Source organism: Biomphalaria glabrata, chromosome 10 (assembly GCF_947242115.1).
Source record: "Biomphalaria glabrata chromosome 10, xgBioGlab47.1, whole genome shotgun sequence".
NCBI lineage: Eukaryota > Metazoa > Mollusca > Gastropoda > Planorbidae > Biomphalaria > Biomphalaria glabrata.
In genome coordinates, this window is record NC_074720.1 from 22677519 (window position 1) to 22749607 (window position 72089).

Genomic DNA, 72089 nt, shown 5'->3' on the forward strand with positions numbered 1-72089 from the left:
GCTAGTGTCGTGGGCCACATCAAGGAATATGTACAAAAACGAAATGAAATTGACTTATAAAACACCCATGGGGATCTAAATCTATTATCAAAAACTATCAAAATGACAAAAAAACATTAGGGTTTATTAAAAGAAATTTCTATAAATCAAATAAGAACATAAAACTAAAATTTTATTTAATAGAATATGCATCCTCTGTTTGGGACCCCTCAACTCAAGAAAACATGAAACAGACACAAAATAGAGCAGTCAGATTCATAACAAATGAATTTTATATTTGACTTGAGTAACACCTTTAGTAAAATCACTAAATTTAGAAAGCCTTCAGGATAGAAGACTTAAAAGTATAGTAGCAATTATACATAAAACACTGAACCATAATCTTCAAATACAATATAAAATACTCAGAAAGACACAAAGGTAAAGGTACATTCCTCGTTCCTTATAATATATCCATGGGATATTTTAAGTTTATCCTTTTTTACGTTGTAAATGGCTTCATTTTTCTAATTAAAATGTAAGAAACATTGTAGCTAGCTTTACTGTCAACTTGTTTTCTTGTCTATTTTTGTATTCTCATAAATCCTTCAAACTCTAGACGTGGTTTAACACTCTTTTATTCGCAACTCAAATCAAGAATGCTGCCATATTTCTCTCATAATGCCAATTTATGTTGTTGTTTTTAAACAGCCACATTTTCTTAGCTTATTAAATCCAATATGTTGGCTTATTATCATGTTCCACAAACAAGTAAAGACCCATTCAGTTTTCGTGGTAGGTTCCTATTTCATAAATGTACACAAGTTAAAGGTCATGGTACAAATCTATCAGAGAAAAACTGAGGGCCATAACATGGGTAAAGATACATTTTTCAATCCTTTTTTTTTTTTTTAGGGGGGGGGGGGGGAGAGATGGTATTTTCTAAACTTTGTGCAGACATTTTTATTGGCCCGTATTTTGGGTATCACTGATCTAGATAGATCTACTCTAGCTATTAATAATATTACTAGTGACTAGGACTCTTACATGACTATGTGTTTTTATGTAACTCCAGACTGAAGAGGATTTGTTTGTTATGTTTGTTTTCTTGTAGTCTCCCTTATTCTTATGTTCATTGTGTTCACATGTTTAATACCATGTTTTGTCTCAAGTATGTTATTAGTCTAATTAGTGTGTTGGCAGTCTTAGTCTTCTTGTTAAAGCTAATAAAATAAGTTTTATTTTAAACAGCTGTGTTTCTAATTAAATCATTATAAATAATAATATAACAGTAACTAACCTGCTTGAAGTCAGTAGAAACTTAACAAATTTACAACATACTAGTTTCATAATAAACAGTTACTAGTCGTCAATAGATCTGTCATTTTGTAATTTTTGGCTTGCCTTGAGTTTAGGGTATTCAGTACATTTAAGTTTTCTCATTCTCATTTCACCTAAAATTTTGAACAGATTTCCCACATTTTCTTAATATATAGACTGTATAGTTATTGTTTGCCTTTTTCATGCTAATAATATTTTTTTTAAATGTGTTAAAGTGTTAAGTAACAGTAACAATCACAATATGATTGGCTGATTGCATCTGTTAAGCTGATCAGTCACATTTTCTTGGCTTTTACCAATTAACCTTCTTGGGCCAGTAATTTACCTCTCATTTTTCACATAGACAGCAAAGAAATGTTTTTATTTTTCATCATTTCATTTGAAGACTAATCTATATGATAAAGAGATCTATGCTTAGAAAAATATCCATCCAGTGGGGCTACAGCCCATGGAGAGCCCTGGCCTGCTTTAGCACCTCTCCATTCTGAGCTTTATGTCTCCATGCCCATACTTTTAGCTGTTGTAGATCTGTCTCTACATCATGAAGCCACCATACTCGTGGACTGCCAAATTTGGGGCGCCTGCCATTTGGTTTTTGCAGGTGGACAGTCTTTGCTCAATCTTTTATCTGGCATACTTTTGAGGTGACCTGCAAAACGTAATCTGTTTCCTTTTATTTCCATCTTTATGGAGGGGTCTTTAGATAGCTGGTATTTCCTGGTTGGTGCAAATACTCCATCTGGTTTTCTCATGGCACTATAAATTTTTCTGAGAATTTTTCATCAGCCAGAAAACGATTGTCAGTAGCCTAAAAACTAAATCAAATAAAATGAACTTCTTCAATTCCTGGCAATCCATTGACTCTTTTAAGAATTATATTTTAGCTAGAAAGTAAATAAAAAGCTGTCATGAAAATGTTAAACACAGATGGGACTTGAGAAGAAATTAGAATAACTGACTCTTTGATCACTATTTGATATAACTTGTTATTAATATAGCATCATTATGTTCTATCTCAGAAACATCTGAAATGACTACTCCATTAGAAGATGATGTCTACAGGACAAATTCAAAACAGATTCTTGTCAGCCGTGACCCTATTTATGTTCATCCTGAAATCATTCGGGGTCAGTACATTGGCAGAGAACCACATACTTATCTTCCTTTTGCAATTATGGTAACCATTATCAACCCCATCCTTGGACCTATTGCTATCTTATTTTCATGTAAGTATTTCACAGATTGTCAAACTTTATTTGTTGTTTCAATACTCTCGATATTGATTAAACCTTTCTCTGTAATTTAAAAAAAAAAAAAGGTGTCATCGCAAAATGCTGAAACCAAATTAATTGTTTTAATTAAAGAAATTAGAAATGTATTAAGGAAATTCATTTTGGTGCAATCTTGAATAGATTCTGTACCTGCATGTCAGGACTTTGATTATGTATTATTACATATTTTAAAAGTCTAGGTAAATTTTAGTATAATTTTTATTAACAATATATTTTTATATTAAAGAATAATTATGTTTTCTTTTTGTATTATGATAATATCAGTCTCAAAGTTCAGCCTAACAGATACACACTCAGTTGTTCATAAATTAACCTTCTTAAGATGACGCAGGCCCAAGGCTATTTGGCGAAAAAGACGACACAGCCGATCTATCGGCTGCGATGTTTCCAACCACAAGATTGGCTAGCCAGTGTTTGTATCAGCCAAACAGATTATTCTTACTATTCTTACACATTCATACACTTTAATGGCGGCTTCCTTTGCTTTTTTTTAAGTTAGCTAGTATTGGGTACAAATTTCAAAATGTCAGACAATGGAATTGATTAGAGTATTCTCACAGACTCTGATTGTAGTGACTCTGATAGCCCCATTATAATCAGGGCAGTAATTTGGAGGGCTTTGAAAGTGATAGCTCTAGATCTAGTAGATCTAGTGTTGATGATATAGATGATGCCCATCCATGGTTTAGAGTTAGGGGTGATGAGCTTGATAGAGATGACCCATACAAGTTTTTGGAAACTGTTGGTCCTGTAAATATGCCCCAATGGATTAGCACTCCTGTAGACTATTTTATGCTTTTTTTAACTTTAAATTTAGTTCTGATGTTTGTTAGGAAGACAAATAAGTATGCTGCCAACTTTCTGTCCAACACACAACTTAAAAGAAGATCCCTGGGTCATAAATGGGTGGCTGTCACTGTGGCCGAAATGAAGGTGTTTATTTCCATGATTCTCAATATGGGCCTGATAAGAAAGTCAACCATCAAATCCTACTGGAGTACATCTAGCTCTCAAATAACACCCTGGTTTCCCCAGGTCATGAGTAGGGATAGGTTTGAGCTCATCCTGAAATTTTTTCATGTGGTGGACAGTACACACTTGCCTAGACCAGGACAGGACGGCTACGACCCATGTGCACGGCTTGACCCTCTCGTTGAACGTGCTAACCAAGTTTCAAGGCATTACTACAAACAACATTGAGAGATATGCATTGATGAAAGCCTGATTGGTACTAAAGGCAAGACTCAGTTGATTCAGTATCTACCTAATAAACATCACCTTAAATGGGGAATAAAACTTTATATGCTTGCAATTCTGTGACAGCCTATCTCCTTGGATTTTTTGTGAAAGCGAGATACCATCAATGAACAGGCAGACAATGAAAGAGGACTAGCCCACAAAGTTGTCATGAGATTGCTGAGATTGGGCTCATATTTGAGGAGGGGATACCACCTTTTTGTGGACAATTTTTTTACAAGTATGCCACTTATCCGGGAATTGGCTGACCAACATACCCATTTGACAGGAACTGTTCGGGGCAACAGAAAGGAACTCCCTCAAGGTCTAAAAGCTAAAATGAAACCTGGTGAAATCATAACATACAGGCAAGGGGAGACACTGGCAACAGTATTTACTGAAAACAAATCCCAGAAAAACTCTGTCCTGCTCTTGTCTACAAGACATAAAGCTGAAACAAGGGATGTTCCTGTTTGGCACAAGACGTACTCAAATGCTCCGTCTTAAGAGGGTTAATAAACAAGGCTAGATTTAATTACTAACAAGAACCATTCAACATATATGTAGAAATGCATAACATGGCTGGTTAAATTGTATTAGCATACTGGCAGTCATTTTTTTTTAGAGATTTTGCACAATGAATATGCATTTTGCACAACCGAACGATAGGCAGGTCTGCCAGATCTACCTTAATTTTTAAAGACAATGTACATGCTATCATTTCTTCTTTAAAAATACAGCTATGACTTGCTTGCAGACCTGCCTACCGTTACGCAAAATGCGTATTCGTTACGCAAAATCTCCCAAAAATGACAGTCAGTACGCAAATACGCATTGAACCCGTCGCATTACGCTTTTCGTATCCTTTCCCCCCCCCTCTTGATTAGCTTACGAGCGGTCACGGAGGTCACGCTAAGCCGTTTTGTTGGCCGGGCGGGGGGGGGGGGGGGGGGAACAGAAAAGGTGGGGGAACACATTGTGTCCAGATCTATACGTTGATTGGTTCTTAAAAGCAATTAGATTTAGTCTAGAAATGAAGAACGCGAGAGTGAGGGAGTGGCGGGTTGGTACCATCAGTTAGTTGATACACCAACGTGACTTTTTTTTTTTGTAAGTTCATTAGTAGAAATTAATTATGTTTAATCCCTGATTCCCGTATTCATTTCTATAGAAAAAAAAATATCGAAGTGCTATCGCTTCAAAACACATTGAGTGACATTGTAGATATCTAATCTAGATCTGGATTCTAGATCTACAAAATCTAGATAACTTGTTATATATAGGAATAGATCTAGCTCGAGTCTAGCTAGTCATTACGTTATGATTCTCTATACATTACCCTACAAACTAGTTATAGATCTAGATCTAGTATTATTTAGAATTTAGATTGACTAGATCTAGATCGATAACATCTACTACCATCTAGTCTAGCTAGATCTAGTCTAGATTCTTAGTCTTAGTATAGAATAGATCAAGTATGAAGGTAGGCCTACGAAAGTTTGGATCTAGCGGATCCACGGCATCGGTAACACTTTTGAGCCCAGATCTAGAGTAGATTATATTCATTATATAGACATAGATCCAGATCTAGTCTAGATATCATCTGATTCATCTCTATTGATCTAGATTTAGATTGTAGATCTAATCATGACATCTTATATATATATATATATATATATATATATATATATATATATATATATATATATATATATATATATATATGACAAAATAGAGGATCACGTAAGTGTTACGCATTCTGGTGCCAAATTACGCATTTTGACCGTAAGTGTTACGCATTTGGACTTTTTTTGGTAGGCGGGTCTGTGCTTGGCCGAAAATCTTCATTTACTTATAAAATGAAATCTTCACATTGCATGGTATTTGATTTTTCCCTGAATAGGTAAATTGGGTAGTTGCAGTGAACAAGCAGCAAACATCAAGAATTTTTCCCTAGATGAACACAAAGAATTCCATTGTAGACTGTCTAGTTCAGCTATTTTGGCAGAGCTTAATCTACAAAGTTGTGTGGAAGACATAAAATAAAAATAACATCTATTTTATTTAAGTAAAACAGTCAACTGTTGTGACAGTGTGTTTACAAAAACAAAATATTCAACATGCTATTTTAATGTACATTTTATTTCTAAGTTAACAGTTCAGATTAGAAATATTTTTTGGTCATTCAGTAAATTTTTAAAAATTGTCTTTGTTTTATTTCAGTTATGTCCAGGCGTTCATATAAAGATGGAGATCTGAACTATGCTTACAAGTGGAGTAATTATGCATTTTTATCAGGAATGATTACTATCATAGCATCTACTTTGTTTTATATTGCCATAGGCTTTGCATTATCTGGTCCCAGTTTGCGTGGTGGTCATTCTTACTAACATAAACGCATATACAAAGCTGACTGTAAATAGTTGTAATAATCAACCTCAGATTGTTACAGAAATATGTTTTGTAACAAATTGAAATGAGTGCCTATGTAATGACAAAATATTTTTATAGCATCTCAGAAGAAAAAAAAATTAATTATATTTGCTTTTGATGTATTGAAGTTATTGTTCAATAAAATTAGCTCAACATCTTTGTTCCCCTTTTTTTTAATGTAAATTTTTATGGAAATATGTCAAGCAAAGAAAATATTACTTTTTATATCAAAACTTTTTTTTATAGTGGTTACATCATTTATTATTATGTCATTGTGTTTAATATTGTTCCTATAATACATGTAGTGTGCAAACTTAAGTTTTAAAGTGTATATATAGCACTCGTGACTTATCATAAAATATTATCATGGGCATAAATGGCTAGAAAAAAAAATTCAGTACTTTATTTAGTATAATAATTTTTATTTTAAAATTATCTCGAAAATGTGATTCCTTTAAAATTATTTGGGGTGGTGGACGGTGGTGGTGGTAAAGATTAAATAAATAAATGTTTACCAAAAAAAAAGATAAAAGTCATACGTAGAGACTTGCTGTGTTTTGATGTAGTAAAATTGATGACCTACAATATAACTTGGCATTATAGCCAAGAAAAGACAAAAAATTATGACTACTGTTCACATTCATTTAATTTTATCTTATGTCGATATTTAGTCTTTAAATATAATGAATTAATAACATTCCTTTCTTGTGAAAATTTTTTTTTATTACATTCCTTTTTTATAAAAAAAAGTATATTACATTTCTTTCTTGTGAAAAAAAATGTAATCAATGGATTGCACTGTTTAGGACATTTGTAGTTTGAACTACAACTTTGGCAGCTCTTGTTTTTATACAGTAGATTTGTTGACACATTTAGTTATCAATACATTCCTGAATTTATACTTTTTTATGCTGATCATGGTTGTGTTGTATAAAATTGAACAATATTAACTTATCTTAATTTTGTGTTAGTTTACATGTGATTTGTCCTGAATATTCACACACAATCAATTAACACAACTATTTCATTTCATTCTTGTACAGTTATCATCTAAAAATAAATAAAGAGATTGTATTTTTCAGACTAATTATTTTATTTGAAAGCTTTTTCTTTTCACAGATACCATTGTAACTTTGCTATACTTATTATATTTATTGTACATTGGTTTAGAGAGTGAAAGCATCAAAATATTTGAGGAAGTACAAGGTTACTATTTAATCTTTAACATTACCCTTATACCTCCTTGAAAAAAAAATGAATAGTATGCCCTACTGCAATTAAAAAGGGAAAAAAAAATCCCCTAATAACAGTTAAAAAATAAATAAATTTCGAGAGCTATTTATAGCAATATTTTGCAATATAACTCCGAATGTGTAGGCCTATTTTAGAAGGACACGAAAATTGCTAAAAAGTGCACGAAAATTATCAAATACCTTTAAAACAAAACATGATCACCACGTCTTTAGTTTGTACACCGGATACACCACACACAAACACACACACTAGCTCTTTCAATGTGTCCACCATGTATGGAAATAGCCAGTAGACTACATACACACTTCTGAAATCATGTTCCTTAAACGCATTTAAAGTGTTTATATGTATCATCAGGGGGTCGCCATCTACATCTCAACCTGTAGATGGCTACCCCCTTGGGGGTTGAATGACAATTTCTTAGGGGTTGCCTAAGAACATCTAAAATATAGATTTTTGTGTGTTCCATTGAGATTGACAATGATTAATTATTTTGTTTGATATCGAAATAAGGGGAATAAATGCTACTTAATGAGAGATGTGTATGTTATATGGATTTAATCCCCTTATTTCGTTTTGACACATTTTCCCCCCACTTCCAATTCTCTCATCAAGTTGAAATTCTGCATAATTATTCATAGTCGATGACAATACACGAATCCATCCAAATAGTTAATCGTTTATATAGCAGAAAAGGCGCTACACTCAGTAATTTTCAGATAAATGGCAGTAATTATCGCTTCTTTCTCTTAAATAAGATTTTTCTTTAAAGTTTTTTTTTTTTTTCTATTACCTGTTAACAGTTTAATGGAATGTAGACTACATGAGTGCATAACGCAACGCTACGCTTATGGAGAACCATAGATTATATTTCAGTTGAGACCTGGTGTCGTAATGAAAAAGCGATTTCGTTGATAACTAACGCCATCATTTTATAGTCCAAGTCATTAAAGGTATTATTTTCTTAATGGAACAAATGAAAATGTACCTTAAACAAAAGAAATGATGACGAGTTTTTCGATATGGCTTTGCTTCAATAGCTAAAGCAGGAATTGAAAACCCCGCAGTTTGTCATGAAGTTCTACAAGCCGAATCTATGATGCCGAAATTTTGTAAACAAACATCTGAATCTTTCCGACAAAGATACAAAGTACCGGTATTTTAAAGGTAGGCTAATGTTGGGTATAGAAAGGATGGCGCGTTTAAAGACGGGTTCTTCTTTTGCAAACATTTGTTATTATCTAGCTAAGGCTTTACCGAAAATTCCTAATCTGACGAAACGGAAACAAGAGCCTTCTCATTGACGCACATGTTGTAACACTATCGAGCAATTTAGTTTGCTACTGTCCTGATAACTTGCTATCTTTGCTCCGAAATGCTTTTCAAATTGTCCAGCATAATTAAGGTGAATAAGAAATTGAAAAGTAAACAAATGCTTATGAACAAAAATAATCTTAGGGTTGGGGTCGCCGCATAGTGGGGAATTATATAAAAGGGTCACCGAGCTAAAAATGTTGAGAACCGCAGGGGTGGGAATGAAATCGATCTTTCCAAATCAAGTCAAAAGTCTATGTCTGAGAAATTACAAAGAGCAGGTCAAAATAAACAAAATGAGGGTTCCGGAGAGAGAGAGAAGAAAAGAGAGGGTCGTAAAATTTCATTGTAACAGACCCTTCATTCTTTCGGACTTTTTTTTTTGTATCTTGAGTTAGGGAGGCCTATTGGAAAGACAGTACACACATGGGCGTAGCCAGGGGGGGGGGTCTTGGGGTTCAACCCCCCCCCCCCCCCCCCGAAATGAAATCCCCCCCCCCCCCCGCAGGGGGGGGGGAACGGAATTAAGTGACTAATTTTTGCTTTCATTTTGTTTATTTTAGGTGAGATTTTAATACTAAATCATCACTTACCACAGCACAGCCGAGGCAGTTTTGAGTTAAAAACCCTCTACCAGGGGGTTTTGAGTTTAAATCCCCCTACCAGGGGGTTTTGAGATTTAAAAAACACCTATCAGGGGGTTTTGAGATACAAATCCCTCTACCAGGGGGCTTTGAGTTTAAAACCCCCTATAGGGGGTTTTGAATTTTAAACCCCCTACCAGAGGTTTTTGCAGTTAAATCCCCCTCTTCTATAAAACAAAACAAAAAAAAAATGCAAACAACAATCCCCAAATTCCAACACCACAGTTGAAGAAGATTTTGATTTTAAAACCCCCTCCAAAATTTACGATAAACCCCATCTTCAATATAAAAAAAGCGAATTACACACTCAAAATTCTATGAGCTTAGCCAAATGGGTTTTGAGTTTAAACCCCCCTCCCCTCCAGTTGGGGTTTGAAGCTAAAAAGTACCTAGTCAATATAAAAAAAAAGCAAATTACACACTATAAAATCTATGAGCGTAGCCAAAGGGGTTTTGAGTTTAAATCCCCCTCCTCCAGATGGCTTTTGAGTTTAAAATTCCCCTACAGAGCATTTAGAGTTGAAAACCTCTCTCTTCAATTATATTATTTTAAAGCAAACTACACTCACCTAATTCTATGATCGTAGCTAAATGGGGTTTTGAATTAAAAACAAAACAAAAAAAACTCCAGAGATTTCTTAGTTTAAAACCCCTCAACAGATGATTTGACGAAAAAACGTTCCTTTTCGATATAAAATCTAAAGCGAAATACATGCATGCAATTCCAAGAGCGTAGTCAAGAAAGGTTACAAATTTCTACCAGTGGCTTGGGCTCCATTAATAAAGTGTGAATAGTCTTCTGCCGAATTTGAAAATCATTAAATGTGTCTCAACAAAGATGACTAAGACAGATTTTAGGAGTCAGTCATAGAGATCGGGTCTAAATCAAAGAAATCATATGCCGAACTGGGAGTCGAAACCTTTGTAAGGTTGTGACAGATCGTCGCATGAGGTTTTGCGGGACATGTTCTCACACAAAATGAATTACGCAAAATAAGAGTTGCGGAAACAGCTTGCCTGAAAATGCGCCGAACGGCGCGAGAGGGTCTAAGTCAGTAAGAATAGCGCATTAGGTTTTTGAAATAAACTTTTTAATAGCAAAATAATGCACTGTAGATACCTCAGAATATGCATTTTGTTGGCTTTCAATACCAGAAATAGTGCTCGGTGGCGGGGCGAAGCGCTGGGGGAGCGCTGCGAACTCCCCCAGACCCCTTGCTAGCAAGGGCGGGGAGTCTACAATAAACAATAAACGTCTTCCGAAAGGGTCAGAATGTAATAAAGATTAATTATGTACACACACACACACACAGACATATATATATATATATATATAATTTTTTTCCGCGGGGGGGGGGGGGCTCAGGGGGGAATCCCCCCCCAAAACCCTCCCCGAAAAAAAATCCTGGCTACGCCCATGAGTACACACCCCGCCCTTGTCACCTAGAGGATCTGGGGCCCCGGCGCCAAGCTTTATTTCTGGTATTTAAAACTAAAAAAAGTAAATACAGTGAATATCCTGCTACTCTTCTATTAATATCAAAACCCCTCGCATGGCTACGCCGCTCATGGAATTTGGTGATTGTAGCTTGCTTTAGATTATTTTTTTTTATCGAAAAGGGAAGATTTATAGTCAAAACCATTTGTTAGAAGGTTTTAAACTCAAAACCATCTGGAGGGGGGTTTTAAACTCAAACCCCACTTGGCTACGCTCATCGAATTTGTAACCTCAAAACTCTACAGAAAAAAAAAGGGGGGGGGGGTTAAACTCAAATTCCTATGGCTACGCTAATAAAATTTGATGACTAGTTTGCTTTAGTGTAATATTGAAGAAGGGGTTTTTAACCTCAAAACTCTGAAGGGAGAGGGTTAAAATTAAATTCAAAATCCCCTGGAAGGTGTTTTAAACTCACCCCCCCTCCCACTTTTTGGCTACACTCATAGAGTTTGGTGACTGTAATTTGTTTTGGTTTATATTAAAGAGCGGGTTTTAAACCTCAAAAATCACTGGATAGGGGTTTAAAAATAAAACCTCAGCTCCCCTTGGCTGCGCTCATGGTATTTGGTGAATTGTTTACTTTATTTTTTGTTTTTCTGAAGAGGCTTTTTTTAAACCTCAAAACCTCCTATAAAAAAAGGGGGGGGGGATTTAAGCTTAAATTGGCTGCGCCGGGCAAGTGATTGTTTAACATTAAAATCTCAGAATAAACAAAATGAAAGTAAAAAAAAAAAAAAAAAAAAGTTACCCCCCCCCCTCCAAATCCATCCCCACGAGGAGGATTTCATTTCGGGTGTTGAACCCCCCCCCCCCCCCCCTTTTGTTTTTCCTGACTATAATGCCCATGCATTTATATTATTAGATCTCGAATATTCTAGATCAAGATCTATAATCAATATTGTTATAATCATAATGGGCTTCAATTTTGAAAAATAAAAATTTGAAATGAAAATGCAACTAGATCTAACAAATTCTCTAGATTTAGATCTTGATCTAGATATGATGTAGGTCATGACAGTCAAATCTTTGATACTCGCAAGCCTAGACCTATATAAAAATAAAACCGAAAGTAGATCCAGGTCTGGTCTACAACCAGGAAGCAGCTCAAATAAATGAATGTTTTTCTAAAAAAAAAATATAAAAAGACGTAGAAGACCATCTATATATATATAGATCTAGACATTAGAGTAGTACACTAAGTAGTCAAGTCTAGATCAGATCCGTGACAGTCGAGCCTCGAAGATGGATTTATTTTCAACTATATTACCTATGTTGTCAAATCTTTCTACAATGCCAGATGGGTCCGATGGGAACACTCCAACTCCGATTATTATTGAATCTGATGGTAAAATTAAAAATATCCAGTGGCTGTAGCATGTTTTTCAGTAATAAAATTAAAAGTTAAGACAAGTGACTAAGTCAATGATGAGGACTCTTTCTCTATGACTCTTCCTTTAGTGACTATATCCAATCATTTTTTTTTAAGATAATAAATGAATGATAATCATACACTTACACTATAGTCAGATCTAGATTATCATTCTAGATTATTCTCGATCTAAATCTAGTAGAGATTCTAGATTAATGTAGATTCTAGATCTATATTTTTATTGTATTGAAATACTTTTATTGAGCAATATTGACTGACTGTATTCTAATTCTGTATCTTGACTACATTTACATATATTAATAATATTATGTAGCATAATAGTAATAATACATGTGCAGTCACTCACTGTGTTAGTGTTACAATTACAGTGTCAGTCAGAGTCAGTCATTCATTACTTTCCAATTCCAAATCAAGTCAAATGTAATCTATAGATCAGGAGGCTAAATTTCTAGATGTAAACATAATTTAACATTAGACCCCAACTCTAGATTTAAAACTAAATAAATTTAATAAATAGTAAATGGACTGGTCATGGAAGGAAGTTAATGACATACGTTTCTAAGATTATGGCTCTATGTCTGTCTAGTGACTCTAGTCACTATTAAGGTCTAGAACAAAGTAGATCTAGATATTATCTTATCTTATATGATACAGATGTTACTTCAAAAAAGAAGATGATTATGTCCAACGTGTCATGCATTTAGTCATGCATATTAACCAATGACCTAAATTCTGCCAAGTCACTGGTTTTCCTGGCTAGCTCAGGCAACCCATTCCATGCTCTAATAGCGCCTGGGAAGAAAAAGCATTTGTACAAATTTGTCCTAGCATATGGAACGAGGAATGTGCCTTTATATTTGTGTCTTTGAGTATTTTATTAAATGTGGTATTTGAAGATTGTGGTTCAGTGTTTATGTGAATATTTGTTTGTTATGAATCTCACTGCTCTTTTTTTTTGTCTGTTCTAGTTTCTTAACATTTTCTTGAGTAGAGGGGTCCCAAACAGAGGATGCATATTTTTTGTCTGTTCTAGTTTCTTAACATTTTCTTGAGTTGAGGGGTCCCAAACAGAGGATGCATATTCTATTATTGGCTTAACCAAAGTTAAATAACATTTTAGTTTTATGTTCTTATTTGATTTATAGAAATTTCTTTTAATAAACCCTAAAGCTTTTTTTTTTTTTTTTTTTTTTTTTTTTCGTTTCATCAATATTGGGATTCCATGACAGTTTTTCATTTATTATAACACCTTTTTTTTTGCGTTTTTAGTTTGTGCTACTTGTGTACCATGAATAAGATAAGTGGAATTAATTTGTTTTAGTTTTTTTGTTACTCTTAATAGCTGACATTTTTCTGGATGGAAAGACATGCTCCAATTTGATTCCCATTTCTGTAATTCATCTAATTCTCTTTGTAAAATTTCTGTATCTTGTGTTGTTTTTATTGTTCTATGCATTATGCAATCGTCTGCACATAATCTGACAGTTTGTTCTCTCTCTATCAGAAAATCTTTAATCCACTGATGTAATGGACCATAAATGCCAAAATATTTTATTTTTTAAGCAAACTATGGTGGTGAACTTTGTCAACAAATCTTGTAAGATAGCATCTATTTGCTCACTATTATCTAAACATTTTGAAAAATCATCAATTAGTCCTATTAGTTGTGTTTCACATGATCTATATTTCTTAAAGCCATGTTGGTATGGAGTCAGGACATTATATTTGTCTAAGTGGTTTATGATGTTGCTACATATATAAGTGTTCTAGGATTTTACATGTGATTCTGGTAAGTTATACTGGTCAGTTTTTTCTTCTTTCCAGTCCCTTGGTACTCTACCCTAGTTAAGAGATGCCTGAAAAAGTATTTTGAACACTGGTGCTAGCTCATTGCTTAGTTCTTTTAGTAATCTAAATATTATATAATTATATTATATCCTGTAGCAGCATGAATATAAATGACTTCCAAGGATAAACAAAATGCATGAGATTAAGTCAATTTAGAATTTATGACAACTAAAGGTTCAGAAAGTTGCTAATTTTTAAAAAGTTTACTTCTAGTCCATTACATCAATTACTTCATTATTTCCTTAGAAATACAAGTCAAGGCAAACAGTGATCATCATGATCATAAATATAAAAATGGCTCTAACATCAATAACTGTATCTATACACTATGGTGTCTCTTTACTTTTAAAACCGCACTTACAGAGTCTGGTGATAATGTTTGAATGACACAAAGAACTTTACATCAAAAGCCCATGGTTTTCAAGTCAATAAGTTGGCAGCTGTCTATCCACATCCATGCTGACGTACTGTGACCTTAGTGATACATAGTGTGCTTCTACTTGCATAACATTCTTCAAAGGCGTCCTTCGATATAAATGCTCCATCTTCCTCAGTGCTATTAGAGCATGAATTGGATTGCCTGAGTTAGCCAAGAAAACCAATTTCTTCTTCTTCGTTCTCATTTTACAAGTCGGAGGGTTCAGATGAGTAACTCTTTATCTGAGATTAACGGCACAGTGGTTTCCAGATCTGGCAGTTTTTGTTCTATAAGGGGTTGTATTTGGGGCCAGAGTCTTGTTCAGGCCTCGATAAAAAGCATTCTCTGGTGATGCTCCACAAGGGCAGGTTCGCTTGTCCTGACTTTAAGCTTCCGGAACATATGTTGTCTCATTCATGTTTTGTCTGATTCTGACTAGAAAAATTATGCGTTGGTCATGTCGAGATAGCTTATTATAGGCCTCCTTTTTCTTGTAATTGGGAGAGCTGGTCAAATTCTTATTTATTCTACACTCTATTATTTTCATCATTTCTTCTGGGTAGAGAGGGATTTTTATTTGTTTGTTCATTCTTCCATTGGAATACCAATTTATGTCATTGATTTAAATAACATGCATGACTAGATTGACCTAGGAAAACACATAGGATGTAATCATCTTCTTTTTAGAAGTAATGTCTGTATTTTATAAGATAAGATAAATTTACATTAAGTTTTTCTGTTCAAGCTTACACAGTAACAGTTGTGTTGTAAAAAATGTAATTGCACAGCTTAGCGCTCCACTACGTAGAGTCATATAATATAGAGTTAACCTCATTGGATGTGAGATCTAATTTTACAAATTACAAATTTTCGAAAAAGGAAATAGTTACCTTCGATGTGTATCCATGTGCTTATCTAGTCATGCATATTCACCTTCACCTATCTGTTGAACTTTGGGGCATCACACATGATCTGTTTATGGTCTCTCTCCATTCCTCTTTTGCCTTGACTAGAATCTCTTTCAATGACATGCCTGTCCATTCTTTTGGTTGTCTTCCCTTCACTTTCTCCATCTTCTGCCTTTACTTCTTTTTCCTGCAGATAGGTCTTTGTGAAACTTGAGGACCACATTATCTGGCCATACAGTTTTATTTAAAATTTTTTGACAATGGTCAGCAGGTCATCATTTCATCATTGCTATTGTGATCCTGTTTCAGATGTTCTCATCTGTGGTGTGTTATTTGTAGGTGATACCTAGGATCCTTCCTAAATATGTTTACACAAATGTTTTTACATTTTCAAACTTGTGGTTAGTAATTTGTTCTTCTGCCTGATCTTCTCTTGTCATTATTTAACATACTTGGGTTTGCTGTCATTTATTTCAAGTCCTGCTGGTTGAGATGCTTTTTCCAGTTGTGTGCAAGCTCTAGTTATGCTAGATGCATATTTACCCAATAAGCCAATGTGATCTGCATATATGTAAGATATTGTAGAGGTTGGTAGTATATTGTTTCTGTTGGCCACGGCCCTGTTTTAACTTCTGAAGTAGTTAGTTATTGTTCCCCTTGTGTTTATGTCTCCTTGTATTATGACTATACTTTTTGAGCTGTTAAATTTTATATTCTATGTATAATTCTTGTCAGTATTGCAAAATCCTGTAGTATCTGATAGAGATATTTCCTTTTATGCTGTCATAAGCCATTTTATAGTCTACTTAGAGTTGGTGTATCAGTATACTATTATGTACTACTAGTTGACCGGCGGCGTAGCATACGCCACTATTTTGCAGGGCAGGCCTTAAGCCACTGCAACAGATGTGGCTGCATTGGGCCCCGCACTTTCATGGGACCCGCGCTAATTCAAGGTGTATAAATTATTAAATTAAATCATATTATAACTTAAAACAGATTTCCTGCGCCCTCCTGTCGATTTACCAGGAGCTCCTGGAAATCTCCCGAAATTACAAAATATAAGACAAAGTCCTTAAAATATACGGAACTATATTGACAAAAATTATCATTTTGGGGTGTCATTTAATATGGAAAATGCCAATCCTACGCGAGATAAATAAAAATGGCGTTATGCATTAGGCGTAATTGTGTAATCTGGTGAAAGAAGCTTCTCTCGACTCAAACTAATGAAGAATTACTTGAGGTCAACAATTCTCAAAGATAGATTGAAACATTTGGTAATTCTTGCTATTTAGCATGATCTATGTAGGAAACAGAATTATCATGATATACTGTATGACTTTGCTACAGGCAATCTGTACATAATAAAGAATGAATAAAATGCATAGATTAATTTATTTTCTAATACAAACTCTTAAATTTCACCTATTGTCCGCTTCCTACCCAAACTTTGCCCCGCGAAATCCGTTTCGCATAGGGCCCCACAATGCTTGAGTCAGCGCTGCTTTTAGTGATGGGTGAATATACATAGTAGATTACTTGTTCTTTTTCCATGACTTCTTGGTCACAATGGTTAAGTCCGGCGCTGCTATTTAGTGTTTGTAAAATGTTTGACATGTTTCGGATGTTCCTTCAGAGTTGAAGATAGTTTACTTCTTAGTCCAAACCTCCAATAGGACGAAGGGGGATGGAAGCGGGCAGGGCTTGACAGTCCAGCGTGCAGCCATCCATAGCGACGTGTGAATACCCACTTGTTCTCCCCCCACCCCCTTGTTTTTTCGTGGGGTTACTATCCACAGAAATAAGAGAGTCATCATCTTTCCTTTACTTCTTGCTCGTCCAAACTGTTGAGTGAAGAAGAGAATTATATGTATAGATTTTGTAGGATGATCAGTTGTGGATTTATTAGGCCTGAAACCACATTGGTAGTCTGAAGTCACCTAGGATTTCTTCTGCATACTTTCCAAATATCTTAGTAATAAGCTCATATATGTTTTTTATGTTTGTCACAGTAAATATTTGGGCTGTAATTGATCAAATTTGGCTCTTTTAGAGTTTAGTGATCTTTGCATTTACGTACTGTTACATCATTTCCTGAACACATACATTTACTTATTGTTACATCGTTTCCTGAACACATAACTAGACATACACATACATTTACTTACTGTTACATCATTTCCTGAACACATAACTAGACATACACATACATTTACCTACTGTTACATCATTTCCTGAACACATAACTAGACGCACACATACATTTACTTACTGTTACATCATTTCCTGAACACATAACTAGACATACACATACATTTACCTACTGTTACATCATTTCCTGAACACATAACTAGACGCACACATACATTTGATGAATAAGCTATTAGTTAATGTAATATAACATTTCTATTTTTAAAATATCAAAATTCACAAATCAACCTTTGAAATGGCTAAGCCATCCCCATAAAATATTTGACCACTCTGAAGAGTCCCTGATGGTTGAGATAATGACTTGGTTGGGTCACACCATAGTACACAGTGTTTTGACGTTCAGCACTTTTGCTCTTTGGCTTAAGCAGCCAAAGGTAGTGCATCATGGGAAATTTCTTCATGATTCTATTATGTGACTGCCACATTTTGAGAAGAGACTTCCACACTAGCTGATAGAATTCTGATAACTTCCCTGGGAATGGTGTGAAGGATCTTTTGAACTGGGTTTACATTTCTTTGTCTCATCCCTTCTCTAGGATTCTGATTCCACTGCAATGAATGCTTTGGATCCCAGAATCATAGTAAACTGTGAGTGTCTAGGGTCATACTCCTTGTTGACTATCCAATTTCATTTATGGACATTTTCAAGAGTTTGCCACATTTAGACTTGAGCTGGAATCCCTCGCTGTAGATCAGTGTTTCTCAAACTTTTTTGTCTGGCGACACAGTAAAAAACTAAAAAAAATTTGTGGCACACCATGAAGAGCAACAGTTTTTTCATAATAAAAAAAAAAGATTTGACCTGTTTTTAAGTATTACTTTTAATGTGAAGGGTGAGCCTGTTTTTGAGAGAAAATGCGATCTAATCGAGGCTTCATCTATTGTAAGAAGTCTCTCTCTTTTCTTAGACTTGATTTCAGTCAGTGCTGAAAATCCAAACTCACAAAACCATGAAGATGCAAATGGAAGAATTATTTTGATTGCTTTTAAACTGATTGCAGGATATAACTTGTTGATTGAAATCCAAAACACATCCAGGCTTTTCTCTTCAAAATTTGACTTAAGAACTGCATCATTTTTTAAATCAATGAGCTTCTCTGCTTCTTCATTTGTCAGATTTGTAGCTTCATTGTTTCCAAATGGATAGCTGACCCATCCATAGTCATTACTTCCAACTGTTGGAAATGATTCCTGAATTTCGGGGGTGATTTCTTTATTTGAAGCACATTCATTGTAAGTAGGAAAGCAGTTGAAGACTCCTTTCGAGATCTTACTTTGCCACAAAGGTCATTTTTCACCAAATGACTTCAGTTTTGAGGATGCAGTGATGATTGTTTTGATGGTCCTTGAAGACTTAAATTCAATGAAGACCTTAACCTACCAGATCTCGTCATGAATCGAAAATCCAAAGTATTTTTTTTCAGCCTCCAAGAATGAAATCAGCTCAGCCTTGAGTTGGACGACACGCTTTAACACTTTCTCCCTGGAGAGCCAACGAACGTTGGTGTCATACAGGAGACATTTGTAGTCTGAATCCATTGCTTCACAAAGCTCTGAGAAAAGTTGGTTTGCAAGCGGTCGAGATTTGATGAAGTTTACAACTTCAATCAATTGATCCAGAGCAGACATCAAATATTTTGGCAAAGATTTGAAGGCAAGAGCTTCTCTGTGGATCATGCAGTGAACAACTAATACATTTGGATTTTCTTGACGCACAAGAGTGACGAATCCTTTTCTATTTCCCTGCATGGAAGGACAGCCATCGGTGCAAACACTGACACAGTTTTTTCCACTGTAGTTTGAATAGCAACATGTTTTCGTTCACCACTTTGAAAATATCTTCGCCTTTGGTCGTAGTCTTTTCAAAATAAGAATTTGTTGACACATTTTTCATCCTTTATGAACCAAATAAATGCTAGCAGCTGGGCTTTGCCGCTAACGTTAGCGGATTCATCAACTTGAAGAGACCACAGCAGAGACACTTCATCGTCACTCACGTTGAAGTGTTCGCAGATTTGATCTTGTAAATCTGACGATAAGTCTTCAATTCTGTACGAGATATTATCATTTGATAAAGGAACTTTTTTTAACTTTTTCGGCGGCATCGGGTCTAAGGATAGTTTCAACAACTATTGCTAAAGCTGGAGCCATGACTGATTCAGCCTCTGTGTGTGCTTTCTTGCGTTTTGCTAATAACTGAGCAACCTTATAACTTGCATTCAATCCCTTTTCTGGCAGTTCGTAAGTTTCTTAGCTTGTTTATTTTGTTGATTCCTGATGTTTTCCAAGTATTCCTACGGTTGCGCTTTTACAGCTGGATGTTTTGTTTCCAAGTGTCTCTTCAATTTGCTTGGAACAAGCGCCTCATTCGACAGAGTTGCATTGCAGATCATACAGAAAGGCAATTAAGAATCTTCAAGTCCCGAAGATATGAAACCATATCCGATGTAATCTTCTTTGTACCTTCGTTTGGTTCCTTGCTTTTCATTGAACGCTTTCGCAGTTTCATTCTTGCTAGGGTATTTCTCCATGGATAACAATGAGCCTTGCGTGTAGCGAAGTCATACAGTATATCATAATAATTATGTTTCCTACATAAATCACGCTCAATAGCAATAATTACCAAATGTTTCAATCTATCTTTGAGAATTGTTGACCTCAAGTAATTCTCCATTAGTTTGAGGCACGAGAAGCTTCTTTCACCAGATTACACAATTACAGCTGATACATAATGTCGCGCATAAGATTGGCGTTTTCCATATTGAATGACACCCAAAATGACAATTTTTGTGTATATATTTCCGTATATTTTAAGAACTTTTTCGTATATTTGGCGATTTCGGGAGGGTTTCAGGAGCTCCTGGTAAATGGCCATGAGGGCGCGGGATATCTGTTTTTAGTTATAAAATGGTTTAATTAATTAATTTATGCACCTTGAATTAGCGCGGGTCCTATGAAAGTGCGGTTCCTATGAAAGTGCTCCTGGTAAATGGACAGGAGGGCGCGGGAAATCTCTTTTAAGTTATGAAATGGTTTAATTTAATAATTTCTACACCTTGAATTAGAGCGGGCCCTATGAAAGTGCGGTTCCTATAAAAGTTCGGGGCCCAATGCGGTCACATAGGTTGCAGGCGCCTAAGGCCGGCCCTGCAAAATAGCGGCGTATGCTACGCCGCCGGTCGACTAGTATATACTATTCTTTAAAAATTAACCTTAATACAGACTAGACAAATACTAAATCTATGCACCTTAAAGTAGTGCTCAATTGTAATAAAAAATCACTAATGATATGAAATGAGTAAACCAAATGCTAAGAAATGTTTTTGTTTTTAAAAAGAATTATTAATGTGAAATAAGATATTGTTGAAATAGTTTCATACTTTTTTTTCGGAAAAAATATTATTGCATCCAAGCAAAACCTTTCTGTTGGGTTTTAGAGATTAAGGATAAGCCAGGCTTGAATTCAGAAACATTGAGAAAACAGTCTAATGTGCATACCATTAAATAAAAAACAATTTTGTTTTATCCTAATTAAACTTATATAAATTTTAACCATCCCTTTTGACTTACCCAATAAAGTAAAACTAAAAAGCTCAGCTGTCTAGTACTTTCTCTTTATATGATATGCATATGTTAGAAAAAGTTTATGTAGAGTAATAAAACAATATTTTTTTTTTCAGAAGAGTCTGATGATGATATTGTCTTAGTGAAAGAAGAGAAAATAGCTCATGTTACTGACAAAGATGATGATGTCATATTTATATCAAAAGAGGAACCAAGAAGAAAAGTTTCTAAGGTAAAACCTACTTTGGAAATATTTAGTTTTAAGCTGTTGCAGACTGATAGCAATGTTGGTGATGGTAGACTAGAGAAGAAAGAATAGCTTTGTGGGTGTGTGTTTGTGTATATGCATTGTAAATAATTGAAATTAAAAGTCTTATCAGGTATTACTTTGGGGGGGGGGAGCTGAAAAATGCTTTATTAATATTGAGTATAGCTAGGTAACAATTGCTTTAACTCTTTCCATGCGTATTGTTTTGATAGAAAACCTGGACTTTGCGTGACAGTGTGCAAGAGGGGGAGAGTTACTAAAACTAAATTAACTTTTTTATTTTATTATATACCTGAGAGTAATGCCACACTGAAACAGTTAAGACTGAACAATAAGCTGACTGATTTATAAACAAATCTGACAAAAATTCATATTTCTTTGTTTAGCAGACGCTCATGCTGCTCGCCATCTCTTGAGCACAGAATAAATTTAACTTCAGGTTTTGAACATCTTTAAACACTAGCTTTCTGTTTAATATTTAACTGTCAAACTGTGAGGGTTTTTATTTTGTCCTAAGTTATTTACATATAAGGTTTTTGGATACAGTGACATGATCTTGATGTTACTAAAAAGTAACTTATATCACTCAAAATACACAATAAGTGCTGAAACTAGGGGAAAAAAAAAAGAATGCAAATGAATGTTGTGTTAGTATACAGTTACTTAGTGTCACCGCTGTATTTTTGATATTATAAATGTGGCTGTAGTTATGCTGTGCTACTATTGTCGGTTTATCAATGTAGGCGTGGTGGTGACATTAGGTTCATGTTATAAATCACAGAATAATGAAATGACGCTGGATGTAGCAGACACAAATAAGTTTAATATAACATCACATGGTGAATACGATATACAATTCGACCCAGGAATGGTCAGTATTAATCCAACAGAAATGTCACCAATATAACAACTTAGTAACTATTTTATAACCAACTACTTTAAACTTCTAACTCTACTGCTTATATATTAAGTGACTCTATCAAGTGCTTGCTACAAGATCTCTATGTTGACTGACTGCCTTTAACTCTCTGGTTCACCTAAGGTCAAAAGTGTTCACCCTAGGGCAATATGAGTTGTGAATAAGATTCACAATATTGAATTAACATTTACAATATAGAATTAGGGTTTCTACTCTATGGCACCAACTTTGAGGTGGTGACACTTAGCTTGAGCTGATGTTTAACATATTTATATGTTAAGCTTTCTTATTGATAATATCATTGGCATTTAATAAGATAATCAAAAAGTGTGCCGATGTGCCAAAAAACTCAAACTTGAAAATATGGAATATGAAAAAAAAATGTTTTTACTTTCATTTAGTTATTGATTTTCTCGATAAAGCCCTAACTTTGGTCAATATAGTTAACCCTCTAGTAAATTCAATATAATAGTAATACTGAGTTGGACAATGGTAATCAAAACTTAAATTCCATTTGTCAGAGCAATAAAATAATCTTGTCCTATCTTACATCAGCAGATATTCAAATCATCAATTAAATCCTCTATTCACAATGAGGTTGTAGTGAGCAACTTTCATTATAAATATTGTTACGCTTTCCTATTTGGGTCTTCCATGCTCCAACAGGATTTTCTATGCACTTTGATCTCTTTGTGATCTTTGAGTGGGTTACCATGCTGTGTGTTGAGGCCTTCATTCAATAGATTTCAGCTCAATGTCAAATTAAAAGTAGCCACCCAGTCGCAGATCTCATTAGATCATTATACAATGTTTTTGTCATCTAAAAACATTTGTAGCTGGCTATGTCCTAAATGTAGCACTACATAATGAACATCCTGGATTTGTCAAGAGAAAAAAAAAAGAAAGCTGCCCTGTCAGCTAGCCTTAGGACAGATGCATATACATGCACAAACTGTGGAAAACTTTGCCGCTTCAGAATTGGCTTAATCAGTCACTCCAGATTCTAAACTAAACTGGGCACATCGATTGTCTTCTGAGACTTAAGGAGCTATGTCCTGAATGTAAGACTACATAGTGAACATTCTAGCTGTCTATGTCCTGAATGTAGGACTACATAGTGAACATTCTAGCTGTCTATGTCCTGAATGTAGGACTACATAGTGAACATTCTAGCTGTCTATGTCCTGAATGTAGGACTACATAGTGAACATTTTAGCTGTCTATGTCCTGAACATAGGACTACATAGTGAACATTCTAGCTGTCTATGTCCTGAATGTAGGACTACATAGTGAACATTCTAGCTGTCTATGTCCTGAATGTAGGACTACATGGTGAACATTCTAGCTGTCTATGTCCTGAATGTAGGACTACATAGTGAACATTCTAGCTGTCTATGTCCTGAATGTAAGACTACATAGTGAACATTCTAGCTGTCTATGTCCTGAATGTAGGACTACATAGTGAACATTCTAGCTGTCTATGTCCTGAATGTAGGACTACATAGTGAACATTTTAGCTGTCTATGTCCTGAATGTAGGACTACATAGTGAACATTCTAGCTGTCTATGTCCTGAATGTAAGACTACATAGTGAACATTCTAGCTGTCTATGTCCTGAATGTAGGACTACATAGTAAACATTTTAGCTGTCTATGTCCTGAATGTAGGACTACATAGTGAACATTCTAGCTGTCTATGTCCTGAATGTAGGACTACATAGTGAACATTCTAGCTGTCTATGTCCTGAATGTAAGACTACATAGTGAACATTCTAGCTGTCTATGTCCTGAATGTAGGACTACATAGTGAACATTCTAGCTGTCTATGTCCTGAATGTAGGACTACATAGTGAACATTTTAGCTGTCTATGTCCTGAATGTAGGACTACATAGTGAACATTCTAGCTGTCTATGTCCTGAATGTAGGACTACATAGTGAACATTCTAGCTGTCTATGTCCTGAATGTAGGACTACATAGTGAACATTCTAGCTGTCTATGTCCTGAATGTAGGACTACATAGTGAACATTCTAGCTGTCTATGTCCTGAATGTAGGACTACATAGTGAACATTCTAGCTGTCTATGTCCTGAATGTAGGACTACATAGTGAACATTCTAGCTGTCTATGTCCTGAATGTAGGACTACATAGTGAACATTCTAGCTGTCTATGTCCTGAATGTAGGACTACATAGTGAACATTCTAGCCATCTATGTCCTAAATGTAGTGGATAACTAAGCATTTCTCATGCTTTAAAAAAAGAAAAAACTAGTTGAAAAATCAAAATTGGATACCATTAAACTTCTTCACTAAAAGTCTGATCTGATAATTTGAATAATAATCTACTCTCTATTCTTTAATATATATTTTACAAACTATTCTATGATTGTTTTTGATGATCTTTGACTTGTAGTACTAAACTGCTACCCATGTAGGTGTATTATATCTTAACTTATAAAACTTGAAATTACTTGAATCAATTTTTGTGAACAAAGCTGACTAGAACTTTGACTACACTTCAACTTGAGATGAAATCAATGTAGACTTAAATATAAACTGGAAAGTACAATGCCACTTATCTTGCATCATAGCCACTCAGCAGTGGCTAACTACTTCTCAGCATCACCTTAGAAATACAACAAACTAACTACTTCTCAGCATCACCTTAGAAATACAACAAACTAACTACTTCTCAGCATCACCTTAGAAATACAACAAACTAACTACTTCTCAGCATCACCTTAGAAATACAACAAACTAACTACTTCTCAGCATCACCTTAGAAATACAACAAACTAACTACTTCTCAGCATCACCTTAGAAATACAACAAACTAACTACTTCTCAGCATCACCTTAGAAATACAACAAACTAACTACTTCTCAGCATCACCTTAGAAATACAACAAACTAACTACTTCTCAGCATCACCTTAGAAATACAACAAACTAACTACTTCTCAGCATCACCTTAGAAATACAACAAACTAACTACTTCTCAGCATCACCTTAGAAATACAACAAACTAACTACTTCTCATCATCACCTTAGAAATACAACAAACTAACTACTTCTCAGCATCACCTTAGAAATACAACAAACTAACTACTTCTCAGCATCACCTTAGAAATACAACAAACTAACTACTTCTCATCATCACCTTAGAAATACAACAAACTCCATAACAATGATTTGAAGACGTTCTTCACTTCCATAATCCATGGATAAACTCAGATCCCAATCACAAATACATTTATACTAATACAGGAGCAGCTTGAAATATCCAGAAACGAGGAACTTCAATCAATGTTTGGACAAAAATAAGCCCACCACAAATTCTGGTTACAAAAACATTTTTATATCCTGCATTGTTGAATTATTTTGTAAAATTTGGATTCATTGCCATAATGAGCCTCATCCTAAACAATAGAAACCACCAAACATTTGTGCTCGCTGAGATTTATAGTTGCTGCTACGTTTTGAGTATGTGATATTTAATCACCATTATAATCACCATAGCATTAACAGTTTTCTTTCTAAAAATATAGACTTGTTTTAACATTAAATCCATGTAATGTATCCTAGAAGTTATACTCACAATAAGTGCCTGTTATATACCACTAAAGGGCCTGTAATGAATTTAAAGTATTGATGGTGAAAACACCAGTTTTTAAAGCAGTAAATCAAAGCAGATTTATTTGCTTAGAAATGGATCAAAACATCAAATCAGTTCATCTGCAACTAAGACTGGACCAACTGTATTAGTTAAAGTACAATGTGTCTGCCACCTGTTTATAGTTGTATTAGTTAAAGTACAATGTGTCTGCCACCTGTTTATTGTTGTTTTAGTTACAATACAATGTGTCTGCACTTGTTTATAGTTGTGTATTAGTCAAAATACAATGTGTCTGCCACATGTTTATAGTTGTATTAGTTTAAGTACAATGTGTCTGCCACCTGTTTATAGTTGTATTAGTTAAAGTACAATGTGTCTGCCACCTGTTTATAGTTGTATTAGTTAAAGTACAATGTGTCTGCACCTGTTTATAGTTGTATTAGTTAAAGTACAATGTGTCTGCCACATGTTTATAGTTGTATTAGTTAAAGCACAATGTGTCTGCCACCTGTTTATAGTTGTATTAGTTAAAGCACAATGTGTCTGCCACCTGTTTATAGTTGTATTAGTTAAAGCACAATGTGTCTGCCACCTGTTTATAGTTGTATTAAAGCACCTGTTTATTGTTGACATTTTAAAATGTGTATTTCAACTTGTTTATGCATTCACCACAGTCTTTTATTTCTACTCTCAGGTGAAGTCTAAAGATCAATTCAACTCTTCTTGTGGCAATAAATCTTCTTTAGTTGTTCCAGTAACTCAACAAATCCTTTCTTCTCCTTCCAATGATGATGCTCTCAAAGTCTGTGCTGATCAAGATGTTTGTGTTGATGCTGACCAAAGTCCACAATTAGTCCAAACTGAAGAGCTGTGCACTGTCCTGCCACTGGGAAGTAACTCTTTCAGATCTCTGCCTAAAATGAAGATTGTTAAGATGGATACTGAGAGAACTTCACGGAAATGGAACATTGTTCAAAACAATAAGCATGATGGTGTTTCTACTTTAGATGTAACAACTGTGAATAAAAATGGCCATCAATTAGATACAAATGCTAACTGCTATTGTTCCATTAAAAAACAAACATCTCTGGAGTGTGGTGACACACAAATCCAGTTCTGTTGTCAACATAGAATACAATCATTACAAAGTCTTAGCCCACTGTCTTTCTTGCCTGGAACTAGCAAAGACTCAGTCCATCAAGATTCTGAGTGCACTAGGAGTCTGAAGAAATGTCTACAAACCAAAGGAAGTCAATGCGCTGTGAGAAAACATTCCCATAAATACTCTAGCCGATTGAGTTATTCCAATCTCTCTTCTCTAAATAAAGTGTGGGATTATAGAAAAATTCATCATAGGCCCCTTATGCCATATAAAACTTTGGATAGTTCGTTCAAAACTAGAAATGTTCACAAAAGTATTTTTTTGTCAAACAGACCACTTGTCATTCATCTGGCCAAGAAAATTAAGCATCAGTATATTGTGAGAAAAAAACTTAATGCTTCGCAACACAAATCAAAATATATGCAAATTGAGAATGCTTTGAATATTAAATGGCCAGAAGACGAGAAGCTGGCCAAGTGGAGAGTGGTTGCTCCAAGTACTTCAGAACGAGTCAGACTAAAGCTGATTAAAGTGGCACCATCTCTGTCCAGTCATCTGAGAACACAAGACATGGCCCAGCAGGATGTCCAGAGGGGGAAACAGAAAGATGTCTTCAAACAGAAAGAAGATTTCTTGGAAGTACAAGAACAGGAAGACAAAGAAGAGAACAAAACATTACATTTAGTTTCCAACTGCATGAAAAACAAAATGATGTCACCTGCAGAGAATGGGAGGTCACCTGGGAAGAAAGGGAGGTCACCTACAGAGAATGGGAGGTCACCTGGGAAGAAAGGGAGGTCACCTATAAAGAAAGGGATGTTGCCTTTAAAAAATGAGCTATTGGCTGTAAAGAAAGAGGTGCTATGTTCTCAGTGTACAATTCTTCACACAAACTTTTCCAAATGTGAGAATGGACATTTTGTTTGTGGCACTTGTTTAGAGATTCAGGTGAAGCAGATTCTTTCAGGCACTACTAAGGTTAGTACTATGCAAGACAATAGTCTAAACATACAACACACACATATATATGTACATGTATATATCTACATATATACATAACTACATATCTGTCTGTCCACTTATCTCTCTCTCTCTCTCTCTCTCTCTCTCTTATATATATACATTGATTAGAAAATTATTTCAGGGACATAGTTATGTTAGACACACTGATTTGACTGAATTATTGACTGAATTAAAGATAAAGTACCCTTTCAGACCTTACAATCTATAGGACAGATGATGTGATATCATGTTTCTATGGTTAAGGAGGTCTCATGTTTCCAGCACATTGACCATTAACCTTGACTTTTCTCATCTAATATCAGGTACCCATCAATTTTGTGTGTACTTGGGAGTGCCCTAAAAATCCCAAAATTCAAAATCCTAAATTCAAAATTAAATTCAAAATCACTGACATTTGAACCCAAGACCACTCGTTTTGGAAGCCAAGCTCTTTACCACTTAGTCACTTTGCCGCAATATTTGACTGAATTTACATTATTTATGTTGTTTTACATTGTGTGTGTTCCTTAGTGCTCTTTAGCTATGTTGATTTCTAATCCTATTAACAAAATAAACATTTGTTTCTATATATTTAGCACCAACAAGTAAAATGCCCAGCTCGCACTTGTAATATAGTTTTGTCCTATGGTAAGTTCATTTACATTCCTATAGTTTACACACTTTGTTGAATCCCAGCCAAAAGGTTTAACAGTTTTTTAGACTACACAATGTAGATTTTGTTGCTAAATATCTTGGTAGAATCCAGGATTTTTATAGAAGATCTTGGATGTCCTTTTCCAATCAACTCTCTATTTGCTAATTTCTTTTTTAAATGGTTGTTAGGGCATTGACGGGAAAAAACATATTGATGAAAATCTTCAGAAGGGCTTTCACATTCATTAACCCATGGTGGCAAATGGCACTTTAAAACAGCCATCTCATCTCATAACTAGTTGATTATGTACATCTATGAAAGAGTTGTGCTTTGGATTTATATTTCATAGCTAGACCTTTTCTGCCTTTCATTATATTGTAAGAATGGCTGAAAGTATTAATTCTAAACTACTTATTACCTTGAAGCTAGACATATTTAATGGAGCAAAGTATTAGAAGTGTACAACAATTGCATTATTACAAAAATGCTTGGTTAGACCTCACCATTTAAGACAATTTTGTTAATTTAGAAGATATAGATAACAGTGAGATTTTTATGAATATTTTTTATTCAAACTTAAAATGAGAACAAATGTACATCTTTGAAATTTGACAACAAAAAAAGAATTTGTCTCAAATCTTCAAAGTGTGTTTGAAATACTTCTTCTCTCCTCTGGGGGGGGGGGGGCTTCCAAATAAACCCATTTGTTTAATTTCCTTTATGTAGTGAGGATGAAACCATAAAGCAAGTAATAAGTTTACAATTTGTCCTATAAAACTACTCACAAAATAAACAAGGTTACAAAGACAGTTTGTGTGGAAACACAAACTCAAAATCGGCCCCTGAAGTGGTCCACTTAGGCAGGTAAAAGGGCAGGTTTCTGATATTTTCAGAAAGAATATCAGAAACTATGAAGTACAAATTATCAACAACTACAACCCTATTTCCTATCAACAATTACAACCCTATCTCCGTCGATACAAAAAGAAGAGACATGCTCGTGTTGAAAGTTTGTAAGACATTGTAAGATAGTGAGAGGATCAGAAGATTTGATATTATGGAGATTTCTTTGTAATGTTATGGATTGATAGAATTAGGTTGGAGCATCCTAAAGTTTTAATGCTAAAATGAAGTTATTAGAATAAACAAGTTTATCACCATTTAAAAAAAAAATCTTGAGTCTATTATGATTTCCTTTTTATCTTGAACACATGCCTTAAGTTATAATGAGTAATTATTGCATTATGGGCTAGTTTATTACTTGGTTATTGGTCACTGATTACAATTTCATGTCTGTCTTGGTTAACAATAAGCCAGATCAAAATCTACATTGTATTTTCTATCAGATGAATTAAAACAGAGCTTGCCACCATTAGTGGTTGATATTATAGAGGAAAAGTTTGATAAGGCCTACTTGCAATACATCAGACAGTGGATGTTCAGTGATGAGAAACTCAAGTCTAGGTAACAACATTTTTTTTGTCTTACCCAGTGAATACAATGTATAGAAACTTCAATGATAGATGAAGTAATTCTAATCATTCTATCAAGTTGTTTGTGAGAGTAAGAGGGGGCTTGTTTGACTGACTGCTGTGCTTTCACTGGAACTAAAATAGAGTTGGAAACTAGTACAGCAGTATCTTTTATCATACATATTGTTGCAACTCTAGGGTAGGCACTCAACGAAAAGGCAGGTCGGCAACAGAAAACGATGTATTTATTTAGTATAAGCATCAACAAATAGTAATAGTTACTAGTTAGACTTGGACGTCTGCTATAAAGTCACAGGGAGTAATATGACTTAAGTTCTAAGAGTCCTACTTCATACCAGAACACAGAACAGACCACTGACACACTTCCCAGTGTCGCTCCAGGTCTCCCACACAGTTTCCTAGTATCACACAGGACAGCACTCAGCACCAGACTGTTCAGACTCCCATGACTTTTAGCCGGCTCACAACAGTCCTTCCCCTTGTTTATGTTCAACAGTGCGCTAGTGCGCATTTCAAGCACTGGTGCAAGGCAGGGTTACAACAATATGTTAAATTTAGTAAATTCTTTTTTTTATACAATAGTAAATCTTTGCAAGATATTTTAATATTTCTAAATTGAATAATTATTTATATTCTTTAAAACTATAATAGATCATTAAAAAACTTAGTTATATATTCAGTGGCATCACTATGGTGGAAGTCATCCAGTATAGTTAGCTCAGGGTGAAACCCACAACCAATCAACTTTCCCCTCAAATCTTCCCCATAGAAACTCACATTGGTTAGTTCTTTTTGTTGAACCATAATACAATGACTTCCATTCATTGGTTGTTGTTACACAAAGTTCAAATGAGTGTCTATTTTATTTTAAAATAAAGTTATTTATAACAATTTATTATTAGTTTTGCAAATATTTAAATTTAAGATTTTAAAATTAGAAGCAGATTTAACAACAAAGGAACATGTTTTCCTAAGAAGACTTTAAAGAGCTCTTATCAGAAACAGTATACTGTTATCCTTTCTCAATCAACGAATGAAACAATGCAACCTTACAAAAAATACATTAAAGGGTGCAACAACTTAAAAAAATATAAATATAATATATGTTAAGAAACTTTCCATTAAAAATGGACAAGAACTTGAAACAATTTACTTTTCAGGATTTCAAACTTGCAAACTTAATCCTTGGCGATTTCTTTATCAATAGACAGAAATAGGAAATTCCTGTCTCTCCCTTTTGGTATCTCAAATAGTTCTTTATTGATAGTTCTTAATTAACTTCAGTTTTGAAAAGCTTCTTTCACATTACTTCATGTAGACATACATTTGGCAAGAAACAGTTGAAGTCTTCATCAAAATGCTGGCATTTTTTTTTATCCATTGAAGTCCCATCTGACATACCATTTGAATTGTAAAAAATCAAATACTGACCAGTTTTAGCTTCTTCAAGATTTGCTGCTGTGATGGGCAGGCCACATCTGCCGAGGGAAGACTCCTGTATAACAAATTAAGGAAAGGGTTCATTCATTCATTCACAAGGTGGACTAAGAGACTCTATTGGGTGTCACCCTGTGCATCCAATTTGATTTGTGTTACAACAAATGTAAGTACTCATCTAGTTATTGCTTTTCTTATTAGATCTGAATTTGCTGCTTGTGAAAGTCTCGGATCAACTGAAACACAGCCAGCACCAAGTTTTGTAGCTGCTGGGACACAACAAGAAACACTGAACCCAATGAAAACAGCAGCTGAGGAGAGTCTGCCCAAATATTGGTTATCTATGGAGCAAGATAATGTACTATCTCTTTTTTTTTTTTATTTAAGTCTCCTATGTCTTCTTTAATAAGTTTTGGATAACTACTGAAAATGTTAGCATAAACTGAATTCCTGTTCCCAAGTATATATAATTTTTTTAAAGCTTTCTACACATTATAAATAAAATTAAAGACATTTCTCTTACATTCTTGTCTCCTATTACTGCTAGTCACATATGCTAGTGCTAGTGTTCCTTATCCTTTTGTACAATTGTACAGACAAATCTTCAGTAATTTTTTTAAAGTCTTACAAAATTATTATTTTTTTATAAATCTTAAGTAAGTAACTGAATTTCCAATTGACTTAGTCCACACATTCAATATGCTGCTAGTTTTTGTTGTATTCTTTAGTCAGATATAAAATTCTAGTATTATCTTATTTCCTTTTTGACTTGTATATATTATTTTTCTCCAACAGCCTGTCATGGTGTATGAAGTAACTCCAGACACTGAGGAATATAATAACCTTGCATTTCCCTTTCATGAAACATTGGAATTTCCTCATTATGACATTGTTAGGATCTTACGTATACAAAATTTAATTCTATGGAAATACTTTGCTCTGTGAGTAACTTTTATATAGAAGATTTTAAATGCAAGTTACTATAGACTTAAAGACCCCAATTGTCAACTGGCCATTACTTACATTAAATTACTGACTTCAACTTGTACTTTGATTCAGAATATTAATGCTCTAAAACTATTTCAGATAAATCTAAAAGTGATTAGGTTAGTTAGTTTCTTCAACAAATATAATAATTAATGTCATGGTTATAGATCTCAGAGCAAAATCATGACTTTTGCTTACGGTAAAAGTCATATCTGCTTTTGCAGATCCCTTTCAAATTTTTAGCTCTTAATTTTTTGTATGGTAACTGGGTGTCTTGAGTAAAAATACTTTCTTCTGTAATCCCATCTTGCATTTTCTGCTGTTGAAGAATCATCTAGAATAAGGATTGTTCCTTTGGATACATCAACTGCATGGAGAATAGGGGAACTTCTGTGTGGGCAACATTTCAATGATATTAACCATAGTTTCTGGGTGACAGAAGGAGGCCAATGATTCTCACCATTTAATCATTTTAGAAATTTAGATACTTGAGTGACAATTTAACTTGACACAACTTGTGAACTCTGCTCCTACTTTAAAGATCTTGAAATGAAGTATTGACCCTATTGATGTTTTGTTGTGAGCAGAAAACGAAGTGAAATGGTTCAAGAAAATGATGGTCAAGATGTGACAGAACTACACCTTTTCCATGGGACTCATAGAACTTATGTTGAAGCCATTGCTAGAAAAGGTTTTGACTGGAGATTAAGTGGCAAACATGGCACAGTGTATGGATGTGGTAAGTAAGACTTTAATTATGTATTATTAGATATTTAAATGTCTAGATAGTTAAGTATAATTTTACTTACAATGTGTGTTATGTAATAAAGAATAATTATGTTTTCCTTTTGCTGTATAATTATACTAGTCCCAAAGTTCAGCCTAACAGACACACCATACACACTCACTTGTACATAAATAAACAAACTATGTGTATGATAATTTAAAAAATAATGAATTTAATACAATGATAGTATACCATGATATTGAAATGGATAATGTGGATGATAAGTAATCAGACATGAAAATGAAGATAATAACTCATAAATTCATTCTAAGTAATTACTTAAATAATATTTAAAAAGTAAGCACCTTATATTATGTTGCTTGACAAAGTAAAGTATTGACAATGACTTCAACAACATAACAGAGACTCTTAACGTTTGATCTAGAGCTATATACAAATAAATCCTTATAAAAAATATCATTACAATATAAAATAAAACTCACCCTAAACAGGGGTCGAAGAGTCCTACCAAGAATAAATAAGGAAAAAATATATTACACAAAATATGATTGCCACAAATGATGTCATAGCGTATAGCGGAAAACCAGAAAACAGGGCTATTTGCACCTATCTATAGATTTGTGTACATTTTTAATATACAATAAACTCAATAACAAAACTAACTGCGACATGTCAAAGCACACTTCTTTTTCTGGTTAATTTGCAAGTATTTGTATTTATCTTCATCTCTCTTTATCCAGTATTTATCTTTGTTCTCATGAGTTTGTTTAATTTTACTCTCCACTTTACTCTAGAACTATCCAGCTCATTTGTTGGACATTGTGCAATTAAGAAAGTGTCTGAAAAACAAATCAATAGGTTTTGGTCAGCATATTGCTTATTGGAGATTATGATCATTGAATTGTAATGCTTATATACATCTTGGAGTCATTTACTTTACAAATACCATTTAATAAAATATAAGTCTTTGAACTTAAAGTATTTATCATTTTTTTTTTTTATTTCCTGTATGTATAGGTTCGTACTTTGCTAAAGAATCCAGATATTCTCATAGTTATACAGACAGAGGAGGCAATGGAGTCAGTGTCAAGTTGTCAGCAAGCTCAAATGCTCAGATGAACAACAGGAATCTACTAAGGCCTTACCCTAACTCTCAAGTCAGCCTTAATACTTTGATTCATAAACAGATTCGTAGCATTATTATGGGTAATCCATCCCCAACTGTTCAGGTAGCCAATAAGAGCCAATGCTACTTTCAGAGTCCACCTGTTACTTCTCAGTCTATTGGTAACAAAGTTCAAAACTATTCTCAAAATATGACAGTCAGCAATATTAAAAACAATTCTGTGATACAGCCAAGTCATTTTTCATCCATTGCAGGAGTGTCTTATGGCTCAACCTCCCTAAATTCTATCCAGAATAGACAAGAGGGAATGACTCCTTTAAATCTTGTCCAGAATGCGCTTTATGGCTTGACCCCACTAAACTCTACTCCAAATACACAGCAATGCTTGAGCACAGTAAATTCTATCCAGAATGCACCACAAGGCTTTCGCTCACTAAACCCTATTCAGAATGTACAGCAAGGCTTAAGCTCACAAAACCCTATTCAGAATGTACAGCAGGGCTTAAGCTCACAAAACCCTATTCAGAATGTACAGCAGGGCTTAAGCTCACAAAACCCTATTCAGAATGCACCACAAGACTTGAGCTCTATAAATGCACAGCAAAGCTTGACCATGCTAAACCCTATCCAGTATGCACAGCAAAGCTTGACCATGCTAAACCCTATCCAGTATGCACAGCAAAGCTTGACCATGCTAAACCCTATCCAAAGTACTCAGCAAGACTCTCTAAATACTATCCAGAATACACAGCAAGGTTTTAACTTAAGTCCTGCTCAAAGTACACAACATAGTTTAACCTTGCCAAACCCTAGACAGAATATACATTTAGCACAAAGACAGCAAAACCCTGGCAAGCTAACACATCTGGACATATCTAACAGAAATGAATCTGAATCTGTGTCGGACCAAAGTTCATCTCTCTCACTCTCCACTGGCACTTCAGATCTTGGATCAGTGTTAAGCAAAAATGTCAAAGCTGATACTCATTCAATGTTTGTGGCCAGAGTTTTAGTTGGACATACTGCTAGGGGTTCAGCTGGTTTGAGACGACCACCACCTCTAAGTGAAAACTGTCCTTTAGGAAAATGTTTTGATTCCTGTGTTGATAATGTCCACTCACCAAATATATATGTTATATTCGATAGTAACCAATCTTACCCTGAATATCTTATTGAATACACTTGTACTAGTATCTAGCTTCAACATGTTGTCAATGTGGGTGGACTCATTCAGTGTCTACAATATGAACAAAAAATGTTTCTAATTACCTCAATATTTTACACAAGTCACAAGAGATTATTTTCACAGCAGATATTTCATTACGATTGAAGTCAACATTCATTGAAATCTTTTATATGTAACTTGCAACACACATTAGAAAACCTAGATCTAGTTACTTTGAAGATATTTTAAATTAGTTTGAGAAAAGAACAATATGTAGAATATGGTACAGTTCATTTTTTAAATGTTTTTGTATTTGTGATCAACATGAATAGAATATTACTGCTCTATTAAAACACTTTTATTTTTCACTGGGATTGTAGAAACATAAATTTATGAAACTTTTTGTCCTTTTTGCTTTTTATTTTATATCTTTTAACAAATTTTCAAAAAACTTTCAAAAAGTAATGCTTGTAAAGAATGAGAAGTCAACCTGGTTCAAACATTAAGAAAATTAAAAAAAAGAAAGTATTCAAAAGCTAGAACAGTATATATATATTTTTGGACAAGATATTAGGACAGGGGTTCTCAACTTGTAGGTCGCGACCCCCCCCTTGGGGGTCAAATGGCGATTTTCCAGAGATAGCCTAAGGCCATCAAAAATATGTTGTTTTTTTTCTATTTTAGTGCGTCAAACATGACATTGTGCAATGTTTTTCTATTGGTTTGAAGTAACTTTTTCTTTTTGTCATTTGAGTATATATGTCGCAGACAACTGAATTATGTTTTTAAACATTTTAATTGTCATAGTGTAAATATTTTTATGTTTAAGTTAATGTAACTTGAAACAAAACGCAATGTTACTCCACTGTGGAATTAAAGATATTTTTTCTATGGCAAAGATTTACCCATGTCAAGACATAATTGAAAAGTACATTTGCTTTAGTTTTAGATAGTTTATACAGTTTTAAATTACATTTTTTAAAGGTAATATTTTAATTATGGAACATCTGTGTGGTTATACTTCAATAGTTAAAGCAGGATTGAAAAAAGGTGTGTCATTTGTAACAAAGTTCTATTAGCCGAATCTATATAGCCGAAATAACTAGCATGATTTTGATAGAAAGCAGCCAAACTTTGCTGGCAAGAATACCCAGTATTTTAGAAGTAAGGTTAGGTAGATAAATGATGGTGTATTAAAGTATTTAAATCTTTTCGAAAATCTTAGTGCTGTCTGCACAGATGGTCTCCTAGTATGCTTTGATGTCAGTCTTGATTTCAACGTCTGCTACAGAATGAGTCACTAAAAGTTAACGGAACTCTGTATTATTCAGCAATGAAGACCCACGAGAATTAAAGAATCAATGAAAAACTTCACTGCAAGAATTTGTCTGAAAAAATTCATTCAATCCTTCAAAATAAAACTTCAACTTAAGTATAGAAAATAATCCTTGTTGCAACCTTATCTGCTCTATGAGGGAAAATGTTATTGAACCTGATGAGCAGATAAAATTATAAATTTCTATGAAAGAAATTTTTCACATATGCTTGCGGATGAAATTTCATACTTTCCAAATCTACCAGATATAAATTTTTTGCACTTTCCAGAAGACCATTCACAGTTAAAATTGAAAATGTTCTAGAGACATGAGAACATTTTTTTTAAACCCAATAATAGCTATGCAGCGAAAAATGATTACTCTTCATTGTCAGTTACACAAATCTGGATAATGTCTTTGCAGTCCTATTTTTTTTTTGTCTGTGACATGCCTTCTTATTACATTTTCAATGACATAATATTTGCAAATCTGGTTTTCCACCCTGTTGTTTATCTTGTCTGAATACAGAAGTAGACTTTCAATCTTGAAAAGACAGCTCCAGATTAAGCCGAAACAAGATCAACCTTCTCCCTGATGTTGGCTTGTTTTCACAAACATTAATGTAGCAATATAGTTTCCTACTGTGTAATGGTCCGCCATACCACGCTTTTCAAATTGTCTCCTAAGAATGAGAGTTTGAATAGAGAATAGAAACGTAAATAAATGTAAATTCATTTTGTTTGTAATTTAATTATAAGTAAACATATCTTGTAATTTATTTATATTTATTTTTATTTATTAGATAAAATATACTTCATATTATTTCATGATTAAACAAAAAATTGACAATGTAGATCAGATACTAAAATTATTGTAATGATTTAGTATCGTTATCAAAAGCACAGTTACTTAGGCTTATGAACAAAAATAATTTTAAGGTTGCTGGTTGCCGCATAGTGCAGAACTGTAAAAGGGACGCGGCGCTAAAAAGGTTAAGAACTGCTGCATTAGAATGTGATCCAAGTTACAGATGATGCTTAGCAGTTTTTATAATATGATGAAAATGGTTTGGCCATGCTTGAATGTAGATCTAGCTACCGATAAGTGATTGCAATAATTAACATCAGTACTTTACTTCTAGGTTTTCTCTTGATTTTGTTTCAAGATATTTTCTTATGTACATAATAAAAGTTTTTCTTTTTGTGAGTATGTAGAATAATATTTTCCTGCAAAGTTTTTACTGCCAGTGTTTAATAAATGAACAGGCACATCAAAGACAACATTAAAACATTGGATCTAAAATTTTTTTCAAAAAATTACTCTCATGCTTTTTAGTGCAAATACATACATACAATTTTAGACACCAGTAGTGATTATCTTTATCATTATAACCTATTTGATACCCTAACAATATAACAAAAGAGATTTATGGTCAATCTTTATCTTTATTTGTTTAAGAATATTGTCAATGATAAAAAGCTTTACAATTTAAAAAAGAATTGATTTTTAAAAGGTTGCACTTAATCTTGGACAGTATTAAAAAAAAATGTTCACTCTAAGTGAAGCTATTGGTTTCATATGCTGTCACTGTGAATCAAAACAAAACAAAATAGTATCAAAACAGAAATTGTGAAATCAAATCAGAGATTTGGGCTGGCCTGAGAGTTACTGACATTTGAAGATGGTGGAATTCAAACTGCTAGGAGTTTTGGATTTATAGACAGATGTGAGTGTTAATGTTAATATATGCAATAATTCTTATAAAAAAATAAAAATAATCAAGATGATTAAAATTGTTGTATAGTTTGATTCAGGGGTGTGGTGGCTGAGTGGTAAAGCAGCTTCCTAACAAGAGGTCTTGGGATTTGAATCCTGGTGAAGACAGGGAATTGAATTTCTGGATTTTTAGGGCGTTCCTGACATTATTTGGGAAACGCAAAGGTCGTTGGTCATTGTATTAGTCACGTAACACCCTTGTTAACATGGGCCACAGGAACAGATAACCTTTACATCATCTGCCCAATAGATTACAAGGTCTAAAAGGGGAACTTAAGTTTTTACTTTCTATAGTTTGATTCACTTTTTTAAGTATACGACTTGCACTTATTTATTCCACTGGGAATGCAACATCCACAATAGTAAAGATACATTTAGACATTCAGTCTTTTGTTCTAGAAATAGGATAACATATAGTTTGTAAGTGCTTGATGAAGAATTAAAAATGGCCTTAAAAAAAATTATAAAATAATTATTGCCCTCCCCTTTTCATTGGAAAACTTTGAATGATAAGTAAATCTTAATAACAAAATGTGTAAAAGCCTAAATACGCATGTCTTTTTTATTTTTTTTTTCAGTAGTCAATTTATGTTCAGTAGAATGTTATTTATCCAAATTAATTTGAATCAGGGTCAATATTATTATAAAATGTCCAATTCACCAACAATATAAAGACAATTTATATTGCAGTATACATAAACATAAAATTGAATTGAAATATATATGGGTAAAAAGCATTACACGTAGTAGCCTACCATTATTAAGAGAAAAAATTGCTGATCTTTCGCTGCACATCAACAAGACCACCACTTATATACTTTACAATAAAAACTAAGTCCGGATATATGATGCTCTACTGAATACATTTAGAGTTTTGTTCAGAAGTAGACTTATCAAAGACTTGTGTTTTTATCCTTTAAAAAATGTACTTTTCATTTTAATTACTTTAAATAAATATTGATAATAAATATGAATCATATGTTGGTTTTAAAAACCTACTGTATATATTGGTATGAATATTTGATCATTAAACTGCTTTGGTTTATGTAATCATGTTTTTGTTTAGTTTCTGATTGAAACCCAACAACTGTACAGTTAGCCTTACTTGAAATCAATGCAACTATTTATCTTGTACTATTCCAAGAATAAAATGAAATGTTATTCATTGTTTTATACTTTATCCTTATTTATATCTTTTACATCTAATTAAACATGTTAGTTTTTGTTAAGAAAAGTTCATCTTACTTGTTTTGATGAAAAAAAAAAGTCAGTTTCCTTACATTTTAGAAAGTATGCTAAATTTTAAAGAAATGTTTTGCTAATTATGGGACATTTGTTTGTGTCTGTTTCTAGATAACAAAACTGAAGCTGTGTATTTAGCAAGGAAGCATTGTACAGATATTCCTTCTTAGCATTCAAAACACTGCTAAGTTTTCCTGGCTGATTCAGGCAACCTGTTCAATGCTTTAGCAACATTTGTGACAATTAGTCCTAGCATATGGAATAAGAAATAAGACTTTTTATTAGGTTGTATTTATTTAACTGTATAAAGTATAAATTAGGGTTTAGTGTTTTATTTATTATTGCTACTTTACTTTTTAGTCATCTGTGCTGAAGTGTCTTTAAATTTAGTGCTTTTCCTAATGGTGTTACTCTAGTCAAAAGTGAATAATCATTTCTTGTCATGGCTCTATTTTGTGTCTGTTCTAAGTTACTTTTTTTTTAGTTTTTTATTGGTGCCAAACAGAGGATGCTTATTCTAATATTCTTAATAATTCACTTTTTTTTTCTGTATGGAAAGACATGCGCCAATTTGATTCCTATTACTGCTATTCATCTAAATCTCTTTTTGATAGCTTGATTGTTGGGGTTCAGAACTGAGCCTTTTTATTTCTAAGTATTTCTTGGAGATTTGATAACAATTTTGACAATAATAAAAGTAATGTATTCTTTGTGAAAAAATTGTGTTTGACAAAAGTAGAGTTTTTTTTAATTGATATGCACCATTCCCCAATGACACTAACTTCTGAGCATTATAAATGTGCAGACATGTTATAGGAGTCAAACCTAAAGGAGGTCTTCCTTCACCAAAAGTTCTCCTTTTGGACCTTGTAATCTATGGGACAGATGATGTATATGTCATGTTTCTGTGGCCAATAGTTAATGAGGGTTCATGTGGCCAGCACAAAAACTGGCATTACTTTTCCCAAACTACAGTCAGGTGTCCATTAGAACTGGGTGGACTAAGAGGCGCCCTAAAGATTCCGAAAGTAAAAATCCCAGTCTTCAAAAGGATTTGAACCTGGGTCCCTTGGTTTGGTAGCCAAGCACCTCAAGTTTTGAGATACTGGTTGTCAATAGGTTTTTCAGAAGCATTTCATTTAGAAATATAGCTTTTGACACACTTTCCGCCAATGGTTTAAATCACCCAAATTAATATAAAAAAACAACAACTGGTAATAGTTAAAGGCAACTTATATCATGCTAAATACTTTTCTAAATAATCAAAACAATAAATAAAATGTTGTTCATGATTTACACATTGTCTTTATTGTAAGACATAAATGCTTTATAAATATAATCATTTAATACATTTATATACTAAGCATTTCCCCTTTTAAAACAACTAAAAAGTTACAAAATTGTATTTAAACATTAATTGTGTTAATAAAGTTGAATCAAATGTATAATCTATTAGATGTCTGTTTAATATAAACAAACACTAGTGATAAATGGACCCTGTAAATGGGATACACAATCACTTGACAATGCTACATTATAAAATAATACTAAGGCCTGATACTTTTAAAGGTAACAAACATATTTTAAAAATTCTACTCAAAATGCATCCAAAGTCCATCACAAAGTTAAACATTGCTATTTAGCATTTTGTTTGTTTAAAAAAGTATACATAGATATAGTTTGTATCAACTAAAGTGGGCATGCTGAAAGCACTGATCGTTAGTTGCTGTTGTTTGAAAAAGGTCAATGTAAAGCTTTTCTATAAAAGATGAACATAAGTCCTCCAACAAATACCAGAAACTATGCACTGGGATCATGAAAAATTCATAAATTAAAAACTAGGATTTTATTAAAGACAATAGTGAACAGAGTTTCAAAGCATTTCTATGACCAGCATTCATCTCTTATCATCATATTAAACTAGCAATACTTCCAATGTCTAAAAGACTAGGCTAGTGGTTGTATTCAGCCAAAAGTATTCAATGTCTGACAACTATTTTTAATCAAGATAAGCTGCTCAGCTTTCTAGAAAATGAATGACTGACAGAAAAGAATATTTGCTTATATTTTCAACAAGTAAGCTCTCTGTGACAGAGTGGACAAATCAATACAGGGGATTAACTTGTAAGGCACAGAAGTGAATTGTTGACAAGAGGAAAGAAATATTTAGAAGTAAATATTTTGTTAGTTGCTTCACCTTTTGACTAGTTTTAAAATCAGTTAAAAATATTTAAAATTTGTAGTAAATAAAATGAACATAAAATGTTAAAAAAAAAAAAAATTACATCAAAGTAAGATATAAAATAGATCAGGATAGCTAGGGGAAATAGTAGAAAAGTTTGTACATAAACAATTTATAATTTTGGTTTACACAAGTCAGATATGTTGGAGTTGTTTAGTCAAGCTGACTCCCTTTTTCTCTTGAGATTTTCAGCCAGTGTATCCATAAATTGAAAAGTTTCTTGATAGTCAGAGGCAGTCACACTGGAAAAAATTATTCTATTACTGCTTTGTAATACTGATTTTTTAAAATAAAGTGAACTTTGGAGTGTTGGAATAGAGAGGGAATATTCATACACTTTTAAATTTAAAACAGTCTGAAAATTAAAAAAAAAAAAAAATTTTTCATATTTATATTTCATTAACTACATTGTATCATTGTAATATTCTTATAGAATTTTGTCGATATTAGAATGACTTTTAAGCAATGAAACTTTTTATTATAGTTCTTATATGAAATTAGTTGGTTTGGAAACCAATTTACATCTGTAAGTTATGTGATCCACTGCATTTTTTTTTTTAAGGAATATTTACCCAGGCAATGTTTCTCAGACTAACCGTGGAACTCGGGTGAAAACGGTTGTTAGAAGAGAGCTGGGTCAATAGGGAAGCAAAAAAGAATCGCATAAGGACCAAAGTCTATTGCATTGACAGGGAGGAAAGAAAGCCCCAACAAATACACTGTTCATCAAGAGACTGTTTTTACAACTGCACAGCTGATATGGTAAGATTCCCCCTGTTTGCTCAGAATTTGACCTCCCTTCTAATCTGAGCGTCCTAGGATAGGAACCATCGGTAATAGGATGTAGTAATTTACATCTGTTAGGATCTTTCCTAGGCAGGCTACCATAGGCGTAGAGTTCCTAGTGTCTTAGACTCAACTCTAAGGACAATAGCAAAGAAGGAAAATCTATAAGATATATAAAAAAAAATCCCATTAACAAACCTGTTCATGCCCTTAATACAAATAGCAAGGTCCTTAGTCATAATCCCTGACTCAATGGTCTCTACACACACACTTTCTAGATTTTCTGCAAATTTTTGCAACTCAGCATTATTGTCCAACTTGGCTCTATGAGCTAGCCCACGGGTCCAGGCAAATATAGAAGCTTTGAAAAACAAATTGAAAATGAAAACATAAATTTATGAAGAACTATTATTCGTTCATTCTTTGACAAATAGTAAATATAATTCATTTGTTTTAATGGTTAAAAATTTAAAGTAAAAACAGACCAATAGGATTAGTGGAAGTCTCTTTGCCTTGTTGGTACATTCTATAATGTCGAGTGACTGTGCCATGAGCAGCTTCAGCCTCTACAGTTTTACCATCAGGACAAACTAGGACACTAGTCATCATGCCTAATGACCCAAATCCTAGCAACAAAAGAAACATTGTTTACGTTTAGGTAGTGGAATGGCTAAGCTATTTTTTAGTCAATATTTCTTTATCACTAGTTGGTTCTAATACTGACAATGGCATACATTATAGATAATTGTGCACACACAATGCCCTGGCATATTTTCTTCAGTTGAAAATCATAAGAAACTAAGATAGTAGCTGCCTGTGTGTTGTTTTTTTATTTGATCTATGGTCTACTTTACCTGGTTTAGTCACCATGACTCTTGTGAGGTGATAACCTTTAAAAGGTCAACATAATTGTGTTAATCAGCAGAGATATATTAGTCTTTTTCTCCATAGTCGGTCTTATTTCAGGAGACGAAACTCAGTATCGAAGCCTGATAGAAGAGTTTACAAACTGGTGCACCGACAACTTTCTAGAACTGAATGTAACAAAAACTAAAGAACTTATAATAGATTTTAGAAAGAAAAAACAAACTATACGTGAACTGCAAATAAACACTACATCTATAGAACAAGTAAAGGCATATTAATATCTAGGCGTTATCATCAACAACAAGCTTTCATGGGAAGACCACCTTGGAACTCTGACAAAGAAAACAGCCCAGCGACTCTTTTTTCTATACAAACTCAATAGTTTTAAACTAAACAAGAAGATCCGTGAGACATTTTACGGCGCGACTGTACAAAATCTGCTAACATACGGAATAAGTTGTTGGCAAGGCAACGCCTCATCTAAACTGTTGCGACGTCTAGAAAAAATCATTAAAAAAGCATCAAAAATTACACTCACAACATTACCACATTTAAAGGAACTTTTTGAACAAACGTGCCTAAGAAACATCGAAAAAATCTTAGAAGACAACGGCCACCCGCTCCATCAGAACTAGGCCAGGTCGTCGCGAAGTGGGCGACTGCTGTCAATCAAAACAAGAACGGAGCGGTACAAAAACTCGTTCGTACCTCACTCGGTCAGACTCTATCACTGCCACTCATTGATCAGGGAACATGTAATGCATCAAGATACCTGTGTGTAGTCGCTGAATGTTGTCTGTTGTATTTATGTGTATTTTTCTGTTGTGTTGTCTTTATATGAGAAACGAGTCCTTGTAATCACAACAAATTTCCGTAAGGATCAATAAAGCAGTCTTAGTCTTTATGGACCATGGTGCAGGTTATATTTCGATTACATTTAATAGTACTCTACAAAAATAGTCCACAATTAATCTAATTGTCACTTCAAACATAGAACATAACAAACTGTCTGTCTATCTAATTCTATAAAAAAAAATTATAGAAATAACTATTGAAATAATCATTTCACAATTGTTATATAAAGTACCTTGAGCTACAGAATCAGACTGAACATCACCGTCATAATTCTTACAAGCCCAGACAAATCCGCCTTCAGATTTCATGCAATAGGCCACCATATCATCTATTAGTCGATGTTCATACCAAATTTTCTTGGCTTCAAATAGTTCCTTATAATTCCTGTCAATGTAAAGAACAATATTTTTAAAAACACATAAAATCTAGATGTAATCTACATATATGTAAAATTCAAGAATTATATTTATTCTATATCATTTGATTAAAAAAAATTCCCCTTTGTATACAGCAAAGCAAATTTATATATTTATAATACACAAAATGTACTAAGAAAAAGAAAGAAACTGACAAATCAGACTAACATGAAACTTACTTTTCATAAATGTCTTGAAATATGTCCTTAAATCTTCCATCATATTTTTTGAGGATTGTATTTTTTGTACTGAAATGATTGTATTCCAAAATTAAATATCCTATAGTCAAATGATGAGATGTGTAAGTAAATGAAAAAAAAAAAGGAAAAAAAAAAAAAAAGAAACAAACAAACAAAAAAAAAAAAAAAAAGAAACAAACAAACAAAAAAAAAAAAAAGAAAGAAACAAATATCAAATTTTCATTGACAATGACAACAACAAAAAAAAAAAAGAAGACTTAATAAAATTTAATTTGATCCACTGCTGTTTTTACCTTAAGTATAGTGGCCATTCTTTTTGTAGAGCAAACTGGAATGAACTGTGAGCAAAATCTGTTATACTCTGAAATAGTTGATATGGATGATGATTTATATGTACAAAACCCATTTACTTTGTAGCATAAAGTAAAAAATGTCAATTATATGGGGAAAAATGAAAGTGAGAAATAAAAGTATCACAATGTGAAATCAAGTGAAGTTTCTTAACTTTTCCAAATTAATCCTATCCTATCAATTATCCCTGATCTCCAAATTTTAAACATGGAAGCAAAAAATATTCTGAAATGTTAAAAGGATGCAATTAAGTGTCCACAGCTGTACAAAGGACTATAATAGTCTGCTACTTTAAAGTCTTTCTAAATGTGGTTGTTCAAAATACAAATGTACAATCAAGCTGAAAGAAATGTAGATGTACAATTAAAGAAATGTAGATGTACAATCAAAGAAATGTAGATGTACAATCAAAGAAATGTAGATGTACAATCAAAGAAATGTAGATGTACAATCAAAGAAATGTAGATGTACAATCAAAGAAATGTAGATGTACAATCAAAGAAATGTAGATGTACAATCAAGCTGAAAGAATAGTTGATGTAATACTCTAGTTAAGACCACAACCTAATAAACTGTCAGTACCTCATCTGTGTTGTACATTCCCATGGCAACACCTCCAGACTTCTCAAAATCAAACACTGTGTACTCAGTAGGGGATTCACCATTGGTCGGTGTGTACGTTATGGTGACCCTACCTGGTCCAGGCACAACAAAGTCAGTAGCTCTGTACTACAAGACACAGCAGTCAATTATTTTTATCATCTATTTTAATCAATAATAAAAATTCATTTCAACAAAGATTAACAAACGACAAATGAACCAAAGAAATGTCCAAATTACCTGATCACCAAATGCATGACGACCAATGACAATACTTTTTGTCCAGCCTGGCACCAGTCGTGGAATGTTGTTACAAATGATGGCTTCTCGAAACACTGTGCCACCAAGAATATTTCGGATGGTTCCATTAGGGGATTTCCACATTTTCTTTAAATTGAACTCTGACAATATTTTCAATATTTTTGTTTACAATTGCCATCATATATTTTTTTTGAATTCATGTAGAACAAAAGAAAAAAACTTATTTAAAAAATGTTACCTTCAACTCTTTTTTCATCAGGGGTAATAGTAGCACATTTGATTCCAACATTATATTTTTGTATTGCTTTGGCTGCATCAACAGTCACTGAAATATACAGAGTTTAGTCTTTTTATGCTAAAAAAAAAACAAACAAAAAAAAAAAAACCAACAACAATTGGATTTCTACTTGTACATGTCCCTCAATAGTCTAAGCTTATCAGTGAATGCTTTACATTCTCTAAAATACATGAAGTAAGATTTGAAAAAAAAAAAGAGAGTGAGAGAATTGAATCTCTTTAAACAATTCTATATTAAAATAGGATATCATTCCTGCAAACTTTACCTTGGTCCTCAGTAGCATCACGATTTTCAACACTGAGATCAAAAAAGTGAATCTCCAGGTCAACAAAAGGTAGAATAAGTTTGTTCTTGATATCGTCCCATATAATTCTGTCAAAAAGAATATACAAACACATGCATAGTAAGTACAAATATGAAACTATAAAATAACTAAGAAATTCTCTAACAGGCAACTGTTGTTGAGTTACCCATAAAATGTTAATGAATAAAAATTGTGTAGCCAGCACAATGACCAGCATGAGAATAATCCTGGAACAGCCTAGATGCCCCAGGAGCTTTAAGAAACCAGACACTAAACAGTTGATCATACTATGGGTACTCTGTGCAGACCACATGCATCAAAGTAACAATGAGCTTATAATGCTACAGTTACTTTAGACCACAAGCATAAAAAACCCAGCTACCAAGACATGGTGCTCAAATAAAACCTACAAATAGGAGCAGATTTATTGAAGAAAACAAGCATTAATTAAGGCCTCACCGTGTCATTTCATCTCCTTGCATTTCAACAACTGCACCACCTGAAGATAAAAATCAACAAATTAAATACATTTTAAAAATCAAATCCTTAGTTTAACATATTATAAGCCTAATCATGTCTAAATCTCTTGCACAGATTGTAAGCCTGATCATTGAGTGCCAGATCTTTGAAAGTTAAGCTTCAAAATAAATGATAAATTAATAAGCCTGTCAGGTTATATTTGTAAGAAAACAGATCAATGAGTGAAATATTTATTTGGGGGCCCTCACATTGGTGACTGCAGTTTGATTTAATTTTTCTCAGGCTGTTGCTTTAATTCTTGTGCATTTACTTTAAAAAGTGAGCCCAGCGACTGGTATGCAAACAAACCTTAGCTCCACACAGATTTTGACAATGACTGTAAAGGTGTAAAGAATATATGCAATTCACAAAAGAATGAGTAAAGAATGCGAAAAAAATAAAATTGCTAAATTCTGATTTTAAGCTCTATCATTATTAATCACGGGTAGCCATTAGTTTTCCAGATTGATTCATGCAACCTTTTTCATGCATTAATGTGACTAATTGTCTTTAAATGTTAATAATGTAACTAATATGGCACTTATGAAGAATAAAAAAAGGCAAGTTGTTAAAATATATCAGTAACCATGATGGATTTAAACTTTCTAGATATATTACTAGATCTATCAGAATTACAATTTTATATTCAATAGACATTTAGATGTAGAATCTAGTTGATTTAGTCTTACTCTTATAGATCTACCTGGAATCTATGATATATAGATCTAGATCTATATTCTCTAAGACAGTGGCATCACTATGGGGCACGGGCAGCACAGGGTGACACCCACCAGGGGAATTAATTTGTTTCAGTTTTTTTGTTACTCTTAATAACTGAAATTTTTCTGGGTGGAAAGACATGCTCCAATTTGATTCCCATTTCTGTAATTCACCTAATTCTCATTATAAAATTTCTGTATCTTGTGTTGTTTTTATTGTTCTATATATTATGCAATCATCTGCAAATAATCTGACTTTTGTTCCCCAAATGATGCAATTTGGTAAATCATTTAAATGTAAATTAAAAATAGTAGTGGACCTAAGACTGTTCCTTGAGGTACACCTGAGTTTACTGTTATTGGTGTTGATTTAGAGACATTTATTATTACAGTTTGTTCTCTCCCTATCAGAAAATCTGTAATCCACTGATGCAATGGAACATCAATGCCAAAATATTTTATTTTTTTAAGCAAACTATGGTGGTGAACTTTGTCAAAAGCCTTGTAAAAATCTAGTAAGATAGCATCTATTTGCTCACTATCATCTAAACCTTTTGAAAAATCATCAATTAGTCCTATTAGTTATCTTTCACTTGATCTATATTTCCTAAAGCCATGTTGGTATGGATTAAGGACATTATATTTGTCTAAGTAGTTTATGATGTTGCTACATATTATGTGTTCTAGGATTTTACATGTGATTCTGGTAAGTGATACTGGTCTGTATTTTCCTGGATTTTTCTCCTGTTTTAAAAAGGGGATGACATTTTAGCTTCTTTCCAGTCCCTTGGTACTCTGCCCTGGTTAAGAGATGCCTGAAAAAGTATTTTGAACACTGGTGCTAGCTCATTGCTTAGTTCTTTGAGTAATCTAGCTGGAATATCATCAGGTCCAGATATGCTTTATTCGGTTTGATGTTGGCTAATAGTTTTTGGAATCCCTTTTCTTGTACTCCTATATCTCCTATGTTGTCTACTTGGTTTAAATTAAGTAATAAGTCTTTTTTTTCCTCCTGAGGCTGAGAATGCTGATGCAAAGTATTTATCTAGGATATTAGCTTTACTTTCATTATCATTATGTGTTAAGTTATCTTCTCCTTTTAATGGTGCTATGCCTGTTGTTTCCATTTTCTTTGACTTAATGTATGACCATAGGTTTTTGTTGTTATCTTTAGATATTACATTGTTTATGTATTCACTCTGCAGCTGTCTGCTTACTTTTTGGGTTAGGTGTTTAATTTTTATATACTATTCTACTAATTGTATTATTATAGTTATAGTCATAGTCTATATAGATCTAGATCTATAAGTATAATCTACTATCTAGTCTAGATTAGAACTTTCAACTAGATCTAGATGATCTAGATATAGTACTAGACTATAATTTAATAAGTAGACTATATTAAATATATAATAAAAATTATAATAATAGATTAGATTATTAGATATATTATGTATATTTATATATAATTATAATCTATAATTCTATAGATCTAGAGTATAATAAACAAATAGATCTAGGCTCTAGACTCTAGAGGTCTATCTGATTCTATTTCTCAAGACTTAGACTCTAGATCTAGATCTAGACTTAAATAGTTGTCACATTTCTTTTTAAATTGTCTGTCACACCACACCACAGTCACAGTCACTAGATATAGTAATAGAATAATAGATCTATCATTTAGATCTAGATTAGAATCTAGATGTAGTCTAGATGTGTGAGATCTAAATCATTTGAATTTGATTGTCACTGTGACTCATTGAAGTTGAACTCATTGCATTTCAAGAGTCATTCATTGTCAATTGAATTGATTACCTTTTATTTTCCCCATCTTAATAATTCCACAAAGAAATTTGATAGATCTAGTCTAGTTGAAAAAAGAAATACCAGGGGCTAAACTATAATTAAAACTGGTCTACTGGAGTCTTTAGAATAATTTAATCTAGAGATATTTCTCAAGATCTAATGACGTCTAGTCCAGTAGAGTAGTAGGTCTATATCTTTAGAATAGATTTAATAGGTTATCTCAGCAACCTTTGAACCCACCACTACGAGGCTGCCAACCTAGATTCCTAGGACAATAATCGCCACCGGTAACATAAACTGGAAAAACATAACCAAGAAAAACTTAAAAAAAACCAACAAAAAAAAAAACACAAACCAACAAAAAAAAAAACACAAACAAACAAAAAGAACACTCCCTTTAAACAACTTATAGAGCAATTATTTTTCTCTTAATAACTATATGTGATGGCCGGAGGCCGAGGTTCGAATCCTGGAGAAGACTAGGATTTTTAATTTCGGGATCTTTGGGCCCCTCTGAGTCCACCCATCTCTAATGAGTACCTGACACTAGTTGGGGAAAGTAAAGGCGGTCGGTCGTTGGACTCGTGATGGCCACACGACACCCTCGTTAACCGTTGACCACAAAAAAAAAACAACAGATGACCTTAACATCATCTGCCCTATACATCGCAAGGTCTAAAAGGGGAACTTTACTTTACTATGAGAACCATCGAGATCGCTGTTGAGTTGAGGATTCAATAAAGGACATTAAAACATATATATGTAGGCCGCGCCTGACCATATGTTGTTTCAACAGAGTGGCTGTGACTATTGCTTGCTGTTCGGTCCAAGAAAGAAACTTAAGAAGTGTCAATCAACGAAATACTCAACGCATTCCCTAGGACAAAGAGATCAGTTGAAGAAACCACAAGATTTAATCACTGTTTCTAAGTAAACTCTATAGGCCAGTGATGCTCACCTTAATCGACCGGCGGACCATTTTAATATCCAACACTTCTGTCGCGGGCCAGATCAACAAAAAGGTTAAAAAAAAAAGGGGGGGGGGAAATTATTTGGGAAATAGACAATAAACCATTTTTATTAGAAACCCGAGAATCTAGTATTTACATTAATTTATTAGAAGTTTATCCTAAACAACTTTTAAATATTCGGCTGAGTAGACGAGACGCCAAGTGGAAGCAATGTCTCGAGATGTTCGCCCATGAGACGCCAAGTGGAAGCAATGTCTCGAGATGTTCTTCCATGAGACACCAAGTGGAAGCAATGTCTCGAGATGTTCGCCCATGAGACGATAACGTAACATAGACTACGAACGATTCGTCACTGAAAGGGTTTGTGTCCAAACTAATAATTGCTTGTAATGACTGTGATCATCCGTGAAGCTTGTTTTCGGAGATTTAGAAAATGTTCACCAAGCAACACGGATTACAAATCAATTGTCTGCATCATTTGAAATTTGTCCAGCAGGGAGGTTCTAGTTTTGTAAGCTCTGTCTGTGCACACATTGATTTTGTAGGTGAACGAAACCACAGAGGCTCGGTTCCATTTGACTTGACAACTTTTCTAATAGCTGTTGCTGTCAACCATACATGTGGCACCATCAGTAGTCACACTCCCACTAATTTCTAGAAGGGAGAAAGAGTCTCTGTGATGGTTGAAGCTTCGTTGACAGTGTTTCGCCAGTGATGCTCCTAATAGCTACAACTACTCTGATTTCAAGACTATTGCTTTTATCTCGAATAAATACAAAGATTTTGAGAGTTATCAGATATGTCGTGAGACTCGTCAGCGTTTACAGAAAATAGCCTTACAGCCTACTCATTTTGTTCTCTTTTATGTACATATTCTCAATTCTTCAGTCTAGGTGTCCTTTTACAATCTCGTCAGAAACCAAGAATGCCGCATTATTTACTTGTGCGATTTCATACATCTGTTTAATTTTATGTTTTTTAAAAAGGGCCACTCTTTCTCTGAAAAAAAAAAAATGGTACCATTGTACCAACCCATTTACCTTAACGTAGTGTAAGATATTTTTTAACGTTTTTTTTTGTGGACAGTGGCTTTTATACACTTTGTGTCGAGGTTTCGGCGGGCCGGATAGAACCACGTCGCGGGCCGGATGTGGCCCGCGGGCCGTATTTTGGGCATCACTGCTATAGGCCTATGGTTCAAAGTCATTGAAGCATGTATTTCTGCGTTATCTTTTGTTGTTTATATTTTTTTATATTCCCCGAAAGTTTTTTTTTTAAAGGGATGTTGATATGGTGCCAAGAGTTGCCATGACATTGGAGGCCAATAGGCCTACGAGGAAAGCGCAAACATGGACGTCCTCATATAACTTGGCCCCACAACTTCATGGAGGACCTCAGAACAGTGGACACCAGGTGGGAGGAGGCTTTAGACATTGCCAGTGACAGATATCTTATCTTATCTTTTATAATACAGACATATATCTTTGTGAAGACAGCTTGCGCCCGGTGCACCCGTTTTGTCTAAAACGTTACCGTACGTGCTTACAAGGGGAATGTAAAAATGGTTTTAAAAAATCTCATGTATTTGCATTGTAGTTATTTTATACTTGAGTATGAATCAGGTCACAACGACATTAGCACCAAATTTTAAGAAATTAAACTATTAATTAAAGGGACGTCATTTCATTTTCTAAGTAGAATCTTTCTTATCATTTGTTCAGAAAGGGGGGAAGGGCATCTCTATTGGAGGAGGGTGTGACCTCTTATGGAAGGCGCGACGTCCGGACCATTGGCGAGGGGTGAAGCCGTTCAAATTTAAAATGTGTATTTCATTGTAGTTATCAATCAACGTTTGAATATGAACCCAGTCAAATAACATTAGTATCAATGTTTGAATATGAACCCAGTCAAATAACATTAGTATCAATGTTTGAATATGAACCCAGTCAAATAACATTAGTATCAACGTTTGAATATGAACCCAGTCAAATAACATTAGTATCAATGTTTGAATATGAACCCAGTCAAATAACATTAGTATCAATGTTTGAATATGAACCCAGTCAAATAACATTAGTATCAATGTTTGAATATGAACCCAGTCAAATAACATTAGTATCAACGTTTGAATATGAACCCAGTCAAATAACATTAGTATCAACGTTTGAATATGAACCCAGTCAAATAACATTAGTATCAACGTTTGAATATGAACCCAGTCAAATAACATTAGTATCAACGTTTGAATATGAACCCAGTCAAATAACATTAGTATCAATGTTTGAATATGAACCCAGTCAAATAACATTAGTATCAATGTTTGAATATGAACCCAGTCAAATAACATTAGTATCAATGTTTGAATATGAACCCAGTCAAATAACATTAGTATCAACGTTTGAATATGAACCCAGTCAAATAACATTAGTATCAACGTTTGAATATGAACCCAGTCAAATAACATTAGTATCAACGTTTGAATATGAACCCAGTCAAATAACATTAGTATCAACGTTTGAATATGAACCCAGTCAAATAACATTAGTATCAATGTTTGAATATGAACCCAGTCAAATAACATTAGTATCAATGTTTGAATATGAACCCAGTCAAATAACATTAGTATCAACGTTTGAATATGAACCCAGTCAAATAACATTAGTATCAATGTTTCAAAAGTTAAACTACTTGAAGTTAAAGACTGCCAAAAAGTTCCGATCATATTCTTTGAAGTTGGATCAAAACAAAAACGTTTGCGACCAGACTTCTTACTTTACACAAAGTTTGGCCGATCCTAAATAAAGTTAGGCTATTTTCGCTTCAGTACAACACACAGCCAGGCTTAATGTTTATGTTTACACTTAACCAACCAATCGTATTGCTTTCGTCTTCTTTCCAAAATATAACTCTAGTTGTGAACTCCGTTCACAAGGTGCTATCTGTAGTAATCCTTGGGACATCAGAATTATGTTGATTGTCTCTGCAACTGGATTATAATTTAATTCTCTGTTTTCTGGATAATATTTTACATGTCTTCAATCTTGTTTAATTGTGTGTGATAGCCGCATGACATTATTCAAATTCAACAGAAGGAGCACGGCCATTGGTATATAATTAACACAAAATATTAGGTAAGTGTTTTCTTCTTCGTGACCATAGGAAACTGACATGGAATAAAGTAAATAGCCTGTCTGATTGAGTTTTCTTAAAGTTTGAAACTAAATTATAGACTGTATTGTCTGCGTGTTTAAATAAATGAATGAAATATTAAATAATTCTATTGAAGTCGTTTTAAAATTTGACTATTCCATTAGGCCTACTACTTACAGCGCGGGCTATTCAACTAAACAATAATATTTATTTTGTATTCAATGTTACATCTTTGTATTTATTTACTATGATTTTCTGCATAGTAGGCTACAGCTGTGAGTGCTTTTTTTTTAAATTTGTAGATGACGTCATCGTTATGAAGCCTGCTGTCCGTGATGTATCTCTTTGATAAACTTACATTGTCTTTGTGAATGTATGTGCTGTGGACTGTGGTACAACTTACATTGTCTTTGTGAATGTATGTGCTGTGGACTGTGGTACAACTTACATTGTCTTTGTGAATGTATGTGCTGTGGACTGTGGTACAACTTACATTGTCTTTGTGAATGTATGTGCTGTGGACTGTGGTACAATTCACATTGTCTTTATCTTTTACGTTTTTTTTTTCATTCTTATGCGATACAATTGTAATGAAGTCATCAATAAAATTAATTTTGCTTTTAATGCAGGTCTTCTACTAAAGTGGAAATCATCAAGGCCATCAAAAGTGCAAAAAGTGGAAAGGTGGCAGGCCCAGATGGTATATATTAAAGCAGACCCCAAACATCAGATGAAATGCTAAATTTGCTACTGTGCAAGATTTGGTAACAAGAACAGGTCCCTAAAATCTGGTAGCTAGGTTACCTATCAATGTACCCACATTTGACCACATTGCCATATTACAGATTATCCTAGAACTTTTGCAGATTGCCTTCGGCAGTATTGACAGACTTGGACGCTGATGAATCATTACGACTTGAACCAAAGTTCAACACTATTATTGAACAGTTTACAATGGCTCATCTCGCCAAGTGATAGGCCTACACCACTGTGAGCCTACACCACTGTGAGCCCGCCACCAATCCTTTTGTAGTAAAAGACAAGGATGTGTTTTCTTGATATTTTTGTTGGTGATTGATTGGGTCATGAATAAGACAGGCTCCAACAATAAAACATTGGCCTACTGTTCACCCTAACATAACCTGTAGAAGACAAGTGCCTCTTATCTCATATGCAACGAAGCGCCCAGGCCAAACTGACAAGATACTCGGAATCAATAAATAGAAAACTGAGGTTACTAACAGTCACAAACATGAACGTTAAGTCGGTCCTTATATACGGAGAATTATAAAAAAAACATATGGAAAAACTCCAGCAGACCTTCAAAAAATTTCTCTACTCAGGACATCCGAAAAGATATCTACTGTCAAATTCAAGGGAAAGAACCTAACAGAAACTCATACCCAAAAATATTAAAAAGCGTAAATGGAGCTGGACAGACAACTCTTTGGGAAACTACTAGATCTACCAATATTGCAAGGCAGCCACTTAATGACTTGATATCCGCATGGAAAGAGGAAAGTGGGCAGGCTCAAACAAACCTGAAAGACGTCAGATTTGCGAAGCTGAGGATACTGGAACCACATAGCCCATAGCATGCATATGCCATGGGAGCAGATTCAAATCAGCCAGTAGAAGGAAGGCGCACAAGAATAAATCAAGTAAGTCAATGCTGTAGCTGTAGCCGCTGTAGGCATTAAACATTTTAGATCTAGATCTATTTTTGTTTCGTTAATTTGTCTTCTTTTCTTTATTTGTTATATTATATATATATAGATAGATCTAGAGGTCTAGATCCAGATTCTTTATATGATATGCTAGTCTACTTCTATTAAAGATCAAATGAATAAATCTTTATATCAATCTAGTCAATCTACTGGATCATGTCAATCATATTCCATATCATAATCATGACAATCAATTCAATAATATTGAATGATATTCATCTAAAAAAATGATCTATCTAGCAATATTCAATCTAGATATCTACTAGTGAGTACTACTACTAATCACTACTGAATAATTACACACTACCTATGATTAAATAGATTCTACTACACTCTAGCTCTCAATAAACCTCAAATAGACTAGACTAGATCTACACATACTTCACATACATAGATAGATAATTTAAAGCACCTTAAAGAGGTTTAGTCACCCCCCTAATGTTTAATTATTATGTTATAGTTTTTGTTTAAACTTAGTTTCAGGTGTTGCTTTAGGTTTAGTAGCCAGAATTGTTTTTTAAAGAAAAAGCCACTGCAACAATCATGAGCAGTCAAGACTCCGTCACTGGTCCGTACTGTTTATTGTGACCCACACTCTTCCCCTGCGATAATGGGCATTTATGACTCCATTACCAGGCCATTTGGCCTCACATTCTCCTTCCCCGAGATCATGGGCAGTCAAAGACTCCGTCACTAATCTTTACTGTTTATGGCCACACACTATCCTCCCCCGAGATAATGGGCAGTCAAGACTCCGTCACTGGTCCGTACTGTTTATTGTGACCCACACTCTTCCCCTGCGATAATGGGCATTTTTGACTCCATCACCGGGCCATTTGGCCTCACATTCTCCTCATGGGCAGTCAAGACTCCATCACCGGGCCATTTGTCCTCACATTCTCCTCATGGGCAGTCAAGACTTCGTCACTTGGCATAGTGTTTATGGCGACACACACTCCTCCGTGAGATCATGGGCAGTCAAGAGACTCAAGACTCTGTAACCTGGCCGTAGTGTTTAGGCCAGATATCCTCCCCTTTTATCATGGGCAGTCAAAACTCCATCCATGAACCTTACAGTGTATTATATAATAAACTCCTCCCCTTTGATGGTGGGAACTCGAGATTACATTATAATTTTTTTTTAATATCTGTGACTTTTTTTTCCCAAAGCTTTAATCAATTCATTCTGTCTTTCTTTATGTCCTTTTGTCTAATTAGCTTTTAAACTTTTCACTCTTATTCATTGTCGATTATTTAAAAAATGAACCAATGAGTTCAATAGTTATTGATAATTTATTTTTTTGTATTGAACAAGGGAAAGAATCAGTTCTTGACATAGGTAGAGACATAAGTTGAATTACTCCCCTTTATTTATACTTCATTTGAAAGTATTTTCTACCTCAGTGACTTTTTTTTTTCTTGCTACTAGACTTCTCTTTTGGTCATGCATATATCCATCACTGGAACACATTGCTTGCGGCCACACATCACTTTAAATCTCAGATTTTTTTGGATAGACATTACTCTGTTTCAGATATATATACATTTTTAAAATTTGAAACTCCTCTGCTGGCATACTTGTAATGGCTAGATAATTCACTGCTACTGAAACATTGATCAAGGGTATGCAAATACTTTATTTACGGAAACTAAACCTAACTGCAGTGACAATATTTTCTAATTTAGTTAAGATTAAGGGACAGATATCACTCTGTTGCGAGACATTTCATACCGCTGATGGCCATAGAATATACGCTGCTAAGACATTGATCATGGGCAGACAGAACTTCATTGCCTATAACTAAAGACATAATATATAAATCTTTTGTTTGTTTTCTTTAAATTTGATTATTTTATTTAATATTTTGTCCTTGTTAATGTGTCCTCAGTTTTATATGTTAGCCCTTTCTTCCCCCGTGTGTGTTTCGGGGTCCTAGCTAGAGCTAGGTGCTAGAATAGACCCACTGTCTTGACCTAATGGCATGTCGTAAGAGGCGACTAATGGTCATGTCTTGTCTGTGTGTGTCTTTTTTTTTTGTTAGTGACTAAATTAATTTAAAGCACCTTAAAGAGGTTTAGTCACCCTAATGTTTAATTATTAAGTTATAGTTTTTGTTTAAACTTAGTTTCAGGTGTTGCTTTAGGTAAAGTAGCCAGAATTGTTTTTTTTTTAGGAAGAAACCACTGCAACGATCATGGTAATCAAGACTCCCTCATTGGTCCGTATTGTTTATGGCGACACATTCTTCTCCCCGAGATCATGGGCAGTCACGACTCCGTCAATGGTCCGTACTGTTTATGGCGAAGCACACTATTCCAATGCGATCATGGGCAGTAAATACTCCATCACTTGGCCATTTGGCCACATAATTTCCACCCCTAGACCATGGGCAGACATGACACCGTCACTTGGCCATATGGCCACAAATTCTCTCTTCGAGATCATGGGCAGACAAGACTCCGTCAATGGGCCATACTATTTATGGCTACACACTCTCCTCTCCCAAGATCATGAGTATTCAATACTCCGTCATTGGTGCGTACTGTTTATAGCGACACACTCTCCTCCCCTGCGAGATCATAAGCAGTCACGACTCCGTCACCGGGCCGTATGGTCACACATTCCCCTCCTCGAAATCATGGACAGTAATGTCTCCGTCGTCGGGCTATTGGGCCACACGTTTTCCTTCTCTGAAATCATGGGCAGTCAAGACTCCGTCACCGGGCCATATGGCCACACATTTTCCTTCCCCGATATCATAAGCCGTCAAGACTCCGACACTAGTCGTACTGTTTATGGCCACACAATCTCCTTTTCCAAGATCATGGGCAGTCAAGACTCCGTCATCGGGCCATATGGCCACACATTCTCCTTCCTCGATATCATGGGCAGTCGAGACTCCTTCACTAGTCGTTCTGTTTATGGCGACACAAACTCCTTTTCGAGATCATGGGTAGTCAATACTCCGTTATCGGGCCATATGGCCACACATTCTCCTTCCTCGATATCATGGGCAGTCAAGACTTCGTCACTAGTCGTACTGTTTATGGCCACACAATCTCTTTTTTCGATATCATGGTCATTCAAGACTCCGTCATTAGTCGTACTGTTTATGGCCACACAATCTCTTTTTTCGATATCATGGGTAGTCAATACTCCGTCACCGGGCCATATGGCCACACAATCTCTTTTTTCGATATCATGGGTAGTCAATACTCCGTCACCGGGCCATATGGCCACACAATCTCTTTTTTCGATATCATGGGTAGTCAATACTCCGTCACCGGGCCATATGGCCACACAATCTCTTTTTTCGATATCATGGGTAGTCAATACTCCGTCACCGGGCCATATGGCCACACAATCTCTTTTTTCGATATCATGGGTAGTCAATACTCCGTCACCGGGCCATATGGCCACACATTCTCCTTTTCCGAGATCATGGGTAGTCAAAACTCCGTTACCGGTCCATATGGCCACACATTCTCCTTCCTGGATATCATGGGCAGTCAAGACTCCGTCACCGGGCCATATGGCCACACATTCTTTTTCCTGGATATCATGGGCAGTCAAGACTCCGTCACCGGGCCATATGGCCACACATTCTCCTTTCCCGATATCATGGGCAGTCAAGACTTCGTCACTAGTACTGTTTATGGCGACACAATATCCTTTTCCGAGATCATGGGTAGTCAATACTCCGTCACCGGGCCATAAGGCCACACATTCTTCTTCCTCGATATCATGGTCATTCAAGACTCCGTCATTATTCGTACTGTTTATGGCCACACAATCTCTTTTTTCGATATCATGGGTAGTCAATACTTCGTCACCGGGCCATATGGCCACACATTCTCCTTTCCCGATATCATGGGCAGTCAAGACTTCGTCACTAGTACTGTTTATGGCGACACAATCTCCTTTTCCGAGATCATGGGCAGTCAAGACTCCGTCACCGGGCCATATGGCCACACATTCTCCTTTCCCGATATCATGGGCAGTCAAGACTTCGTCACTAGTACTGTTTATGGCGACACAATCTCCTTTTCCGAGATCATGGGTAGTCAATACTCCGTCACCGGGCCATATGGCCACACATTCTTCTTCCTCGATATCATGGGCAGTCAAGACTCCGTCATTAGTCGTACTGTTTATGGCCACACAATCTCTTTTTTCGATATCATGGGTAGTCAATACTCCGTCACCGGGCCATATGGCCACACATTCTCCTTTTCCGAGATCATGGGTAGTCAAAACTCCGTTACCGGTCCATATGGCCACACATTCTCCTTCCTGGATATCATGGGCAGTCAAGACTCCGTCACCGGGCCATATGGCCACACATTCTTTTTCCTGGATATCATGGGCAGTCAAGACTCCGTCACCGGGCCATATGGACACACATTCTCCTTTCCCGATATCATGGGCAGTCAAGACTTCGTCACTAGTACTGTTTATGGCGACACAATCTCCTTTTCCGAGATCATGGGCAGTCAAGACTCCGTCTCCGGGCCATATGGCCACACATTCTCCTTCCTGGATATCATGGGCAGTCAAGACTCCGTCATTAGTCGTACTGTTTATGGCCACACAATCTCTTTTTTCGATATCATGGGTAGTCAATACTCCGTCACCGGGCCATATGGCCACACATTCTCCTTTTCCGAGATTATGGGTAGTCAATACTCCGTTACCGGTCCATATGGCCACACTTTCTCCTTTTCCGAGATCATGGGTAGTCAATACTCCGTCACCGGGCCATATGGCCACACATTCTCCTTCCTGGATATCATGGGCAGTCAAGACTCCGTCACCGGGCCATATGGCCACACATTCTTTTTCCTGGATATCATGGGCAGTCAAGACTCCGTCACCGGGCCATATGGCCACACATTCTTTTTCCTGGATATCATGGGCAGTCAAGACTCCGTCACCGGGCCATATGGCCACACATTCTCCTTTCCCGATATCATGGGCAGTCAAGACTTCGTCACTAGTACTGTTTATGGCGACACAATCTCCTTTTCCGAGATCATGGGTAGTCAATACTCCGTCACCGGGCCATATGGCCACACATTCTCCTTCCCCGATATCATGGGCAGTCAAGACTCCGTCACTAGTCGTACTGTTTATGGCGACACAATCTCCTTTTCCGAGATCATGAATAATCAATACTCCGTCATCGGGCCATATGGCCACACATTCTCTTTCCTCGATATCATGGGCAGTCAAGACTCTGTCACCGGGCCATACAGTCACACACTCTCCTCCCCCGAGATCAATGGCAGTCAAGACTCCGTCACTTGTCCGTACTGTTTGTGGCGACACACTCTCCTCCCTCGAGATCATGGATAGTCAAAACTCCGTCACCGGGCGATTGGTCCACACATTGTCCTTCCCCGAGATCATGGGCAGTAAAGACATTGTCGTTTGGCCATAGTGTTTAAGGCCACACTTCCTCCTCCCCCGAGATCATAGGCAGTAAAGACTGTCAATGTCAGTACTTTTTAGAGCCAGACACTCTCCTCCCCCGAGATCATAGGCAGTAAAGACTCTGTCAATGTCAGTACTTTTTAGAGCCAGACACTCTCCTTCCCCGAGATCATAGGCAGTAAAGACTGTCAATGTCAGTACTTTTTAGAGCCAGACACTCTCCTCCCCCGAGATCATAGGCAGTAAAGACTGTCAATGTCAGTACTTTTTAGAGCCAGACACTCTCCTCCCCCGAGATCATAGGCAGTAAAGACTGTCAATGTCAGTACTTTTTAGAGCCAGACACTCTCCTTCCCCGAGAACATTGGCAGTAAGGACTCCGTCACTGGTCTGTAGTGTTTATGGTGACACACACTTCCTTTGCGAAAATGGGATTTAATGACTCCATCACCGGGCCGTTGGCCACACACTCTCCTTCCCCGAGATCATGGGCAGTCAAGACTCCGTAACCCTGCCGTAGTATTATGGCGACACACTCTTCCTTGAAATCATTGTAGTTAAGACTCCGTCACTGGTCCGTACTGTTTATGGCAACAATCACTCTTCATTCATGACTCCATCACCGGGCCATTTACAAAATTGTTTTCACGGGCAGTCAAGACTCCTTGAGATAATTGTAGTCAAGACTCCTTTACTTGGCCGTAGTGTTTAAGGCCACACACACACACTTTTCCACTGCTATAAAAGGGTTTTCAAGAATCCGTCACTTGTCCGTACTGTTTATTGCGTTACACACTCTTACTTTGCGATAATGTACATTGATTACCCCGTCACCGGTCTATTCCACTGCGACTAAGAACAGTCAGAATTGAGTCACTGGTCCGTACTGTTTATGGCTAATATAACTACCCATGATCTTATCTTTCTATTTGGCCACTACTTCGCCTCTCCAACTCGCCTAATATGAGACATCCGCCGATCTGACTGCCCATGTTCTTACTTTAGATTTCCGCAGAACCGTCCACTCCTTCGTTACGCTGATCCAACTATCCATGATCTTAATTTTCTTTTTGACCATAAGTTGGCCGCTACTTTCCAACTGCAACTCGCCTAATATTAGACATCCGCCGATCTGACTGCCAATAATCTTACTTTAGATTTCCACCGAAACATCCAATCCTTCGTTACGCTTATAAAACTACCCATGATCTTAATTTTGGTCATAAGTTGGCCACTACTTTTCTGTTCCTTTTCGCTTAATATTAGACATCCGCCGTACTGACTGCTCATGTTCTTTCGTTTTATTTTTCCAACCCTACCACACATCTGCCCATTCTTTCCGCCAATCCAAATACCTATAGCCTTAACTTTCTATTTGGCCATAAGTTGGCCACTACTTCGCCGTTCCTACTAGCCTAATAATATGACATTTGCCGATGTGACTGCCCATGTTGTAACTTTAGTTTTCCGACCCTACCACAACTCTTTTGGGCCTACTACCGATTTATAGCACTTTTGTTATTAGGACTGCCCATGAGTACACATTGTTTTCGCAGATCTTTTTATTTGGCCATAAGTTGGCCACTACTTCGCCTCTCCAACTCGCCTAATGAAACATCCGCCGACCTCACTGCCCATGTTCTTACTTTAGATTTCCGCCGAACCGTCCACTCTTTCGTTACGCTGATCTAACTACCCATGATCTTATCTTTCTATTTGGCCATAAGATGGCCACTACTTGGCCACTTTAATTCGCCAATTAGACATCCGCCTATGTGAATGCCCATGTTTATACTTTAGATTTCCGCCGAACCGTCTACTCGTTCGTTGCGCCTACTTTTGTTTTATAACACTTTCGCCATTAGGACTACCCATAGTCTAATATTTCTATTTGGCCATAAGTTGGCCACTACTTCGCCGTTACTACTCGGCTAATAATATGACATCCGCCGATGTGACTGCCCATGTTGTAACTTTAGTTTTCCGATCCTACCACACCTCTGTTGGGGATACTACCGATTTTTAGCACTTTTGTTATTAGGACAGCCCATAAGTAGACATTCTTTTCGCCGATCCAACTACCCATGATCTTATCTTTATATTTGGTCATAAGTTGGCCACTACTTCGCCACTTTAACTCGCCAAATATTAGACATCCACCCATCTGACTGCCCATGTTCTTACTTTAGATTTCCGCCGAACCGTCCACTCCTTCGTTACGCTGATCCAAATACTCATGATCTATCTTTCTATTAGGCCATAAGTTGGCCACTACTTTGCCACATTAATTCGCCTAATATTGGACATCCGCCGATCTGACTGCCCATGTTCTTACTTTAGATTTCCGCCGAACCGTCCACTCCTTCGTTACGCTGATCCAACTACCCATGATCTTATCTTTCTAGTTGGACACTACTTGGCCACTTTAACTCGCCAAATATTAGACATCCGCCGATCTGACTGCCCATGTTCTTACTTTAGATTTCCGCCGAACCGTCCACTCTTTCGTTACGCTGATCTAACTACCCATGATCTTATCTTTCTATTTGGCCATAAGATGGCCACTACTTGGCCACTTTAATTCGCCAATTAGACATCCGCCAATGTGACTGCCCATGTTGTAACTTTAGTTTTCCGATCCTACCACACCTCTGTTGGGGATACTACCGATTTTTAGCACTTTTGTTATTAGGACAGCCCATAAGTAGACATTCTTTTCGCCGATCCAACTACCCATGATCTTATCTTTATATTTGGTCATAAGTTGGCCACTACTTCGCCACTTTAACTCGCCAAATATTAGACATCCACCGATCTGACTGCCCATGTTCTTACTTTAGATTTCAGCCGAACCGTCCACTCCTTCGTTACGCTGATCCAAATACCCATGATCTATCTTTCTATTAGGCCATAAGTTTTTGCCACATTAATTCGCCTAATATTGGACATCCGCCGATCTGACTGCCCATGTTCTTACTTTAGATTTCCGCCGAACCGTCCACTCCTTCGTTACGCTGATCCAACTACCCATGATCTTATCTTTCTAGTTGGACACTACTTGGCCACTTTAACTCGCCAAATATTAGACATCCGCCGATCTGACTGCCCATGTTCTTACTTTAGATTTCCGCCGAACCGTCCACTCTTTCGTTACGCTGATCTAACTACCCATGATCTTATCTTTCTATTTGGCCATAAGATGGCCACTACTTGGCCACTTTAATTCGCCAATTAGACATCCGCCAATGTGACTGCCCATGTTGTAACTTTAGTTTTCCGATCCTACCACACCTCTGTTGGGGATACTACCGATTTTTAGCACTTTTGTTATTAGGACAGCCCATAAGTAGACATTCTTTTCGCCGATCCAACTACCCATGATCTTATCTTTATATTTGGTCATAAGTTGGCCACTACTTCGCCACTTTAACTCGCCAAATATTAGACATCCACCGATCTGACTGCCCATGTTCTTACTTTAGATTTCAGCCGAACCGTCCACTCCTTCGTTACGCTGATCCAAATACCCATGATCTATCTTTCTATTAGGCCATAAGTTTTTGCCACATTAATTCGCCTAATATTGGACATCCGCCGATCTGACTGCCCATGTTCTTACTTTAGATTTCCGACGAACCGTCCACTCCTTCGTTACGCTGATCCAACTACCCATGATCTTATCTTTCTAGTTGGACACTACTTGGCCACTTTAACTCGCCAAATATTAGACATCCGCCGATCTGACTGCCCATGTTCTTACTTTAGATTTCCTCCTAACCGTCCACTCACTCGTTACGCTAATCCAACTACCCATGATCTTATCTTTTATTTGGCCATAAGTTCGCCACTACTTCGCCTCTCCAACTCGCCTTATATTAAGACATCCGCCGATCTGACTGCCCATGTTCTTTCTTTAAATTTCCGCAGAACCGTCCACTCCTTCGTTACCCTGAACAAACTACCCATGATCTTATCTTTCAATTTGGCCATAAGTTGGCCACTACTTGGCCTCTTTAACCTGCCTAAAATTAGACATCCGACGATGTGACTGCCCATGTTCTAACTTATGTTTTCCGACCCTACCACACCTCTGTTGGGCCTACATCCGATTTATAGCATTTTTGTTCTTAGGCCTGCCCATGAGTAGACATTCTTTTCACCGATTTTTCTATTTGGCCATAAGTTGGCCACTACTTCGTCGTTTCAACTCCCCTAATATGAGACATCCGCCGATCTGACTGCCCATGTTCTTACTTTATATTTCCGCCGAACCGTCCACTCCTTCGTTACGCTGATCCAACTACCCATGATCTTATCTTTCTAGTTGGCCACTACTTGGCCACTTTAACTCAACAAATATTAGACATCCGCCGATCTGACTGCCCATGTTCTTACTTTAGATTTACGCCGAACCGTCCACTCCCTCGTTACCCTGAACCAAGTACCCATGATCTTAATTTTCTTTTTGGCCATAAGTTGGCCACTACATTTGTGTTCCTTTTCGGTTAATATGAGACATCCGCCATACTGACTGCCCATGTTTTTACTTTATATTTCCGCCGAACCGTCCACTCCTTCGTTACGCTGATCCAACTACCCATGATCTTATCTTTTATATGGCCATAAGTTGGCCACTACTTCGCCTCTCCAACTCGCCTAATATTAAGACATCCGCGGATCTGACTGCCCATGTTCTTACTTTAGATTTCCGCCGAACCGTCCACTCCTTCGTTACGCTGATCCAACTACCCATGATCTTATCTTTCTAGTTGGCCACAACTTGGCCACTTTAACTCGCCAAATATTAGACATCCGCCGATCTGACTGCCCATGTTCTTTCTTTAGATATCCGCAGAACCGTCAAATCCTTCGTTACGCTGAACAAACTACCCATGATCTTTATTTTCTTTTTGGCCATAAGTTGGCCACTACTTTTCTGTTCCTTTTCGGTTAATATGAGACATCCGCCATACTGACTGCCCATGTTCTTACTTTGTATTTCTGCCGAACCGTCCACTGCTTTGTTACGCTGATCTAACTACCCATGATCTTATCTTTTATATGGCCATAAGTTGGCCACTACTTGGCCTCTTTAACCTGCCTAAAATTAGTCATCCGCCGATGTGACTGCCCATGTTCTTACTTTAGATTTCCGCCGAACCGTCCACTCCTTCGTTACGCTAATCAAATACCCCTGATCATACCTTTCTATTAGGCCATAAGTTGGCCACTACTTTGCCACTTTAATTCGCCTAATATTGGACATCCGCCGATCTGACTGCCCATGTTCTTACTTTAGATTTCCGCCGAACCGTCCACTCCTTCGTTACGCTGATCCAACTACCCATGATCTTATCTTTTATTTGGCCATAAGTTGGCCACTACTTCGCCTCTCCAACTCGCCTAATATTAAGACATCCGCCGATCTGACTGCCCATGTTCTTACTTTAGATTTCCGCCGAACCGTCTATTCGTTCGTTGCGCCTTCATTTGTTTTATAACACTTTCGCCATTAGAACTACCCATAGCCTAATATTTCTATTTGGCCATAAGTTGGCCACTACTTCGCCGTTCCTACTAGCCTAATAATATGACATCCGCCGATGTGACTGCCCATGTTGTAACTTTAGTTTTCCGACCCTACCACAACTATTTTGGGCCTACTACCGATTTATAGCACTTTTGTTATTAGGACTGCCCATGAGTACACATTCTTTTTGCGATCTTTTTATTTGGCCATAAGTTGGCCACTACTTCGCCACTCTAACTCGCCTAATGAGACATCCGCCGATCTGACTGCCCATGTTCTTTCTTTAAATTTCCGCCGAACCGTCCACTCCTTCGTTACGCTAATCAAATACCCATGATCATACCTTTCTATTAGGCCATAAGTTGGCCACTACTTTGCCACTTTAATTCGGCTTATATTGGACATCCGCCGATCTGACTGCCCATGTTCTTACTTTAGATTTCCGCCGAACCGTCCACTCCTTCGTTACGCTGATCCAACTACCCATGATCTTATCTTTCTAGTTGGCCACTACTTGGCCACTTTAACTCAACAAATATTAGACATCCGCCGATCTGACTGCCCATGTTCTTACTTTAGATTTCCGCCGAACCGTGCACTCACTTGTTACGCTAATCCAACTACCCATGATCTTATCTTTTATTTGGCCATAAGTTGGCCACTACTTCGCCTCTCCAACTCGCCTAATATTAAGACATCCGCGGATCTGACTGCAAATGTTCTTACTTTAGATTTCCGCCGAACCGTCCACTCCTTCGTTACGCTGATCCAACTACCCATGATCTTATCTTTCTAGTTGGCCACAACTTGGCCACTTTAACTCGCCAAATATTAGACATCCGCCGATCTGACTGCCCATGTTCTTTCTTTAGATATCCGCAGAACCGTCAAATCCTTCGTTACGCTGAACAAACTACCCATGATCTTTATTTTCTTTTTGGCCATAAGTTGGCCACTACTTTTCTGTTCCTTTTCGGTTAATATGAGACATCCGCCATACTGACTGCCCATGTTCTTACTTTGTATTTCTGCCGAACCGTCCACTGCTTTGTTACGCTGATCTAACTACCCATGATATTATATTTCAATTTGGCCATAAGTTGGCCACTACTTGGCCTCTTTAACCTGCCTAAAATTAGACATCCGCCGATGTGACTGCCCATGTTCTTACTTTGTATTTCTGCCGAACCGTCCACTCCTTCGTTACGCTGATCCAACTACCCATGATCTTATCTTTCTAGTTGGCCACTACTTGGCCACTTTAACTCAACAAATATTAGACATCCGCCGATCTAACTGCCCATGTTCTTACTTTAGATTTCCGCCGAACCGTGCACTCACTTGTTACGCTAATCCAACTACCCATGATCTTATCTTTTATTTGGCCATAAGTTGGCCACTACTTCGCCTCTCCAACTCGCCTAATATTAAGACATCCGCCGATCTGATTGCCCATGTTCTTACTTTAGATTTCCGCCGAACCGTCCTCTTCTTCGTTACCCTGAACCAACTACCCATGATCTTAATTTTCTTTTTCGCCATAAGTTGGCCACTACATTTGTGTTCCTTTTCGGTTAATATGAGACATCCGCCAAACTGACTGCCCATGTTCTTACTTTATATTTCCGCCGAACCGTCCACTCCTTCGTTACGCTAATCAAATACCCATGATCATACCTTTCTATTAGGCCATAAGTTGGCCACTACTTTGCCACTTTAATTCGCCTAATATTGGACATCCGCCGATCTGACTGCCCATGTTCTTACTTTATATTTCCGCCGAACCGTCCACTCCTTCGTTACGCTGATCCAACTACCCATGATCTTATCTTTCTAGTTGGCCACTACTTGGCCACTTTAACTCAACAAATATTAGACATCCGCCGATCTGACTGCCCATGTTCTTACTTTAGATTTACGCCGAACCGTCCACTCCCTCGTTACCCTGAACCAAGTACCCATGATCTTAATTTTCTTTTTGGCCATAAGTTGGCCACTACATTTGTGTTCCTTTTCGGTTAATATGAGACATCCGCCATACTGACTGCCCATGTTTTTACTTTATATTTCCGCCGAACCGTCCACTCCTTCGTTACGCTGATCCAACTACCCATGATCTTATCTTTTATATGGCCATAAGTTGGCCACTACTTCGCCTCTCCAACTCGCCTAATATTAAGACATCCGCGGATCTGACTGCCCATGTTCTTACTTTAGATTTCCGCCGAACCGTCCACTCCTTCGTTACGCTGATCCAACTACCCATGATCTTATCTTTCTAGTTGGCCACAACTTGGCCACTTTAACTCGCCAAATATTAGACATCCGCCGATCTGACTGCCCATGTTCTTTCTTTAGATATCCGCAGAACCGTCAAATCCTTCGTTACGCTGAACAAACTACCCATGATCTTTATTTTCTTTTTGGCCATAAGTTGGCCACTACTTTTCTGTTCCTTTTCGGTTAATATGAGACATCCGCCATACTGACTGCCCATGTTCTTACTTTAGATTTACGCCGAACCGTCCACTCCTTCGTTACCCTGAACCAACTACCCATGATCTTAATTTTCTTTTTGGCCATAAGTTGGCCACTACTTGGCCTCTTTAACCTGCCTAAAATTAGTCATCCGCCGATGTGACTGCCCATGTTCTTACTTTAGATTTCCGCCGAACCGTCCACTCCTTCGTTACGCTAATCAAATACCCATGATCATACCTTTCTATTAGGCCATAAGTTGGCCACTACTTTGCCACTTTAATTCGCCTAATATTGGACATCCGCCGATCTGACTGCCCATGTTCTTACTTTAGATTTCCGCCGAACCGTCCACTCCTTCGTTACGCTGATCCAACTACCCATGATCTTATCTTTTATTTGGCCATAAGTTGGCCACTACTTCGCCTCTCCAACTCGCCTAATATTAAGACATCCGCCGATCTGACTGCCCATGTTCTTACTTTAGATTTCCGCCGAACCGTCTATTCGTTCGTTGCGCCTTCATTTGTTTTATAACACTTTCGCCATTAGAACTACCCATAGCCTAATATTTCTATTTGGCCATAAGTTGGCCACTACTTCGCCGTTCCTACTAGCCTAATAATATGACATCCGCCGATGTGACTGCCCATGTTGTAACTTTAGTTTTCCGACCCTACCACAACTATTTTGGGCCTACTACCGATTTATAGCACTTTTGTTATTAGGACTGCCCATGAGTACACATTCTTTTTGCGATCTTTTTATTTGGCCATAAGTTGGCCACTACTTCGCCACTCTAACTCGCCTAATGAGACATCCGCCGATCTGACTGCCCATGTTCTTTCTTTAAATTTCCGCCGAACCGTCCACTCCTTCGTTACGCTAATCAAATACCCATGATCATACCTTTCTATTAGGCCATAAGTTGGCCACTACTTTGCCACTTTAATTCGGCTTATATTGGACATCCGCCGATCTGACTGCCCATGTTCTTACTTTAGATTTCCGCCGAACCGTCCACTCCTTCGTTACGCTGATCCAACTACCCATGATCTTATCTTTCTAGTTGGCCACTACTTGGCCACTTTAACTCAACAAATATTAGACATCCGCCGATCTGACTGCCCATGTTCTTACTTTAGATTTCCGCCGAACCGTGCACTCACTTGTTACGCTAATCCAACTACCCATGATCTTATCTTTTATTTGGCCATAAGTTGGCCACTACTTCGCCTCTCCAACTCGCCTAATATTAAGACATCCGCCGATCTGACTGCCCATGTTCTTTCTTTCAATTTCCGCAGAACCGTCCACTCCTTCGTTACCCTGAACAAACTACCCATGATCTTAATTTTCTTTTTGGCCATAAGTTGGCCACTACTTTTCTGTTCCTTTTCGGTTAATATGAGACATCCGCCATACTGACTGCCCATGTTCTTACTTTATATTTCCGCCGAACCGTCCACTCCTTCGTTACGCTAATGAAATACCCATGATCATACCTTTCTATTAGGCCATAAGTTGGCCACTACTTTGCCACTTTAATTCGCCTAATATTGGACATCCGCCGATCTGACTGCCTATGTTCTTACTTTAGATTTCCGCCGAACCGTCCACTCCTTCGTTACGCTGATCCAACTACCCATGATCTTATCTTTCTAGTTGGCCACTACTTGGCCACTTTAACTCAACAAATATTAGACATCCGCCGATTTGACTGCCCATGTTCTTACTTTAGATTTACGCCGAACCGTCCACTCCTTCGTTACCCTGAACCAACTACCCACGATCTTAATTTTCTTTTTGGCCATAAGTTGGCCACTACATTTGTGTTCCTTTTCGGTTAATATGAGACATCCGCCATACTGACTGCCCATGTTCTTACTTTATATTTCCGCCGAACCGTCCACTCCTTCGTTACGCTGATCCAACTACCCATGATCTTATCTTTCTAGTTGGCCACTGCTTGGCCACTTTAACTCGCGAAATATTAGACATCCGCCGATCTGACTGCCCATGTTCTTACTTTAGATTTCCGCCGAACCGTCCACTCACTCGTTACGCTAATCCAACTACCCATGATCTTATCTTTTATTTGGCCATAAGTTGGCCACTACTTCGCCTCTCCAACTCGCCTAATATTAAGACATCCGCGGATCTGACTGCAAATGTTCTTACTTTAGATTTCCGCCGAACCGTCCACTCCTTCGTTACGCTGATCCAACTACCCATGATCTTATCTTTCTAGTTGGCCACAACTTGGCCACTTTAACTCGCCAAATATTAGACATCCGCCGATCTGACTGCCCATGTTCTTTCTTTAGATATCCGCAGAACCGTCAAATCCTTCGTTACGCTGAACAAACTACCCATGATCTTTATTTTCTTTT

The 72089-nt window shown here is 36.1% G+C and overlaps 2 protein-coding genes across 4 annotated transcripts; one reads left to right on the forward strand and one right to left on the reverse strand.

The window, feature by feature from the left end:
• The first annotated feature begins 12073 nt into the window (after positions 1 to 12073).
• LOC106060478 (uncharacterized) lies at positions 12074 to 40113 on the forward strand. Of its 2 annotated transcripts, none has more exons than XM_056043290.1 (9): positions 12074 to 12336; positions 21453 to 21565; positions 26828 to 28213; positions 28834 to 28885; positions 30239 to 30356; positions 32024 to 32180; positions 32618 to 32763; positions 33397 to 33548; positions 34575 to 40113. In XM_056043290.1, exons 1-9 carry the CDS (start codon positions 12234 to 12236, stop codon positions 35879 to 35881), a joined length of 3534 nt encoding a protein of 1177 aa, XP_055899265.1. In that variant the 5' UTR covers positions 12074 to 12233; the 3' UTR covers positions 35882 to 40113. The 2 variants fall into 2 exon arrangements, with proteins under 2 accessions (XP_055899265.1, XP_055899263.1); XM_056043288.1 differs by having other exon boundaries at positions 12075 to 12336; positions 21450 to 21565.
• Positions 40114 to 41464: 1351 nt separating this feature from the next.
• LOC106060481 (isocitrate dehydrogenase [NADP] cytoplasmic-like) lies at positions 41465 to 54174 on the reverse strand. 2 transcript variants are annotated; one of them, XM_013218384.2, is made up of 12 exons: positions 54150 to 54174; positions 47822 to 47861; positions 47324 to 47430; positions 46999 to 47085; positions 46740 to 46900; positions 46482 to 46628; positions 45842 to 45909; positions 45528 to 45596; positions 45165 to 45316; positions 43696 to 43836; positions 43409 to 43571; positions 41465 to 42666 (listed from the first exon to the last, which is right to left on the reverse strand). In XM_013218384.2, the coding sequence occupies exons 2-12, from the start codon at positions 47842 to 47844 to the stop codon at positions 42582 to 42584; spliced, it is 1203 nt and encodes a 400-aa protein (XP_013073838.1). In that variant the 5' UTR covers positions 47845 to 47861; positions 54150 to 54174; the 3' UTR covers positions 41465 to 42581. The 2 variants fall into 2 exon arrangements, with proteins under 2 accessions (XP_013073838.1, XP_013073837.1); XM_013218383.2 differs by lacking the exon at positions 54150 to 54174 and adding an exon at positions 50416 to 50622.
• Between the last annotated feature and the right edge of the window lie 17915 nt (positions 54175 to 72089).

Coding starts and splice junctions, on each gene's coding strand:
- LOC106060478 (XM_056043288.1), top strand. CDS start 12,234: ATGGATTTATTTTCAACTATATTACCTATGTTGTCAAATCTTTCTACA. Junction 12,337..21,449: donor GATTATTATTGAATCTGATG/GTAAAATTAAAA, acceptor TTTTTTTTTCAG/AAGAGTCTGATGATGATATT. Junction 30,357..32,023: donor GATGAGAAACTCAAGTCTAG/GTAACAACATTT, acceptor TTTTCTTATTAG/ATCTGAATTTGCTGCTTGTG.
- LOC106060481 (XM_013218383.2), bottom strand. Junction 45,910..46,481: donor GAATGTACAACACAGATGAG/GTACTGACAGTT, acceptor CAACTATTTCAG/AGTATAACAGATTTTGCTCA. Junction 43,837..45,164: donor GTCTGATTCTGTAGCTCAAG/GTACTTTATATA, acceptor TTTTGTTGCTAG/GATTTGGGTCATTAGGCATG.